Source organism: Chlamydotis macqueenii, chromosome 3, assembly GCF_036417535.1.
Source record: "Chlamydotis macqueenii isolate bChlMac1 chromosome 3, bChlMac1.mat, whole genome shotgun sequence".
In the NCBI taxonomy this organism is placed as follows: Eukaryota; Metazoa; Chordata; class Aves; order Otidiformes; family Otididae; genus Chlamydotis; species Chlamydotis macqueenii.
Window position 1 is genome coordinate 36,016,583 of NC_141558.1, and position 72,089 is coordinate 36,088,671.

General features: G+C 40.2%; 1 protein-coding gene across 1 annotated transcript; it reads right to left on the reverse strand.

Annotated features, from left to right (window-relative positions):
- Positions 1 to 9,628: 9,628 nt before the first annotated feature.
- Positions 9,629 to 44,854, reverse strand: ELOVL4 (ELOVL fatty acid elongase 4). The gene is made up of 6 exons (XM_086744257.1): positions 44,559 to 44,854; positions 27,493 to 27,680; positions 24,118 to 24,198; positions 17,286 to 17,457; positions 14,980 to 15,107; positions 9,629 to 14,480 (listed from the first exon to the last, which is right to left on the reverse strand). Exons 1-6 carry the CDS (start codon positions 44,656 to 44,658, stop codon positions 14,205 to 14,207), a joined length of 945 nt encoding a protein of 314 aa, XP_086600383.1. The 5' UTR covers positions 44,659 to 44,854; the 3' UTR covers positions 9,629 to 14,204.
- Positions 44,855 to 72,089: the final 27,235 nt, after the last annotated feature.

The window sequence follows — 72,089 nt, forward strand, 5'->3', positions numbered from 1 at the left end:
TATTTTAGCGAGGGTTCCGAGACACCTACCCGAGGCAATGCGGGACCACGGGAAGAAGTTAACCAGCATCAGCAAATGATAAAAGTGGTTTTCTAACAAACCAGCCCCCATGGCACACACAGCCGTGGCTTTTCAGACATGCTCTGTGCGTATGCATCTACCACACAGGAGGCTTGTGCAGCCTCTCCAGATTTAGGGAGCCCACAGGTTTGGCTTCGAGAGTTTAGCAGAGGACAAGAAGGATTTTTTTTGCCCCTTTCACTTACTCAACGGTCTTCAGAGAACTTCCTATGGCATGAGAAAACAGAGTATATTGGGTTTGTGTGGGCAGGTTTTGGTAGCTGGGGGTGCTGCAGGGGTGGCTCCTGTAAGAAGACGCCAGAAGCTGCCTCCACGTCCAATAGAGCCAAGGCCAGTTTGCTCCAAGATGGACTTGCCACCGGCCAAGGCCAAGCTCATCAGTGACAGCGGTAGTGCTTCTGGGATAACATAGTTAAGAAGGCAAATAAAACAGTAGCAGAGAGAGGAGTGAGAATACGTGAGAGGAACAACTCTGTAGACACTAAGATCAGTGAAGAAGGAGGGGAGGAGGTGCTCCAGGTGGCAGATTCCCCTGCAGCCTGTGGTGATGACCGTGGTGATGACCATGGTGAAAGAGGCTGTCCCCCTGCAGCCCATGGAGGCCCATGGAGGAGCAGAGATCCACCTGCAGCCCGTGGAGGACCCCACACTGGAGCAGGCGGAAGCCTGAAGGAGGCTGTGACCCTGTGGGAAACCCATGCTGGAGCAGGCTCCTGGCAGGGCCTGTGGCCCCATGGAGAGAAGAGCTCATGCTGGAGCAGGTTTCCTGGCAGGAACTGTGACCCTGCTAGGGACCCCACACTGGAGCAGTCTGTTCCTGAAGGACTGCAGCCTGTGGAAGGGACCCATGCTGGAGCAGCTCATGGAGGACAGCCTCCCGTAGGAAGAACCCATGCTAGAGAGGTTTGTGGAGGACTGTATCCCATGGGAGGGAGCCCACGCTGGAGCAGGGGAAGAGTGTGAGGAGGGAGGAGCAGCCACAACCTCCATTTCCCATCCTCCTGCACCACTTGGGGCAGGAGGAAGAGAAATTGGGAAAGAAGTTGAGCCCAGGAAGGGAAGAGTGGGAGGAAGGTATTTGTTAGAGTTGTTCTTATGTCTAATTATCCTACTCATTGTTAATTAGCAATAAATTAAATGAATTTCCCCAAGTTGTGTCTGTTTTGCCTGTGATGGTAACCGGTGAGTGATCTCCCCGTCCTTATCTCAACCCATGAACCTTTTGTCCTATTTTCTCCCCTCTGTCCAGCTGAGGAGGGGGACTGACAGAGCAGCTTGGTGGGCACCTGGTGCCCAGTCAAGGTCAACCCAGCACACAGGGACATGCTAGCTCAAGCACCAAAGAGACAATCTGTTTCACAGAGCAAGCAGAAGTGTTTGTCTCCGTGTGATTTCAAGCAGAAGCAACAAACACGTACAGCAAAAAATAAATTGGCTTAGCCAGCGCTTCACAGGGTGTGAGCTGCCACCCATGGTAATTTCAGTGTGATACCTGCCGCCTTCCCCTTCACAAAAGGTGGCTCAAGTGACTCACGCTCTCGTCTACCGACATTCCCAACTCCTTAAAACTGCATCACTCACTCTTTGCCTTGAACTCAAGTTTTCAAAAGGTTTTTAAGAGAGTCAATGTTTTTTTTTTTTTTTGTTCATGGGGCCTTCTTTTGAAAGAGCGGCATTCCCAGCCTGTGCCCCAAGAGACAGGACTGGCAGCGGGAAGTCGGCCTCCTCCTCTGCCTTACTCACTTCGCTCGCGCTTCCTTCTCCCTGCGAAGGGATAGACTCACGCCCTCCCTCCCTGTGAGGGACAGTTGAGACACTGAGCCACCGCGACCTCTCTGGCTCTCCCTGGTAAGGAGCACCTTGCCTTTTTCTGATTAGGCTACAGAGTTACGATGCTGACCCAAACATAAAGCCAGGATGTGTGGGCATCTCCTCCCCTTGCTTTACTACTGGGCAGAGGAAGAAAGCACCATGCTTCCACACTCACCCTCCTCCTCCTCCTCGTGCTGGATGCCCCATACCAGCCCAGCCACTCATCATCTCAAAGAACCTTGAAAATTTTTCCTAAAAAGCGTTACAATTCTCTTTTTATTAGCACAGATGGCAATGGCTGCTTTTTCAGAGGAACGAAGAGCTCTGCATCTCTCCGGCCCTGCAAGGAGAGCCGTAGGGGGTTGACGTGGTGGGTGGGCAGTGCCTCCCACCGCAGCAGGCTGGCACAGCCATGCTTTCCCAATACCTTTGGTGACTGATCCACTTGGCAAAGCTGCTCTTCTGGTTACATTCAGCTCTGTAAACCTTTTCCTCTCCCTTTCCAAAAGTGACAACTTCTCTGTTTGCACCTCCGTTGCATCACCAGCCACCCCCCGCAAGAGTTGCCCTGTATTTTTTTTGCCTAACAGCATGTAATTAATCAGCTCAGGTTTGTAATAAAATATGACGCCCATTTAATGGACTGAGTCACCAGCAGAGCCAAGCAAAATGAGCCGATGGGAAGGATGGCAGGGGCGATAACGCGGGGCTGTCAGCGGGCAAGAAGCAGGCCTGCCTTGCACATCCAGCGCTCTTCCTGGGCGATACCAACATCCAGCCTGCTCATGTTTCCTCATTGCTTGGTGAGGCTTTGGCACATTTTCCTGCCTTACCCAGCACTTCTGTGGCGGGACCCAAATTAGTCAATCCTTTCCGTAAGTGACGGGCATGAGTGAAAGGTTTGGCTGGGAACTGGGAAACAGTGCAGGTGCAGCTGCGAGGGGCCACCACCCCCGCAGGGATGCCCACTCTTGAGACGAGGGGAAGGGGTCGGACCCCATCAAGGGGATGAGCGTTTCAGGGGGAGCCACCAGCCTCACCCCCGAGCTGCTGCTGGCATTTCCAAACATTGGGCAGATTTCTAGTTGTAGCATTTTTCATTGCCGACTGTGGTACAGTGACATTGTTAATTTTCATTAGAGGGTGATAAAACACATATGTAAAACCTCCATGGCACTGTACTTTATGTGCTCTGGAGTCACAAGACAAAGCAGTTTCGTGACATTTATAAAAATCTCTCTCTTGTGCTCAGAGATAGCCAAAGCTAACGAAGAGTTATTCTTGTGCAGCTGACAATGACTTGAGGGCTTGCACACAAACAGTTGAAGTGATGTGCCAGGGGCTGCTCACAGGTAGCACCAGGAAGATGTTGGGGGTTTTACAATTTACTTTGCAAGAGCTGCAGGAAAAAACAGCAAAAGCAGACTAGTTGAATTTTAACATCAGAAATACAGAAAAGAGTCTGTATGGACTCAACACAAGATAAAGTGCACGCACCCTCGAAGCAAAAGTGAAAAGTGCAACATCATCATTTCAATGACATGGGTGTCTGGGTGTGTCTATCTAGACACACGTAGTAAAAGTAAACACTTTCTGATTGTATGGTTAACACAACTGCTCTTGTGTTAGAAGCTGTTTAAGCAAAACCATTTTAGCTCTATTTCAGGCAATTAATATTTCCGTGTGACTGCTTTTCATCTGTTTGTTAGAAAATGCTTATCTAGAGAACTTTTATGATTACACCCCAAATTAAAAAGATTTCATTATTAATGAATAAGACACTGGGATTTGGCATTTGCTTCCAGTATTCAGTGAAATTCCTATTTAATGCTGTGCGAACTAGCTTGGTCTCTTATCCCAGACCAGAAACTGCAAAAGTTTTCATGGTGTAAGTCATGCTTTGCAGGCTATTCATTGCATGAGAAGATTCAGGCTGCTCTGGGGATGAGCAGGAGAGCAAAACCTCTGCCAGGTGTTAGTGTTTCTCTGTACCACCGTGCTCAGGGAGGCAGCAGTGGCCGAGGGACCGGCCCCTCAGTGTGACGAGTTCCATAGAGAGCTTGCAGTCGCAGCAGTAGCCTTGCGTTAGCCTGCCACAGCTGTGGATGGAACAGGATCAAAGGACAGAGTCATCCTTACCCAAGTTCTTGCAAGTCTTGTTTCTGGTTGTTTACCAAGTGTTCCAACCACTTGGTAAATGTCTTAATTTTTTTTTTTTAATTGGAAAAAAATACTAACAAAGAGCTACCACTAACACAATTTACCTACCACACATTTTATTGTTGAATAAATAATCTCCTTACTTTAGCGTTATCCCTCCCAGCAGTGCTGTATTATTAAAGCACGACACCACACTGCAGAAAGAGTGTCTGCTCAGAAGTTGTTTGGTCCTCTCTCATCCTTGCCCGTAGCCGCTGGAAAACACACAAACCTCCCGCAGTTAACCAGCATGGTAGCCATTCCAGGTGAACTATAGGTCTTCGCTTTGGGTCTCCTTTCCCTGTTAAGGTAAAAAATACCCCAAAGCTAAACACCGGAGAGTGATCTTGTACTGATGTTGATAAGCTCCTGAAAGAGCCGCTTTTGCTTGTTGTGGTAGGTGGACACCAGAAAAGCCCCTGTAAGATTGCCCATCAGTTAAATTTTTAACGCCAAGAAGGTGGAGCTGCAGAAACACCCTACTTGTTGATGCCAGAACATCATTTAGCTCTCCCTTAGAAAACATCAGCACTTAGGAAAGGCTCCAAGTTTTCCTAAGAAAACACTGTCGTGAAATGCGTCATCCAGCTGGCTGTGCCTTCACCACCACTCACCTGGATCTGCCTCTGTGCAGCGTAACCTGCTACCAGCTCGCAGGCTGTGCCAAACCTGCCAAATCCAAGTGCCACCTAGAAAATCCTTTGTGAGCAGATGTAATTTTCAGCTCTGAGAATTTTCAGTTTCCTGACTAAATCGCCTGGAGCAGAAATTCAGCACCTATTATTTTTATTTATTTACTTATTTAAATTGCTGTTTAGTCATTCCAGTAAGGCCCCAAAGGTAAACCAGTCCTAAGAAGTCGGAATGGCCAGCAATGAGAATGTTGCAATTTTAAAAGGGGCTCAGGGCCAAATATTCCTATGATTTCTAATGCTTTCAGCGTCCACGGGATGCCAGGGCCATCCCGCTGAGCGTGTATGGGTCCCTCCCTGCTAACATAAAATGCTGCTTCTGCTCCAGAATTGCCAGCTTCAGGAACGGAAATTCTGGCTCAAAGGTTCAGATCACATTATAACAGCCGAAAAAGGAAATCAAGAAATACATTCAGTCCACTTCCAAGCTCTGATTCAGTGTGTTATTGATATATTTTCTAAAGCATCTTCCACCACTGTAAAGGCTATTTTATGTAAGCAACAAAGAGAAACAGGTTCCAGCTGGGGCTTTAAAACCTGATACTGATTTTCTTAAAATAAATAGCACTAGTAAGCAATAATGAGGGCATTTCTTAATTTGGTTGCTTGTGCTACTAAAATAGCAGAAGGAACAAAAAGAACAGTAATAACCTCAAGGAGCACACTTCAGGGATTTTTCTTCTTTACCTTATTCCTCAATGCTGAAGAAAGAGATTATAAAGTTGTGTTGAACATAATGACTTTTAAAAATTATTTAATCTATTTAAATCAAGGAGTTAGGACACAACAAAACTGTTTTTTTTTCCCCCGAATTCCTGGTTCCTAAACATAACTTCTGCAGCTAATAATGGCACATCTCTCTATACCTTGGCCTAACCACAGTGCTGGAAAAAAAAATGGTGTTGACTACACATACTTTCTGGCAGATTACAGAATTTAAAAAAAAAATTATAATTCTGGTCCAGAATACAGTGCTCACCAGGTCATAACGATGTTGATAGCTCATCTTGGTGTCTAGCATTATGCTTACAAAGGGAGTTTTGCCCTACAGTGCTCTATGCCTGTTCTAACAAACAAAAAGAACGAACCACATTGCCTCAAGTTTTTGGGCTGACAAAATTGCTATACTGAAATTTACATTGAGAACAGAGCCCAAAATCACTTGTCAGGCTAAAACAACACGTTATTTATGGTATTCTTGAAATTCAAAAGCAAGCAAACAACTAATGCTTTGTGCATCTGCTTGTAACCCAAGTTACAAAAGTTTTTAGTACTTATTTTTCTATTATTCTCCAAATATCGTAGCATGCAATGTGAGGTCTAGACACTAAGTGAGCTCTTATAAATTCTCTTAGTATCATGGAGTATCCTCAGCTAGTGAAAATTCTCAGGGAAATAAGTGAAACTTCACCTAGAGAACGTCAAAAAGCATCCAAAAGTCAGGATGAGAATATTCACCCGTGCAAGAAAATATGTATACTAGTTGTCTGACTTTGAAATAAAAAAACAAGTCAGATTTATATAAAAACAATTTTTTTTTATTAAACTGATCACAGAAGAGAATAGCTCAGTATAAAATCTCTAACAAAGTGATTTTATAGCGCAGTAAACTCTTCATCTCTCGCAGCCATAAGCTCTGTTATGAGTGTACAATACGCCTTCGTATCACGGAATACAAGACTGGAGTTTGTCCTTGCAGCCTGGTATTTGTTAAGCAGGAAGACAAAACTTAATAAAAGCTGATCCTTCTTTTAGCTTATTGTATCCAGAACACCCAGTTTTGTAGCGATGCTTTCAGACCATTATATGCAAAGTATTGTTACTACTCAGCCTGCTCAGGCTGTGTGGCTGCTATTCGGCATTTCAGAATGTAAGAGGGGTCACTTCAAACACCCCAGTGACAAATCTAAGCAGTAGATTATTTCCTGAACGCACACTGCAATCTTCATCCGAGAAGATGCAGAGCAGAAAGGCATGCACAGTGCTTCAAGAGAGCAAAGGAGGGAAAAAGGGGAAGCTTTCAGTAACCAAGATTTTTCATGAACTAAAAAGAACTGAAAAGCATGCTAGGCTCTTCATGAATACTGAATCCAGAGCAAAGTTTTCTTCAAACTCTCCAGCTTGAGCTGTCCACGGAAAATGTTCAAATATCTCCCGCCAAGTTTGGCGTTTTGAGAGTAGGCAGAACTGCAAAAAACATTCCTCTTTGGCCCAAGGACTTCTGCCCTATGTGTGGAAATCAGGTCAGACACCAAACCCCAGTTAAGAATCTGCTGTCCAGTAAAGAAAATCCGTAACGGGCTGGATGGACACAGCTCTGCTCCCTGTGCCCAAGGGCAGCATTTGAGGCGAGGCGAGTGTACCAGGCGATGCCATGGACTTGAAACCCTTGTCTGTCCAACATCCTAGAGTCCATTTTAACATTTTACTCACTTGCAACTACTACAAAATCTTTCTAGGAAGTACATCCCACTCTGGAATAATTTAGTAAGCAAGCACCTGACCTGAAGACACATTTACAAAAAAGAAACATAGCAATAATAGGAGATCTGCAAAATACATTTTTAGCAGTTACATAGCAATTTTCATCTTCGCAGAGCTTTGTGTTATTGCAAGAAGCTCCTCAGAAGCTTTGAAAAAGATGATTACTCAGAAAATACAGAGTAAATATTAATTATCTGTGAGTCCTGCCAATATAGGATTATGATGTTTGTCATTACTTCCAATATAAGCATTTGTGGTTAGATAAATGGCTCTATTGTAACTCAAGATAAAGCAGTTTTTATATACTCCAGATTGTACTTAGGCACAAGTACACTACTTGTATGCTGTTACAGCATCTATAAATAAATACACAGCAGTAAGTTACACTCGTTTAACTCCTGCAACATCTACAGGCAAGGGCAAAAACTAGAGAAGCAACTACTCCATGTTCTCCAGCCTTTGGGCCTTTGGCTTAAGTTATTTCTTATATTTCTCTAGTTTTCTCTCATAAACACACTTCAAATGATGCCACCATAAAGGTGGTTTTCTCATGAAACAAATTTAGATTGAGAACTGTTACTCTTGCAGTGGTATCATCTGACAATAAGGACAGACAACATTTATCTTTGAATCATTTCAAGAATCAAAGACAACAACTCATTTGGCAGACTAAAACCTACCTGATACTGATTCAACAGACAGCAGTGATGCCCTACAAGCTCGTATCAATTCCCACGTATTTAATCAAAATGCAAATAGTTTTTCCCCCTCAAAGTTACAGTGACTGTATGGTGCTCTGGCAGTAACTCCTGGCACTGGTGTGACACTATCAGACCAGCGTGCGCTAACCAGGCCCTGGACAACCAGCACTGCGATGATCAAAAGAGCCACAATCTTGCCCATCAATAAACATATTTGTAATTAACTCAAAGGCGATACCACTGACGCATCAGGCAATTAATAGAAAAGCGTGTGTGCATTCATTTGCTACCTAGAAGTCTCAAGCATAAAAAGACACTGAAAGGCACTAGTCCATTGAAAGTACTGCCTTCAAAACGGTCTTTGAGTACGTGCTTCACTTGTGTCTAAGACCACAGCATGCGTGCACTCCTCTGGTAACTCCAGTGCTTTGAGCTGAGCAAGCAAACAGGTAATAAAACCCTTCCCTAATCCCAGTTTGGTGGATGTTAAGCAGCAAGTGATACAGTAAAGAAAATCAAACATGGAAAACAAGGGATCCAGTCTATTCTGTCCAACCATCTGATGAAGACGACTTGGTCATGTGTGCTTATTTTTAATTACTGGTGGGGAATAAATACTACAGAAGAGATGCCTGGACAGACTGCCTACCACTAGCATACGTTCATCAACTAAAGGACAAGTCCTGCTCTGAACACTTTGTATATTTTCTAATTCCAGGGAGGGTGTAAGCAATGGATTGAAGCAACAGCTGCTAATTATGCAAGAGATAATTGACCCCACCGTATTTTGCTATGATGGCAGACTTGATTCTCTGCTACCTGACACCCGGAGTAGCTATTTGCACTTAGGTGCTAGGACGCACACCCTGCAACAGGATGCAACTCAGTATTACAGAGTTGATTACAGAGATCATGCTTTGTGGATGAGCTATGAAGGAACTTACACACAGCAACAAGCAGTCGTGAATTACACCTACTGCTAGTAGTGCTCCAGATTCTCCAGGATGAGAGACATCACATTAACACAACATGGCACCCAGCAAAAGCTAAACCACGTGGCCAGTTGTATTCCTAATTGTTGATACTTCCAAGACTGAACAATCTGGAGCCTTGGGTACAGTGTGCAGATTCTTTTACTGCCACCTTCTCAAAAGAAATTGAGAAGGTTTCTTAGCTAGAACCATTATATTCAGGCATTACATCCATTTTTCACTTTGCTGATCCTTTCCTCCATCTCCCGCATGGCCAAAGCACAAAAGTTATACTGGGAGAGCAGCAAAGGCCAACTCCATCTGCCACTTGAGTTTCTCCCAGCCTTAAGATGACGTTTGGACCAAATCTGCCAATAGATGTGCTGTACAGCCAGAATATATTCCAGGAGACTTATTTTTTGTTTAAATGGACATCTGATCTTCAGTTAGTTCCCTAAGGGTGACTTCAAAGCCACTAGACTACCATTTTGGGGCAATATCCAAAATGAGAAAAAGTCTCCACAACCTCAAAAAGGGGAAGATGTGCCACAAAAGTGTTTCTCTCAAACTTCCGGTCCACATAACAGATTATATTAACACAACCTAGTGCAACACTAAAATTAGCACCTCAAAGCAAGGTGGGACACAGAACATTCTACAGAATGCATAAAACCAAACTCAAACAGTATGAAAAAAAGTAATTTTTATTTTTATTCTTTACAAAAGCATGAACACCTTATGCAAAAGCAACATCCTGAACCATACATTTCCCTCATTCTTCTGGGATATTGGCAGAAAGCAAGTATTTTCTCTGTTCTTTAGGGTTAAACGCACTTTGCTGAGGTGAATGGGAACCACCCCACCGATTTCCATGGAGCTCTGACTGCTTACGTTAGAAAAAGGGTCAACTCAGAGTGCAATGCAATAAGATGTCCTATGGCTGAGTTGCTCTAGGTGCCAAATTGGCCTAGACTGTGCTTCTAACCAAGATGAATACACTATCCATTCTCTTAAATTTTTACTGAAATAGACCTAATTTTAAACATCTGTTTAAACATTATGACTCTCACCCCACACTAACTTCATGCAAGGTTTAACTTTACACACCATGAACAACTATACTCAAGTTTTTAAAAGATAGCAAGTGTGCTTAGGAGTGTGCTTATTTTAGAAGCGAGACCTTTCAGCACAACAGCTAGTTACTCCTTTCTTACCTTCCTCCCCAGCACATGGAGATCAAGTGCTTACTCTGAAGAAACGTGCCCTAAGGTGGAAAAAAAAAGGTGCAGCATTTTTATTTTGCCTTCATCTTTTTCTCGTGATCTGCAGCTGGAAGTAGATAATGGTCATATAGTCAAATAGCCCACACTTTTGAATCTACAGAGAAACATTTATTTTAAAAGTGTTCTGTTAAACAGAGAATTTGATTGCAATGACTTCAAACACTTACCTGGAACAAATTGCTCAAATTGTTTCCTAAAATGATCCCTGCTATAAAACAGCATAATTCCTAGCTCCTCCAAGTTGAGGTCCCTCCCCTCAGAATCTACAACTGACACCTCAAAATATCTATTCCACTGGGAGAAATGGCTCTGGCTTCTCTGCCATCTTATGTCTAAAATGACTGACAAATACTATTTATGTCTGCAAGACTGATGCTGGATCTATGGATCAATTCATTTTACTGCTCAAGCTGTAGGAACTGTTCTATGAGCTCCTGTCAACTTCACATTAAAGAAATATAATTTACTTCACATACTGAAAGAACCTGCTAAGAACCCATATATATACACACAGACAACGTACGTGTACACATATATACACACACATATATAGACAATTTGTATTTATTTTACACTGACAAAGTGCTAAAAGAATCCAACAGCTGTCACTGCTAGAGATGAGGCTAAATTAAATGGTATCACTTATATGGCATCAAATAATTATGAGACGCTGGTCCAAGAGCTTCAGAACTGTTAGCAAAAGAGTATCTTTCATTGGCAAAAAAGAAAAGTTCCAAACAGTTCAAGTTTCACTTTTAAATAAGTTGGAAGCATTTAGGGGAAAAAACAAAACAAAACAAACAACAAACCCAAACCCCAAATACCATGCAAAGTAGATTTTATAATTTATATTTCAGTCCTGTGTATAGCAAACACCCACATTTATAAATATATTCTACTACTTTCATGGTGAAATTCCAAGGTGCTTTGGACTCAATGATGACTTAAATGAATCTGGTAGTATCTCAAATGTGCATCATTGCCTCAAATTTTGAAATAGAAAAAGCTGTACAAGTTCAGCCCTGTATTCTGTGAGTCTGGCTGCATAGTCAGAAACAGAATTATTGCACTCAAGACTACGCCTACAAAAATGCACATTTAATAAGGCCATTATAGTCAAGTTCATAATGGGACTCAAGTCACATGAACAATCAAATATATCATGAATAGACCTAGGAAAGCCATATTACGGAAGATGGACTCAAAACAGCAGTGTTCCAGCAATTTAATAGCTTTTTTTTTTTTTCCCCATGAAATGCCAATCTCTCAAACTGGTTTTACCCACAGGGCCAGAAAACACGATGTGTATGTATGCATGTGTTGTTTCATTTTTTTTCTTAAAAGTTACCAAGTGCCCCAGAGTTTGAGTACAGGATTCCACTCAAGTTCTGCCAATAAGGTTCAACTTGTTGCCAACTTTAAGCAGTTTCTATGCATGATAGGGAGAGGGAAGATTTGACTTTCAGTTGACATGCAAGACATAAATCTTACTTTACAAAGTGTAGCAAAGACATAATTCAACCTGTACTGGAATACTTCTTGGCATGCTCTTTCAGAGCTAGATCACATTACGAGTATCAATTTATCTGATCTGGCTTACCAAAAGAAAGACTGAGCAAACAACCAATTTAACACAATACAAGGAATGGTACAGATTTACAAGTTAGCTGCCCACATCCCATGGCAAATAGAAAGAAGCTACCCTTTAATCCAGGTGGGGTAAGCTACCTTGAATTTACAGTAGGGTAAGCGTATTCACACCTGCCATAACCCTGGAGCAGTGACTGTGCTGTAAATCTGCTAGCTTGCTTTGTAGTTATTTGCTCCTTTAGCCATTCTAAAGTTACTCAGTCAGCCAGCATTTTGGCTTGGATAAGGGTAGTGGCATTTGCTCAAGAAGGAAGGCTAGACCACTATCCCTCTTCCCCACGCCACACTACAAAAATATAGAGTTATGCAAATACAAAAAGCATCAGTACAAAGGCTGGAAGAATCACAGGACATAGCAGATAGGAAACTTAATGGTCACATGCATTACAGTTCAGCAGAGACATTTTTTCACAATCCTATATTCTGCAATAAAATCCTCAGTGGCAGAGATTATGGAGAATCAGCTCCAGCACCAGGAATTATTTCTGAATACAATAGACTATACCCAATTCTTTTTTTCCTAGGACATGTTTTTTGGGTTCAGACAGCTTTCAGTATAGAGACAAGAGACAAACCTGAGACACAGAAGATGTGACCTGTTTGTCTATTATAAACAGATAACAGAGATGCAAAAAAATGTTAATGTGTCTCTCACTTCACACCTACAGCTCCACGTACTTTCTTCCTTGCAACAGTGGTGTCACTTGCCAGATGCAAGTTTGTCACTAACAATAAATATGTGTTTGACGAGAGCTGGGAGGAATGCACTTAGGCAGCATCAATGCATCTCTTGCAGCAATGAGCAAAGAACCTGGGAGTTCCGGATATGTTTTCTAATTCCACCTCTGTCTTATACTCATCACACATTGAGCGGCTCAAAAAGTCTCTCTTAGTAATCACATTATTTGGAAGGAGAATAACTCTTTCATATTTTCTTCACAAAAGGAGCAGTAAGAAGTCCATGAATGTACCACGTAAGATGAAAAGCTGTCTAAAAGGCTTCTGCTTATTTTAGTAGTTTTGGCTAAAAAAAAACCTCAAACAATTAGCAGAACCACTTTGACAATTAGGTCGAGAAGAGTCAAGAATATTTTGGGAACAGAGTTTCAGAAGCCCATCTCTGACATTCATACTAAAATGGTGGCCTGACTACTAGCAATACCTTTTCTACAAGTGTCTAAACAAATAGAGTACTGATGGGTATCAAGCAGTAGCAGCATTTTCAACATTTTATGTTTGCTGCATTTAGTACTTTTAAACTGAATTCTCTCTCCCAATAAAGTGGCTGTCTTGTAGTCAGCATGACTAACCATACACACAGCATTTCTAATTGGAATTACATAGTGTTTTCTCTCCACCATAGTATTATCTTACCATTTTCAGTATCAGCCAGCACCACAGGTTTAATGCAGATGATAAACAACAAGCAGCAGGCCTACTTTAACTACCTGCTTCAGACAATGTATTGTTTCATATTTATACATTCTTAAAATGTTTTCTTCACTTAGCTGTACTAAAAGTACTCAAAATTTGAGTTTACACTGAAAAAGATTATTGATGACTTGACCAAAAAAATACCCCCCAAAATCCCTTTTACTCTCACAGGAAATAATATTTTCTTCTGAATTAGTTTTAACATATATTTATATTAGAGGACTCTGTATTTCAGAAACCAGTTATTTAATGCTCAATATTCTTTTCAGCAGATGAAGAGGTAGGTATATTTCCACACAAGAAAAAAAAAAACAACCAAACAAAAAAAAAAAAAAAAACCCAACCTGTAACAGACACTGAATTAAATCAAGTAATGTCTGAAAAGTCAAACACTGTTCTGATAGTACATAAACACAGCGTGTCTGAAGATACTCTCCAAGGAGGACAAGAAAAGTTGCGCATTCTGATTAGATAATACATCATAATTTGAAATTTAATAATTCTCTGGAAAGAAAACACAAGTATCCAAACGCTACTTCCTTCCCCTCCCTCCCCCAAAGAAATGTGGGTGCCAACAAAACTGCCTGTATCAACTGCCTGCCTGTATATTAACTTTTGGACTGCTAAACATGGAATCAACTGCAATTCTTCCTTATATTCACCAACACCAGCAGTCTACAAGTTTACACAGAGACCATATGCATGATAATTACATAATTACAATAGAAATCCAACTTTAGTGTTGTTCTTAAAACAATCTTCATAAATAATGAAAATATCTGTGTTCTAGCTCTTCAGTAACCTAAGGTTAATTGGTACAGATAGTGGTTTTTCCTTCCTTTTATATACCAGACTGGAGATTCCTCACTGCCAACAATGGTTAAGGCCTGGATCGAGTTACTCTCCTTTTGCTTTTCCCTTTTTCTGCTTCTTTCCATTTTCCACCACTGCATTATTTTCTGGCTTGCTTACTCCATTTGCAACAGCACCATTTGCTATTTTGCCATTCTTTACAGGTTCCTTGGGCAGTTTATATGTCCGATAGTAGAAGTTACCAAACAGGAAAATGAAGGTCACAGCATAGAAAATTACACCCCAGTGCATCCATTTAGGGAAAGGACAATCAATATAAATAGACAAGGCTGTGTGGCCAATAGTCACGTGGAACTGCACCTGAAAGACAGAAAACATAGAACCAAAAAGGTTTGGATATATTCTGTAGGTCTGACTGCACCAGTGTATGCCGATGCATTAAGTTATGAAAACTGCTAAAGTGAGAGGCGGTAGGGAAGATGTATTTGGCTGTCATACGACACATGTGCACATATGCATGACCGGGGACATCAAATTTACTGCAATACCTGGCACCAGCTTTCAGAAATAGGAATACAAGAAGACATTAAGAGATCTGGATTTTCTCCACCTTTTGAGCAGGTTTTTGCAATTCAGTTGAAACAACCAGTAAAGCAGTATTACAAAACTCTCATCTATGCTGCATTTTTTTTTGAGAAATGAAATAAATACTTCCATCTGCAGGAAGTATTCTAACTTGAGCTGTGAGTATCAGACAGCTGCAAATTTTTGGAAGGAGCAGCATCTGTTCCAAAGCTCTGCAAATGCAAATCCGCTCAGAGGCAATACCTTCTGAGGTAACGGAAGAAATTTTACTTACCATTTGCAATATGGTCAAGTATCGTTTCCACCACAGGTATTTCTGAAATTTAGGGCCACAGGCAGCTAACCCATAATACATGTACATAATGACATGAATAAACGCATTCATCTGAGCTCCAAAAAAAGCTGTCCAGGAACAGAAGGAAAGATTGTCATGTAATTTTGAAAAAAAGAAATAAGTCTTTTCTAGTATTTTTCCTCTGATAGTAAAAATTATAAAGTGCAGGACATGCCAGGCTTCCACCTTTGAGATATTCAACAGTATAGAATAGACTTGACTGCCAACATGTGCTGACACAAATAGCTGTTTATGCAAGTAGTATGTCACATCTTTCATGAAACTACTTATGCAAAAACTTTTCATAAAATTTTTGTTGAACAGACATAAATCACATTAGTTATTATAGTATAAGTGCAATTGTTTTCCTAAAGGATAATGAAAAGTGGTATTTGACAATGTAAAGTACAAAGTATCAGGTTCCGAAGTTAAATCTTTTAAACTACATTTAAATACACAAGATTCACTTCTCAGCAAGAAGTCAACCAGACTTCCATGTAAATTTCTTAAAAAGGCCAAAATATCATACAAAGCAAAACTTCACTTGTGGTTACAAGATGTTTACGGGCATTGCCAAGTGACTTTGCCTAAATTGCTCATCTTTAGTTTCCTTATTTATGACTTAAAATATCCAACATTCTTAGATATATAAATGTATACTATATCTTCTTCCAGAACGATCCATGCTGGAAACAACGATAACAGTGCTCATTTGCATTAAGATCTCTTTGTCCTGTCAAGATTAGTAGCCATTTAACAGAAACAAATTCTATCTTGTTAAGGTATTCTTCCACTGCGAGAGAGGCTCAAAAACACCCTAATGTATAAGATTAGGGCAACACAGACAATAGCTGCTGACATCAGATAGTCCAGATGCCCATGTGGTCTACACCCAATTAGTTATAATAGAGTCTAGTTTATAATAGATCTGTCTATGTAAGCAATGTGCTTCCAACTAGAAAACAGAAGAAGGTAGATCTATTCATGTTTATGCAATAGTGCTACATAAATCTGGAAGAACAACTGTTGCTTTTCCTTTTGCAGGGGCTAGAGACTAGGAGGCAGTGCAAGAACACCGAAACCTGAAACAAATTTGGACATAGTTGCAGTTGCTGTACTGAAAACTGCAGATATCTAACATGAAAAGTCTCAAAAGGCAACAAGGGAGCAGGCATTTTGAGATATCCAGGGAATTTCTAAGTAAGTTTATTGGAGTCTGCATGCTTACTTGTAAACTTATTTTATGTGTACAGCAGCCAATAAAGATCATGAAATGTCTGGTTGAGTACCTGCATCCTGCAGATTACTGGTGAGAAACTCAAGGATAGTCACAGATACTTATTTTAAATATTTCTTAAGTACCCCTCAGTACAAGGTATCTATAGTAAACTAGAGCATAAAACCTCCATGCATTAAGTATTAGTGTGGTTTGATAAAAACCCCAAAATCTTAGTTAGGTGTGGTGTTTACTGTATGTTATTTTCAGTGTCTTAAGCCTACAAAGCACATTACAAACAAAACACTATTTCCCCTGAACCCTCATCTCTGTATAGTTTGTAATTTGAGACACAGTGAAACAACAAGAATAAGGGTACAATGCAGGCAAGGGAGGATGTGGCAAGTACAATGCAATAAAATTCTTTGACGGGGGCTTTAAAAAGGAAACAAGGAAAACCAAAAAGGTTGATAATGAATTATAGACTTGTGTCATTATGGATAGGTTTTAGAAGTTAATTGACAGATTTATTGGCTCACCTTCAAGGGAAGGTTTCAGAATTTTATACATGCCTCTCTATAAAAAAGAAAGCAAACCCTAGACTCAGATATAATGCCAAAATAACATCACCATTAACTTCATTACATCTGTATACAGATTGTGGCCCACAATTAGATTTGCAGTTCTCTGTATCTGCAAAAATTAAAGTTAGGCAAGATATGCTCATCCTTTTATTTCATACAGAATAAGGATAATTTTGAAGACAGAACTTCAAGCTTGCAATTGATGTCCATGAGAAAAAAAATAAAAAAAGTTTTGCAATTCATTAGATTATTGCCCTGTTATCTTTTCCTCCCCCACATTTCCCACAGAGGAAGATTGTACACATTAAAGCTACTGCACTGCTTCATTGCTATTTAAGCAGTCTTGTATATTATATGTTCAGTCTACAAAAACCTTTCATTGATCCCATACAATAATAATTATCCCTTGTGTCCAGTCAAAATGGTATGGCAGGAAGGGAACTCACCTTGTCCACCTGCAACCCACTTAATACCAATCCACCACAAGGTGAACATGGTGAAATGGTGATAGACATGAAGGAAACTAATTTGGTTAAATTTCTTCCTCAGGATGAAAAATACTGTATCCAAATACTCAATTCCTTTAGAAACATAATACCACCATAAAGCAGCAGCTATCTGCAACGAAAAAAAAAAAAAAAACACAGAAGTTTTAGTGATGCCATGCTTAACAGAATAAAGTTCTCTCCACCTATCTGCTGCAAGAGAAGGACACCTCTCCCTTTCCCAAATCCTGGGAACAACAACAAAAACAATACTCCATTCATCTATTCTGGACATAAAAGTATTATTCTGAGTCTACTGCTCGCAAATCACAACTGTAAAAAAGAGCTGATACAATTATAAGCTTTGCCATCTCTAAACTGTTTATCAGTTAAACATAAGGAGTTTGTGTCCTGATTCTCAATCCTAAGCTTTGTGGGAGAAGACTACCACAGGACTTCCTATACTAACGAGGCAACACTTGATGTGGTCAGAACAACGAGGCAGAAACATTATGCTAACGTGAACCTGCCAAGGTTGAAACTTATTTAAAATTATTTCAGTACCATAGGCATATGGATGGGAAGATACCAAAGATACAAGCTAGGTGCGGTACAGATTCCACATCCCTTCAGGCTATATTCCCCTCAGCTTCTAGCCTGTTCAGTAACCCTCTCTGGAAAGCAGCATTCCCCCAGTGGTTCTGAGAACAGAAGAAATGAGACCATAGGAGCCACACAAGCTACAGAGATATAACCCATCTACCCAACAGGGCAGTGCTACACACCCAAAATTCTTTTTCTAATCCACTGATCAAGGTGGATTTTGCTCTAGATGCAACATAAACTTGGCTTTCTGCTGAAATCAGAAATTGTTGTACCAGGTAAAGCCCAGAAGCTCTGTGTAGCAATTTACTAATACTATGATATGATGGTATGGTGGTGATGGGGACTCCCTTTCAGATTCCAAAGCATAGCAACAAGTCTAGTTCCTGGCATTGCAAGTCATCTAGCTTGTTATGCAAGGGCGGGACCAGAACATATCCCAGATGGTGACTCACATAGAGAATGAGGGGAAAAAAAAAAAAAAAAAGTTGGAAATAGCATCACTAGCAAGGAGAGTAGGCAACGTCACAATGTCACAACACACTAATTTGTAAGAAGTTGACCTGGTCTTTCAGGACTCATCTGATGATAAATGAGACTTTCTTACCTTAACATGGTGTGAAATAACCTCACCACCCCCTCAGTCCCCAGGGGAGATGGAAGACAAAAAGTTAAGACAGCAGTAGCTTCCTTTCCCAAATACACACATACTGGTAGGCAAGTGAGAGAAAGGGGAATCAGGAAAATGAGCAGTGCAGAGCAATGACACAGCCCTGCGTGGTGCTTTCCTCCACCTCTCCAAACTAGCGTGAAAGAAACATCTCTTCTCAGAGCAAGCTTGCTACAGCCATAATCACACTGGTGAACATTTCTGGAGAGATTACAGCAGAAGCAAAAAAGCAGCACGGCAGCAGAAGAGTGTCGCAGATCTGCATTGCAGACTCTGCAGTTTCCCAAAGGGACTGCACAATTTACTGCTGCCAAACTGCAGGCTCCTACGTATCCATTAATGAATACTCTTCTCACTCTCTGGACATGATTTAGCCTACTCCAGGTCTCAGGAAGAGGAGGCAGATTTTCTCAGTTTTATATAAAAAGATACTAATATCTGTCAAAGTTGGAGAGAGGCTTAAGGAGAGAAAAGTGACTCCCACAGATCTTGGAGTTCCCAGACACACAGGCAAACTGCAAGAACGATATATATATATATGTATGTATGTATGTGTATATATATATGTGTGTGTGTGTGTGTGTATTTATATATGTATGTATACATATGTTGCTCAATATCCAGTACAGTTCTGCCCCCGGGACAGGGAGTCAGGTGTTTAATAACACTTAGATCAAGGCTTTATCTCACACCCATGGATTAGCATAACAGTCCAGCATCTTTTACAGATCTTTGCTAAAGCTGCATCTCTTAAATAAATTAAGATAAGCATCTTTTCATCTCATGAGTTAACAATAAACATCTTGGACTGTATGGATAAAATGACAAGCCAGCACTACAATACTCAAGCTCTTTGGAAGTTCTTCCTTCTGAGAAGCTTATAAAGAATCAATAGGTCAGTTACAAGCAAACTTCCACAAAAGCTCTTACACAGCCAATGTGCATTTTTTAGAGAAACAGTGGAACAATAAGCCAAACAGCCAACAAGCAAATAGTCAATTTACTGTATGACATAGAGCAAAATGTAAGTGGAGAAAAATAAAAGACCTTTGTTTTCTGCCCAGGATGTCACAGGTTCACTATAAGCTCCTGGACAAGACATTTAACAAACCTCATTCCTCCTCTTTTGAACTCCACCTGCCTTGCACAGAAAGCAATTACAGCCTATGGACCAAAATTAGATGAACTTTTGATCAAAACGCCTCTCCTCACTTGAGAGCAAAAATAGCCTCCATTTCTTTGCTGGATTATACCTGCTGATTTTTGTGTTCCTGTAGATTTTTTTTGCCTGACAGCTCTTCTGCTCTCTTCCTATCATCAAATTTTACTACCCTTCTTCTCAAACCTGATAGGTTTGGTGTACTCATGATTTATTTCAGTGCTCCAAATGACTTTTGCAGATGTTTTGAACATTAGCTTATAAATGCAGAAAAAAATGAAACAGATGTTAAGTAATTTGCCCAAAGCCATGCATGCAGTGACAGAGGGCAGAAAAAGTAGAACAATATAGCAATATGTAAGCCAGGTCTGGACCAGATGGCTACTATTAAACCTAACAGACCTAGTAGACCTAACCTGTAGCCTTTCTTTGGACACAGCATGAAACAGAGATCTAGCTTAAAAGAAAATATGCATTAAAAAGGCATATTACTGAAATGAATACCGGTCACAACCATACCTTTTCTGCTAATTTTCATATGCACCAATCTAAGTCTGTTAAAACACCAGATGGCACAAAAAGATTACATTACGGCCTAGGATTAAGGGGGTTAACAAGAGGTCCAATCCCATGACCTCTGACTGCTGCACAGTTTTTTTAACAGAGGGCTCTTTTTAACATGGTACTCCATTCCTGCACCCTCCTTCCTCATTTCACGTTGGAGACAGTTATCCATTAAGGGGTTTGAAGGGACAGGTACTTCTTAGAAGGTAACAGTAACATGAAAAAATTAAAGCAGCTTTTAAAGAGAACTCTTTTCCCTGCTTCAGTTACAGAATTTTGTTTACAGGACCATGAAGTCTATTTTGTTAAGTCAAGCTCCCTTGTCACGGAAGTTTAAAGTAAATTATTATTATACTTATTTCATAAGAGGAAACAATTCAAGCTCTAGACATAAATGAAAAACAATGAAGCTTATAATTATAATACAGAAGGCAACCACAGCTCAGCTTTATGATTATGATCAACATGCTTAAAACTAGGAATTAACTAATTCAGACAGCCCCAGATTCCTAATTCTCAGCTCTCCATAAAGGCTTATAAAACAGATGAAACTTGACCTAGGAAACAAGGACACACAGACGTAAGCAAAAGGGGAAAGCGACTACTCAACAGACACTAACATGTCTTAAGTTAGCCAGTATTAGGAAATAGTTCACTTCAAATACCGGAGCTTCCAAAGGAGTACTGCAAAGCATGGATTTAACACCTCAGCCCTTTGCATTTATCATTTTGACTCCTAAACTGTAACCAAAAGAAGCCCTTCCAAGATGCAGCAGCAGCAGCTCCTTCAAAATGCCTTCCTGGGATTCCTTCCCCCCTTTCTTTCTTCAATACTATGAACATTTTTTTTTAATATATGTAATAAATTACAAAACATACTCCTCAACTTCCTGCCAGCAGTCAGTAAGGTGGCTATCTACTACACATAGAAGATTAGTCCTTTAGAAAGGAGTTTATTTCTGCAACTGTGGAGTCTAATTTCCACCCCTGCTTGCTCCAGTCATCCATTGCCTCTTGTAGAACAACAGCTAAGGGAACCTGTATGAGATAAACAGGTGTAGGTAGGTTCAAAACAGTAAGTAGGAGAACCAACTTCTTCATACTATGTGTAAACTAACTACAAAATTAATTGTCAGTGAAAGCCAGAAGCTTGATCAAGTTGAAGAAAACATACTGACAAGTTCTTGGAAGAATATCCCCTTAAAAAGTGGCAAAACAAAGAGGCTATGTCTGACTTAAGAGGTCTGCGAGCTGCAGATTGCTGGTGTTGCCAGACTATGCAGAGGAAGCACCATCACACGCCCTTATGCTGTTCCCTTGAAACTACCATTAGCTTACTGTCTTGAGACATGACATGGGTTGGAGAGGAGAAGAAAGACATTCTATGGCACCTAGGATAGCCAAACTTTTTTTTTTTATTTTTGGAACCGTTTATCAGCTCTCTGTACTCCCTTGAGGAACAAAGGATGGTTTATTGACTTCTCATTTTGAGTAGGAGCTTTTGTCAAAAGGGGTCACTACATGGCAACACCACAGTTGTGCATTCCTAAAAAGATAGGAACAGAGGTCATACAGGGCATACCACTACATGCAATTAGTTTCACATTTCTCAGTATCTGTTCCAGCTTTCTAGGCCCCACAATAAAGTCATATATGAAGCTGTTGGTTTCTGCAGCATATTCCATAGTGCTTTCTGGGATCAGTGCTGTCTCCATTTGAGTTAGCCACAGTCTCCTTTACCTGACTAACAGAGAATTAATTTATTCATTGTCTTGCAAATAAAGTTATTGCATTTGCCATTAATCCTACTGTTGTAGTGCAGCATTCCTCTTCAGAGGAAACCCCGTGACAACAGATACTAGACATTTAGTATTGAGATTTGTTAAAGGGTTCAAGGGATATTATACAAGGGTTATAAATTCTAAACTCAAAACTACAAAACGAAGTCCATGTTTACTTACATTTTAAAATTGCTTTTCCAGATTTATATTAAGAAAAATGATGGTGAGAGGAATCTTGAGGGAATTTGGGATTTTTTGGGTTTTTTTTTGGTTTTTTTTGTTTTTTTTTTTTTGTCTTACAGTGTCAAAAACCAATAATGTATTTTCTAAGTAGAGAGCATGATACAGGCCAGAATCATATTGTCTAACCCTTCAGTTAGACAAAGTACACTTGTGAAAATTGAGAGTTCATTCAAAAGAACTACTGGATTATGATCAAGTTAAGAGTCTTGACTGATAACATACTGTACAGCTGCTGCCAGCAGCTTGAGAGAACTCAACTTTTCTTGCTTCCTCAGCACTCCCAGTTGCAAATAGAACATGTTACAACTTGAAACTTTAGCCATCAAGTTTATGCAAATGCACAAGTTTGAAAAAAAACCTTAAAAAGTCAAGAAATTCAAAGTGCTAGAGCAACCTTTCTTTTCTGGACGTACCATATTAAATAAATACATTGTACAGGTCATTTTGCCTTTATTTCATTCTATAACAATGCTTTGTTTGTCATAATGAACAAAACAGAAGATAATTCTGTTCAGCAGATCTGACCCCTGCACAGCCTTCCACAAACAAGTGCATCTAAAAGTGAGGCTATGAAACAGAATTTTTGCATACTAAAAGTTATTATTTCTTGTACCTATTTGTATCTATTATAAAAATTTTTTCAATATATGCCACACTGGTCCTCAATGTCACCCAGCTGAGTACAAGGGCATTCTATTTTGCTTATCTATTTAAAAAAAACAAACCATCAAGCATTTGTTACACTTGGCTAGATTTTGTTTTTAAACAAAATTATTAACAGAAGCATTCTAGTGACTGAAATAGTGAGTGCACAGTATTGGCAAAGGTGAAAGACAGGCAACTACCATAAGACCAATAAAAATCTACACACGCAGTGGTTCTGCAGTATCAGCCATTATACAGAAGGTGCAAGACTCAAATCTACCTTTCTCACTACCACCCCTGACACAGGCACAAGCTTTTGAATCATAATATTCATGAACAGCCACCTTTTAGACAGACATTTTTAGAAATGTATTATAAACATTAAATGTATTTGAACTCTAATAGACGTTCATTCCATTTTCAGGAACATGTTCTAATCTGTAACTGAAACTTGCAAGAACAGCCGAGAGATTCTCAAGCGTCAGCTCTGCCGGAAGATAAGGTTCAGTACATGAGCTAATCAACAGCATTACGGAAACTAACAAGCATCTGCACTTTGATTTTAATTTGAATGCTTTCCAAAAACCACATAGTTGGAATCTAAGCTTCTGCAATGAAATGTACTGATAACACATTTGCCAGAAGCCAGCAAGACCTCATGAAGTCAAACACGGGTAAAGGAGACAAAAAGTTGCCTCACCAGTATGAGTGAAGTGCAACCACAGTATGTGCTGACAAATCTTACTTGCTTTGATCTAGCTGGAACACTACACCTTTACTGCGGTTTACCCCGGTATCATGAACTTCAGCAAGGTCTAGGAACCAAAGTTATGTCTATAAAGCTTATCCTGGATTGCACAATCGCAGATGAAGCCAAGGATGGTATCTTTAAGACTACCCTTACTTGCAGCAGTCAGATGAAAGTTAATGCAAATAAAATGATGCACTTCGATTAAACCTGCTATGTGCAATGTAGTCAAGCCTGAAGCAGTCTGAAAATATAACGGGATATATTCATGGCTGACAGTTGAAATGTTTGAAAACACTGTTTTCAAACAAGACTTAAATAATCATGTAGTACTATATACTACACACAATCATATACAAATGCAAAAAATAAATACTCACCCTAACTTCATAAACATTATCTGAATAATCCACAGTCTGGCAGACATAGCTGTACCCTCGAGCTCTTGATGACAAAAACAGCTGAAAAAATTAAAATCATACATGAGGGGAAAGATGCTACATAAAACATGTTCATAGCAATTATCAGCAATTTTCTTGCTACATCAAACTTACCTGAACCAAAATATTTAAAATATCCCTATCAGTCTTGAGAATACTATTGAAGAAAGTAAATATTTAGTTCTAACAATCTCGTTACACAGTACCTATTTTTTTAATTGTAAATTAAAAAGAAAGTACTATTTTTTCCCTGCATGTATCTGCCCAGATAATTAGAGCCCTGTAAAATTAGTAAGAATTCCAGTATGACCTTAAGCTACTCAAACAAGAGTATTTCCACCGACAGCTCTAGCTTCAGAAACAGAAAATACCTAATTGCTTTCACTATGAGTCACAGAAACACTATTCCCATGATGGATTAGAGAACTCCCTCCAATAGACAGGAATTAGATAATTTGGATCTACTATTCTTAAAACTGTATATAAATCAAAATCCAGGAAAAAAAACCCTGCACAGTCAACGTTGAGCACCCATAATAGATACTGAGAGAAATTAGATGAAAAAAGAGTTCCCCATTTTGTACCAACAGAAGTGGCCTAAAGCCCATGAAGTGCTTCTGTAGGGCCACTCCAAATACAGCCCATTACAATAACTTCAGCAGGAGAAGATAAACTTGACATTTGAGTAAGTTCCCCTTGGAAAGAAGAACACTTGCCTAGAGCTGTACAAGGTTCAAGTAATACTTCTAATCTTGACATTCATAAATGTTATGATCCAAGACTGTTTAAAGCCACGTAATCTCACCCTGTTAAGGATTAAAAAAATACACCAGTGGAGCAGACAAACTGTAAATCGTGAGCTGTAAAAGTAAAGGAGGGTGATACAAAAAGATCTCCAAAATAAACATGAGTAGGGACTGACTACTCTTACCACTAACCTGACTTCTATCTCATTTAGGCTGAAGTCGAGTTGACTCCAGTATCTCAACTTTCACACAGCACTAGAAGTGCAAATAGATACAGGGACAAGTGTCATCCAGATAAAAACAACATACAAAACCTTGTGAAACTCTGGACTTATTTGCTGCACAGGTCTGTTAAGGAGGGAGGTGAAAGAACTGTCCACAGAAAGGATCCTAAGAAAGAATTTAACTACTTCTGCATCATCCAAGTCCCTTTACATACTGTGTGATACCACTGCTCTCCAGCATGGTCCCACACAGGCACAAGCACACTTGGTAATATCAGAGAAGAGCAGGGAACAGTTTAGTCTGCACTGTAACAGAAACTAACCAAGCTCTACTGTGACCAACGGGGTAACTTGACCAAGGTTGACTTGGCAAAAGGCAGTAAGTTCACTTCACCAGACTGCCTCAAGGTAGAATAAGAAATTCAAGATTTTGTAGCAAAATAGGGGCTACGAATCTGGGACGTCTGCATGTTCTAAGTAAAATTTGCTTCTAACTTGAATCTAAACTTGAGTCCAATATATGCGAGTCTTGGACTAAACAATCTAGTAGTGCTTTATGGATTTACCATTTTAATGCCAGTTATCATAGCTAAACAATACAGCTTGCCATCAGGATGATTATTTAAATAATATTTAAAGGCATTCACATTCAAATTCTGTTCTCAGTAATACCTGGAAACTTTACAGTCATTCACAAAAGACAAACTGTGTATCATTTTACTCATTAACAATTATGTTACTCACACAAATTACAACAGTGGCACACTGGTATTGTAAATCTCATGTAGATTGAAGCAGAAGTAGTGTGGTTAAAGAGAACAACTGAGTCCTGAACACCTTCCTCCCATTAGTTTCTAAGATCGAGAAAAGCCACTTTCTGTAAATGTTGTATCCATAGCCTTAACATCCATTGAGTAACAACCTACCATTTGAAATAGTATGAAACTGGAACCCCTGTTTGTATCTAAAATTATGAGCTTTCAGCCTACTGACAGCAATGTGTATTTGCAGTCCCATTTATTTTAATGTGAATTCAGTGATTTGGAAATGCCATGCAAACACATGTGCTATCCTATAAGCAACACAGGTTTGAAAATTAATTGACTACAAGTCTGGTATAATTCAGCTCATGGGTAAAAGAAACCATTTTAAAAGCATAAGGGAAAAGACAGACATAGGAAAAACATTGCAGAATTAATTTCAGAGGAGTTTCAGTTTTAACCTGCTAAGATGATTGGATTTCATCCACTCCCACAACTATCCTTGGGTGTCAGCATTAAATCTGTTGTGCCTGTAGTATTCTATTACTTAGTTGAATAGTGCAGGAAACTATTTAGACAAAATGACGACTGAGTGTGATGGCTAAAATTTTACTGAACCATGTCTTACATAAAGGCAGAAATCAGTTAATGACTTCATTATAGAGGCTCTGGGGAAGGATCAATACGCAGATCATCAGTAGGTATGCCATGTTTTCCTGGTAAAAGTACAGAACAGACCAGTCAGAAAAAGAGTTCTGCAGTGCTGTAATTTTAACTGCTCTGTTCATTTGCTGTACTTCTGGAAAGAGATTTTGCAAGTTCATGATCCAAGGTTTTCCAGGAAGAAGACTCTCAATCCACAGCAGCAAAGTCACAACAGCATAAACTAGTCCTTAGGATCAGGTATATTCTGGACAGCTATCCTTGACTAATGATTACCAAACTGCTAAGTAATCCCACTTAGCTGCTGCTAAAGAGCTGATCCACTGCACTGTTACTAGTCACACACAGCAATGCTGAAATTTATGAAAATTAACACACTCAGAACATTGCAAACCAAATATTAGAAGATTGTATCCTTCTATTTTTATTTAAAGACACAGTTCACTTAATTTTTATTCTTCTTCTAAAAGATACCTTACAGAAAAGATACTTTTTCTCACTACAGACAATGGACATCTGAATTTCTAAAAATGATAAACACATTGAACACACCAAACAGCTCAATTTCTAACAAGATACATTCTGACACCCTTGAGGATTATCAAAAAGGAAAAAAACCCAAACAGTTACAAGTGTTAAATTCCTATGGATTTTAGTTAATATATCCAGCATTTATGCTAACATAAATCTAAGAAGAACTTGGAACAGCTAATACACAAATGCACTTAGTGCATTTATTTTCAAACAGAACTTACCTAGCTACAGAAATACTCACATCAAAGGCAAATTCAGCTTTAAAAGTCTGTGCAAAACATTCACCCTCAATAGACATCATGAATACGTAAGATTATTTTCATTTTGCAATCTATAGACACCTTCAGACTTAAATAGGAATTCTCTCCTGTGAGAGAGCATACACACCTCTTTGAAAATGAAGAAGTTGAGTAGAACCATTCCAAAGTTGTAAACAACCAAGAGGAAACGTAACTGAAAGGGCTCCCTTGTCTTCATCCATTTGGGGCCCAGCCAGACAGTGAGGAGATAAATAGTGCTTATAGTCAGTGTTGGAAATGGAGACTGCATCAAGGGCCAATCATCCACACGTTTGTCTGGAGGAGGTGAAGCAAACAGAAGGCGTCAACAAGGTCTGAACAAAATATATTTAATAAAAAATGCAATGCTTAAAATTATTAAGTATTATTCTCCCCTGGAATAGCGACATCAGATAGTAGAAACACAATACACACACTTCCTAGGAAGGTTAAAGAAAATAGTTTTTCAAAAACCCACTATATCACGTTACCTTACACAGAGATCTATTACGTCAAGCAAGTTCTATTGCCCAGTACTACAATCCAAAACAATAAAGTAGATAGAATCCTGTGAGCCCAAATCCAATCCAACCCACTAATCCCCCCCAAACCAATTTTGCTTATGACGAACAGTGAACAGTGACATAACCAAACATTCAACACCACTGCAAATGAAAGATACACGAATTTGGCAAAATACTGATAAAATTAATAACTTTTATTAGTTTAAAATTAGGCACTAAAAAGCCTCAAATTAATTTTATACAGGTTGTATGAACCTAACCAAGCACCTCAGCTATTTGATGTAGGTCAGTCTCATATGTTTCTGACAGAATACTACAATGTTACTGGAAAACAACTAAATAAAAGAGTTTAAAGGGATGGTTCTAGTTAGAGCAATCCGTGCTGTCATATGGGAGACAAAGGTTTTATTTACAGTCTCCTTCAGTCACTCATGAGATTCAGAGTTACACATACTCTAGGGCCCACAATAAGCTATATTAAGTTCTGGATCTGTATCAAAAAAACACTCTTAGCCTGATGAACCAGTGACATCTAGGATTAGAAGATGGCTCTGCTACACAGAAGGGAAGGCAGAGACTACAGTGACACCTCCTTACACAGTGTTCCCTTCCCCCATATGAAGGCTAATCTCTAGTTACAGTGAGAGATAAAAGGTAACTATTCCATAACTACCAATACTTCAGATACTGCACAGCTCCACAATACTAACTGGATTATTTTCCAGATGCTTAGGCCAGTTGCAGTTCAGATGGAAATCACACCATAGGGCTCCTTGGGAAGCTCCGAAATTTTAACACACCTGCCTTCAGTCATTTGTGGACAAACTCACAAATAGAAATGCGGTTGCCCACAGACTTACCTAGAGGACAAGATTATTTTGGAGAATTGTTTTTCTTCATGGCAACCCAAAGGCAGCAAAAAATAACCTATACCAAAATTCCTGATTCCAAGTATACTAACAGGTAAGTTAGAAATCCCTTCTTACCTACAGAACGAGGAACTCTGATGCAATGAGAAAAGTACAGAACAGCACTGCCATTACACCTCCTCCACTTCTCTCTCATTTCCTTGGTTGCCCTTGAGATCATAAATTAGAACCTCCTTTTAGGAGTAGATTTCATGAGACCCTCTATTTCTAATAAACAACACATATTGTGATTTACAGGAAGACAGTGTGCATGGCACTGACTCCTCTTGCTTCCAGTTGATTTAGCAACACTTGACCTGCACATTGCAAGTAAGATGCTAGGAGGCCTAAAAACAACTGGAAAAGAAGGAAGAGAAACCAGTCTAGCTGCTTCCATTATGGCTCTTAATGGAAGAGAGAAGTCATCCTAACACATGGAAATCTCCAGCAAGGCTGACACTCCCAGATGACCGACAGAAGCCAAGGGCAAGACAGGGCAAGGAGTACAGGGAGGAGGGGCAAAAAATTCAGATAGATTGGCTGTAGAAATACAGGCAGCAAAACAGAACTGAAGAAAGTGAAAGAAGACATTTACCTCTTACTTTTCAGCAGGTCCCTGGAGCAGACACTTCTATTACAATATAATGTGCTCTCTGTAAAACATGAGAGCAGTTGCTTTATAGTATAGTATAGTATCTTTAAATGTAAAGGAACAGTCCCATTTTTCCAGATCTCACAGAATGCTGCCTACTGAAGCTGAAATAACACTGCTGCATTGCAATTATTACACTGCTATCTCTCTTCCACTTTAGTTCCTGCTTGCTTTTAGAAACTGCTCTACCAATCTGAATTTAAAAATAAAAGATAACACAATTTAAAAGACAAGACAAATGAAGAATCTCATCATCCACCTGACACAAAGTAATGGGCAAAGACTCATCTCCACCAAGCAAGAAGAAAGGTGTCACTTCTTAATTAAGAGACAGCTCCAGGAACAGCCAATGTGTGACATGCTTTAATCATATCTGCATCTCAGTTCAGACACTGTAGTGTGCAAAGAGTTAAGAGCAGATGAGGCAACAGACTCAGTTGCTTTCCCAGCCTTCTTGCACTAAGCGATATAAAGATGCAACAACATATCAGAGAACCTGTCTTCTATCTTCTAACCTAGTGTTCCATGGTATCCTGAATGCTAAAGTGACAATATGAAAAATGTGAAAAAGGAAGACTTCGATTTTACACAGGAGCTGAATGTTCCCACCCACTGCTGAAAATAGGAGACTATCATCTATTCCAGATTTCTTTTTGTGGCAGGAGACAAAGATTTCTAGAGGGAAGAATGAGGATTCACTAAAGGATGAAAAGGAAAGACAAAGGGGCAACTTTTATGAAAGCCCAGCTGCAAGTGGGCTTTCCCCTCACACTTCATTAGCACTGTTAAAAATTCTTTCACCTACTTTCCAAAAAAACCTACAAATTTAAGAACTTAACTGGAGAAAACCAAGAAATATATTTAACTAACCCTGACAACAACATGAGAGCACCTGCGCAGCTGCCACGACACTTCCATGTATCATGGTTTCAGCCTGTTACTTTCCCTCTGCACCAGGATTTTCAAACAGTGAGCCACTACACCTCAGAGAAAAGTCTTAAAGCATTTGCAAGGAAAGCATAGCTTACTGATACAGACCGCATAACACACTGCCCAGTAAATCTATCTATCTGATTGGGATTTTGGGGGCCTGACCTCTCCTAGGACAATTAATTACACTTTGAATACAAAATGCCTGGATGAGAGGGAATACAGTAGGCAATTCAGTTCTGGAGTTCATCCTGGCCAGAAGTGCATGAATAGTCAAAAAGTTTATTCTAATTTGCACTGTGCTAGCTAAGAACAACACCTTGCATTTATTTTAAGTGCATTTCGGAGACTCTGCATAACATTATTTTTTTTTACTAATACTGTGTCATCAGAAAACATGCTATTCTTCATCCCAGAACTTGCTAGATTTAGAAACTTGTGATGAACAAGATCCTGCTTGGATAATGCAAAGCAACTTGTTCAGTTTTAAGTCAGCTCCATGCACCATTTATCGTTGCACAGAAGGTAATACAAAATCAACTTCATTTCAGTTTACCAGGCAAGCCTGCTTGTCCATGTTCTACATGGAAAACACACAGTTACATGCAGACCCTTGTTCCAAACTTCTTTTCAGATATCCTCTTTCAAGCCAAGATAAATTCACTCTCTTAAGTTACCTGTTTAAGAGACAAACCTCATAAGCTCCTACCCTCCTCTCTCCCAGCCCGTTTTAGCAAAACCACTGTAATTTTGTGTCCTAGTTACTAGCTGGTGCTGATGACTACAAATGATTCTTGCAAATTACAGAGAACTGTGATAGCTTAAGGGGACATACGAGTGTATTAAATTCTGCAGTACTTTACACGCAATAGGTACATTATTACCTGAAAGATGAAATAAGCTTGAAATAAAAACGCCAGCTCCCTGAAAAAATCCCTCCAACTGCTTTGAAGCAAAATGACCAATGCCTTTACCTGATTAGAATTGACAGAGACTGACTGAATCTTTCAGGGGATTAATGCATTTGTCTTTCAAATCCTAAGACCTAGATTCTAATTCGATCATAAATAAAGTGTCTGTTGTGATGGCACAGCCTGTAGTACAGTGCTTTCTTTTTGTAAGGTGGAAAAAATTTTAGAACAAGCATTTAAAGCAGCACTCAATCACAAAGTTGAATCCAGAGTAGAAAAAGGCATCTGTTACCACGTTCCTGATAGAAAATTTCTGTTATGTAAGGAAAGAATAGCAAATATTTTGTATACACAAGATTTTTCTGTAATTTTGTGTATATACATTTTAAAGTTTCCCATTGCAAAGACAAGAAATAAAATAACTTACATATAATTTTTATGTGTGTGTGTATATATATATATAAACCCCTGAGATTGCCATGAGACACCTACCCTTACATGACTTAATTCTTTACATGGGGCAATTAACTGGACATAGCCACATATAACCCTCTGATTTCTCCCTCCAAAGTAAGAAGAAGAGTAGGACCAGTGACAAGGACTGAACAGCCTACCCGGCAGTGTCCAAAGAAGACATAATTAATCTAAATTGAAATATGGAAGGCAAATGAAGGTGAATTTCAGTAAGTAAGGCTTCACTGATAGTGATCTACAGTTAAAAAATCACAAGAAACTTTTGTGAAACCTACAGTAAGTGTTTTAATATACAAACAGTTCTGTTAAATGTGGTTCAGTGTTTCCTTTCCTATTGGAGAATTTTAGATGGTTAAATTTCCTGCATATTACTGAGCTGATGATTCTTTTTTCTTTCCTCAAGAAGTATAAACTTTAAAAATCAGCAAACAAATGCACAGCACAGTCACTCCTACATTCATCAGGAGAAATCCTGAAACAGTACCATGGTGACTATTTCTGCCTTTAATATTAGTTTTAGAGAAAATATTACATAACTAAAATACATGATTTTTGAAATTCCTTACATTCATATTAGATTCAAAATCAATACCTAGTGAGTCTTTATTTTCACTTTAACAACATACATATTCCCTAGCTATAAGGTCACTACTCACTAATTTATCTGAAGAGCCTTTCAAAGTTATTAATAGCTATTGATACTATTCTCAGCGCAAAGACACTTACAGTGCCAATCCAGCACATCCATCTGTCCAATTACATTTCTAAAGACACTGCAGAAACGATGGTGACTGTTTAAAAGTGGTTCTTAACAGTGAGAGTTCTCTGCAGATCACATCGTTTATTTTAACAAGAAGTCCTCTCAAAGACCAATCTCAAGTTTAAGATAGATTTCTTTTAAATGACTGAAATGTTAATTCCAAAATATAAGGAATGTAAACCAGTATTACCTAATTGGACTATTGTTCTGTGAACTACACTGTTTTAGTTACCTATGAATTGCACGCATCTTGTTAGCTCCACCAGCACTATAACTGAAGGATATTACAAAATGAAAACGTATCATATAAGAAAACACTTGAGAAACATAACTTCTTAAAATGTTTACAAAGCTTTCACATTAAATTTCTTCGCAGTATTTCTTTGCCTGCTCCCCTCCTTTTTGTTCTGGTCACAGATTAACATTCTATACAACGTCCTTCTCTTTCTGCATCTGTATTAGAAATACTGGCTCAGTCCTGTAAATATTTATAAGTAAATATAAAGTTCACTGCAGCTACACAGCCACTGCAGACTGGCTCAGTTGAAATTAAACTCGAATACACATCTACATGATTAGACCCGAGGCTTTTAAACTAAACGAGTACTGCATCAGAATCACTTAAAAGTACATTTACTGCTACCAGTTTGTAGAGACTCCAAGAAAAAAAACTCAGCCTTTGGCTAACTAAAATCTCAGAAACATACAAATGGAACAACAACAGCTGAAGCTATAAACTTGGACTTTAAAACTGCACACTACTAACTACATGGGCTGCACAACTTGAGACCAAAGACTGTTACAGAAGTACCACTGCAGAGCCAAACTTGAGAGGCCATATATCTTTGGACTGAAATAAGCTAATTTTTTCTATGCACTTATTACAATTTTAATACAGTAGTTTATATGGCCCAAAATGAATGATTCTTCTAAAGGTCTCCACTGCTTGAACTAACTTGTCTGCTTTGATACCGGTTATTCATTGCACATATTGCACTCTAATCCTCAATTATCTCAGTTTATCAAATCTCTTTATGAGAAATCCTATGACAGAAGATCGAAGCTAGTGCACAAACTAAAACAACATGCCTACTGACTCACTCCTGTTTCAATCAGAAAAAAAAGTCCATGTCATCCTAGGAGGGACTGTGCAGACAGATTCCTGCAGGAAAGCAAAAGGTTTGAGACACAAGAAACGCCCAGTTTATGCTTCTTTCTCACCTTTATCTCACCTATCATACTTGGTAATGTCTGCAGTCTTCTGGCACTACCAGTGAGTCTGAAAGGGTCAAAGATACCCGTACCTAACTCAGGAATGCGGCAATCTAACATAATCTAAAAGAGACCATTAAACCTCCTTCAACGTATGTTCTAGCTAAGAGAGCTTCCTTGGAATAATTTCCCATTTTACTATAGGAATTGTCTTTCCAGAGGCAGAGAACCCAGCAGAACATAGAACAACTTGCTGTAAAATGTTAAATAGATCCACTACATAAATTTGCTCCCTAAATCGAAATGAATTAGGATTAAACTTTAATCAATTCATGATACTTTTCTCTGCTCGACTGAAGACTCATCTTTCATCAATTTTTTCCCTCGTCATTTGGGTAGTTACAAGCAGCTATCAGGCCACTAAGTAGCTGCTTTTTTAAAGTTATTATTTTATTTAAATAAACACTTTATTTCATTCACCTGAAGGTGTATTTTCCAATCCTTTAATCATTTTCGTGGCTTTTCTCTGAACACTCTACAAACATGTAAATCAGCCTTGCACCTGTTTGACAGGGAAAACTAACTATACCAATCAAGTCTCTGCTGCTTTCCCTCACAGAAGAATTCTGAATTATCACAATAATGTCATAGCATCAGTGGTGGTCATGGCTGGCAAGAAAACAAAGAGGTGAGTATATTACTGGTAAAGCAAAGGATAACATGCACACTATAGGGACAAATGTTCCCAAAACTTGGCACAAAAAAATGCAAAAACAGCTGGCCTGATTTAAGTAGTATTTTAAAATGCAAAACAGTACAAAGAAAACATGCTTACTTTGAGCTTCAAGAATGAAGAGAAATATCCCAGTTAAGTATTTTGTCTATCTTCAAGCTTTAACTAGCCAAAAGCAAACTAATTTGTTTGGGCTGAGAACAAGAGTCTTCAAAATTTTGTGGCAAAGCACTTTAACAAGCTATGAAATATCAAGCTAAGATGCAAGAACAAAAATATTCAGCCTTAAACACAATGAATAATGAAAGCCTATACTCTGAAAAACAAACTAACAAAATCCACAGATTTTTAAAAGCTTGCAGATGAAGCTGTACAAACCCTGTTGTATTCAGAAATAAGAGATGTCTGCCCCAAAACCAAAAGGACTACAGCCAAGACTAACAGGTATTGCCTATAACCAGCTGTGGCTTTGTTTTAAATTTCAGGGCTTTGTAATTGACTCTTTAGTCTTCTTTAAAGCTACACAGAGCAACATAAAATCAAAATACCACACAGCTAAGAAGCATCTCCTGCAGCTAATGAACACTTCTGTAATATGCACGTTTCATAACCTCCCATTAAAAGTAACAGGAATGCCTAATCCCAGTTTGTTGTTAAAATGTTAGATATATTTTAACTAGTATCCCTTATTCTAACTAGCATTCTTGAGACACCTACCATCCAATCACTAATGCCATATTGTCTTTGTGCCTGTACTCAGCAACTGCAGGATACAATTGTTTCAAGACAAGGATAATAATGGAATTATTATGAAATTCAGGAGCCATATCAATTCACCATATCAAGTCTCTGGATTTTCAAGCCTACGAGATTGCCTACTTCAAATTATTTTTTTTTATTTACCTCCTCTGTTGATTATGATTATTTGTAAGGACAGTGCAAAGACTCTTCTTCAAGGAATAATAAAAATATAATCCTCATTGAAGCTTACATGAGATTTGCAAGATAGTAAGCCCTTGAGGCACGTAGCATTCTTCTATTTGTCAAATCTTACTTTTCCAAACATCACAAAAGCAAGATGTGTCCCCAGTACAGTGATACCTCCACGCCTTTTCCTAAATGTTACATGTAATGGAGTAAATAGATGAAGAAAACAGATAGAAAACAAACAAAACAAAACAAATAAAAGAAAACCAAACAAAACCCCAACCAACCCATGGGATGCAATTTTATGAATTAGTTGCAGAACACTATGATCCAGCCCATGTCTCTGTATTTCTAAAGAAACAAAAAAATCTGCATAAAACACACTTCCACAAGCTTTCCTTCTACAGCATTTCCTTTATTGAAACTTACATCCAAATTTTTCTAGTCTTAACCAAAACTGTATTTCTGAGAGCTCAGACTGGAGATGTCATTACTTCATGCACAAGTGGTGGGACTTGGTACTATGAAAATAGTTGTAGAGGTATCAGTAAGCAGCAATACAAACACGGGATTTATGTACATTCAATTTTGCAATAACAGATCAGACTACGGGCCCATCTAGTACAATTCACACTTTTAAAATGCTGAAAGGGATGATCATAGAATAAATCTTCTCCATAGACAGATTTTTTTTTTTTTATTAGATTCCCTCAGTTAGAAGCTAACATCCTTGAAAAATGTTAAGGATTACTAATAACAGCTTAATAACAACTCTGCAAGGCCTTATCCACTGTAGAGAGACATATGTTACATACTCAGCACACACAGGACAGGAAGTTCAGCAATGATACGTGTCTTGCAAATGTGCTAGCACAGCGGAAGGATACTGATGCTTAACTACAAAGCAAATGTAAACAACTTATCTCTACTCTCCTAACAGAGAATGATTTGGGGTTGCAGATGAACATTTAGAGATCTCTAGATGCAGTGATTGAACATGTATGAAAGCTAGCAATGGCAAATGAAACCTACCTAAAAATAATACCAGAAAGCCACAGGAGAACATCTGCAAGGAGCTGCACAGATAACTCTCCGATAAACTACCCGATAACAAAAGGAGTTCTTTAAATATATTACCTCTTATTTTCAAAGCTCAGGGGCAGAAGTAAAATTTACAGTTGTGAGGTACATTGTGTGTGGGGGGGGAGAGACTAATTTTGCAATGTTGATTTTCAAAACATGAACTTAATGAGAAAATGTTCTTATACCCAAAGATGACCAGAAGAATGATCAGTGTCTGAATCTTTCACTCACTAAGTATACAGTAGCAAAATCATCAGTTTGGCAGCTAGATAATGCCATATCCAAACAACAGCTACAACTAAGTCTCTTCACTTCTACAGTCACATTAGCTTTTATGATAACATATAGCCCCCAAACCTAAGTTTCTCGCTCTTGATCAAAAATTCATGGATGACTGAAACTGAGATTAGACGTAGTAGAAGAAAATCTGACCTAAATATGAAAGCATTTTAGGGTCATCTATGTGTAAGTAGTTCTATTGGGCACATCTCTTCCTGGTAAACCACTAAATATTAAATGCAAACTCTGAAAATATGGTTATGAAATCTTCTATTTACAGCCCAGCTATTCAATTTAGCACCTGTATTTCCTACTTTTTTTTTTACTTTAGAGTTTCTTAAGTGAAAGACATGGGTTATAAATTCCCTTCTTCTAGCAATGTTCTATAAGCATTTAGGAGGCAATAAAAAAATAGCTCATATTTGCTATAACTGGGAGAGCAAAACAAGTATATGATATCTATAAGCAGACAGAAAAGAAGAAAAATAATTAAAAACACCATGGTCAAGCATGGAAACTGAAGCATAACGTCTACAGGAGGTAGAAGATGACGCTTTTGAGATACTGCAGAAAGAGCTAAAAGAAATAGAAAAATATGACAGAAACAAACCAAAGAGTCAAGAGTCCATGATTATGTACAGGTGTACATAATCGTGTCCAGAGGAGTACATGTGGGAGATGGATGGACAGAGTGAAACCAAGGAAGAATCTCATGGTATAAGCAGACAGAACGCCACAGAGAGAGAGAGAGAGAACACTCTGGGAGGAGTTAAGGATCAAACCACTGACATTATTCAAGTACGTAAACAAAGGAGTTGAATTGTAGGCACGTGAGTGAGTTAGCCTGACAAAACCACGAGCAGTTAATGCCCACAGGCATGCCATTATCTTGCATCAAATGCAAGTGAAATTGAGGTAGCTTATTCCCCCTCACCTTCCACAACAGAAAGGTAAACCAGCTCATGTTTATCTTGAGATCCAAGCACACACAATGAGAGTTAATACAAAACACATTGCACTCAGTTCACCTCTTGGCTTGCCTTGGAGCTACTTATTGCTTTACCCGCAGTCTAGGGTACAGTCCTGAAAATCCTCACAGAGCTGGACACTTAAGTCTTGGCAAGCTTGAATTTCAGAGCTGCCTTCATTTATGTCCTTAAAATGCCAAAAGACTTTGAAGAACATGCACTCAGAAGCACTTGAGTCTTGACAAAATACTCACTTGCCACCTAAAGAAGACCCAGAAACCATATATCCCTCATCTACAGTTTCCTAAAGGAGATATCAGTCAGATAGTCCCACACACAAGAGTACCTTCTGAAATATAACCGTAACTTCAACTTTCTTTTCAAATACAATCTGAGAAAACAAAGCCCTGACATATAACAGTTTACTAGTCCAAGAAGTTCTACCTCATGGATCAGATCTGCCCTTAAAAGCACACTGTCCCAGCTTCTATGCTCCAGGCACACTCCACTCATACCAATATTCTTAAAAAGCTCTCATTCTTTTTATAGCCAATTCTTTTTAGAATCATAGAATAGTTTGAGTTGGAAGGGACCTTTAAAGGTTATATAGTTCAATGCCCTTTTTAGCTAAATGCACTCTCATTTACCTCCAGTTTTTCAGGCCATTCATGTTTAGCCCTGTTTGCCTTACTCCTTCCACACTACAGCTTTTCCCACCCCTAGTCTTGCATTTTAGCAAATTCCTCTTCCCAAGGTTCTCCCCATGTCTGCTTGGAGCCTTTTCATTCATTCACCTTTCATCTAAGTGCTCCCTTAATCCTTTCCATGTGAATCAAGTAACCCAAGAACCTGTCTGGACTGGCAGAGGAAAGAGTGGAGTTTTGCCTCACTCGCTCCTCATGGCTCCTCATCTACAAGACTTTTAAAGGAACTACAACCTATGTTTCCTACACCTTCCTCTACTAATTGTCCTTATACAGCCTTTGACAATCTTTCCTAGTGGCACAGGATAATACAGCATACCTGCCTTGAGTACAACCTCTTCTGGTCTTCCAGAGCTATAACCATAGCCTTGCTACATGCCTCTTCATCGCAAGCACAGCAAAAATACAGAATGACTACCACAAACAACTTCAAGTTTCTCCAACTAGAGACAGCTACCTACAAACAACAGTTCGACTACTCTGCTCAATCAATTTGGTAACCAGTGCAGTCCCCATGATGAATGCATCTGCTTCATGCCACAGACATTTCAACTGCTCAGGAATTCTTCACCTTTTGTTGCACTATGTGGCTCTAGCACCACATGCAAATTTGCACCTCACTAATGGCATACAGCCTTAGCCGAGAAACATGATCAGCTGAGAACTCCACAACAGTAATTTATGGTGTGATGCAGTTTTAAACATACACTCATTCGGCCTTCTGCAGTAGGTACTAAAGTCATGGTTAAATTTTGAATAAGCAGTTTCCCAACCTTTTTCCATGGCATCTGCTTTAAGAGTATTTGTACCATCTTATTTCCTCCAGAGATTTCAAGACATGCTATCTACACAGCCTTAAAAGGAATTTTCAGAAATTCAGTTACATTCCTGGCGTTTTGTTCAAACATTTCCTTTTGCTTCTGGAATATGCTGATGAGTGCTCAAACAGACATTTGTATCACATTCCTGCAGGTGCTCTTTGAAGGATTTTTCTGTCTGATCTCTTTGCTGGAGCGCTGAGAGTTGCAGGTGATCACCTACAACTCCTCCTCCTTCATTTAAGGAAAGAAAAGTCTTCCACTCACAACTCAGCTCCTTGTCCATAGTGTCAGCTTTGCTTCAGGCTGCTCCCTCAGGCTCGAGTCTTGAAGCTTGGTGATTCAAAAATCTCTAAGCAGACATTTCCACTTCAGTAATGTACTTTTCTGAATGATGTTTCCATTTCCAAAGGTGCTTGGTAACTGGTTTTTTTTGATTATCTGACGTTTGAGTTGTGTAATCTGATAAAATCTCCTGGTGATGAAATGTGAGTAGAATTTCCTTCAAACATCCAGCAAACTGTCTTCAATATTGACAGCTCTTTCTTCTTCACTAACGAAGTCCCTCCCTCCACTGACAGGCAGATAAATGTGATGCTTAATGAAACATGTCAAGTAAACTGGGATGCTCCTGTTGCTCAGTTTGGTTGATAGCAGACTCACATAATCCAGCCTTTAATATTCTCCTGTAATTTCTCCAAGTGTGAGAGAAACCTGTGGCTTCTGCCACAGCTTTTTCTTTGTGTTTCTGCCACAAGACAGCCAAACCAAATTACACCAGCTTCCCCAGCTTCTGATGTGTTTCTTTCTATCTAAACCTTGTGTTTTACACAGTCACAGATTGAACAAACTGTTCCCTTGAGAACAAAATTGTATCTGCAAGACAAGTGTCATGCCAGATCACAGAGTCTGATGCTCAGCTAGCCCTCCGAAAGCTGAGGAACACACTCTGCTTTATTTCTGTGCAACAGGCTTCAATGAACCTTCGTCTCACCCTCCATTCTCTCTCCCTGTTGTCACCCTCTGAAGAACTTCCATCTGGATTCTACTTGCCTCCAGCTTTGGCACAAATCCTCAGAGACACAACAAGGTAGCACTTGCACTCAGACTGTTCTGCTAACCACCCCAATGAACCTTCTTCAAGCATAAACATTCAGGATCCTCTGGCCACACTTGGTTTCTGCAGGGGGGAAAGAATGAGGGAATAAGAAGAAGAAATACATTTTCTTCCACTTCTGTTCCCTGGACTGAAAAAGAAGCTGAACCTGAACTTCCTGAGCATTATTAACTTAGACCCAAGATCTTCCTGGCAAAAGTTTTTATGGCAATTCGAGTTCCCATGGAAGCTGCTCCACCTGATCACTTTTAAGGCAAGCAGCTCTAAGTTTGTGTTTCCCATCCTCATTGCCTTACACTTCTCACCCAAGTGATAAAAACTATGATTGATACGCCTCCCAAACAAGATGCTACTGAGAAGGCTACCACTAAAGTGAAAGTTTGCATCTCTCCTTTCCTCCTGATGGAAAAAGTCTGTAATCTTATTAACTGCAACAGCTGTAAATAGTTGCTGTTCCAAAGCAGTCCCACGTGGCCCTGCCTTCTTTTAACTTGGAGCTCCAAGAAAAATCATTCTCACCCAAAGTTGGTAAATCCTTCTGTTCTTTAGCTCAATACACTCAAACTAACCAGTTCCTCTAAAATAAATATTTTTGATACAGGGTTTCACATATCTCCTTTTCGAGCCACAGTATCTCACTCCCCCTCCCCAGCTTCCAATGATCTCTTCACCTATGTTTTGAGATTTCCACATTCTTCTTTCCTGGATTGTGTCCTGAATTATTCACCTTAATAGTTCCCCTGGACTCGGCATGGAACCTCCCTTTAAGTCACTTGTTCAGTCATCTAATCATACCCTTAATCCTTCCCGGCAGATCTAACCCCAACCAGCTACCTGAGCCAAGAGAAAGAAGGAAGCCCTGCCCTACCTAATACATGTTACCAGTCCTATGCCCTTACAGAAATAATGGCATGAATCCCTAGATCATCTTTCATGATAGTAACTGTTGCACTGACCACCTTTTTTTTTTTCCTCCTGATGACCGCTAAGACCATGTTTTTGTCCTTTATACCTCTTCTTGAAGTTTATGGCTTCCTAAATGATCTCCTTCAGCCTTTTCAGATGAATATACAGTTACAATGGATTTTGGGCTTTCATGAAAGGGATCTAAAAAGATAGTCAAGAAACGAGAGGAAAGAAAAAAAAAAAGTATTTCAACAGATTTATGAAGAAAAACATATTAAGCTAAGGCTGAAAATGTATTTCATAATCTATATGGGGAAAAAGTCACAGAATACTGTTACTATTTCCAAATGCAAGATTTAAAGAAAAAAAAAAAAACAAAACCAAACCCACAAACAAGCTAGCTTTATACAGCACACCTAATGCCAAAAAAATTTATGACATCATTAAGAAAAATGCAGTTAGGCTTATCAGATACTCAGTCTTTTGGGGTTCTTTTTAGTCTCAGAAAAGGTTGGTTGCTTTTTAAATAGCACAAAGCAGAGGAGAAAAAAGACCAAATCTTTACAGCACAAAAATAAAGCAGCACAAGACTCAGTCGGATGTTCTGGCACAGTTCTACCCAAGTTTCATCACAGGAGTCCAGGGGAGCATTAGTAAACACCTGCTGGCAGGACAGTGTCACTGAACACTTGAGAACAGGGTTAAAGATAGACTTGGGTGTCCAATAAAAAATGGAAGTAAAAACTGGAAAGAATAAGCAAATTTGGTTTTATATGAATGAGAAGGTTTTGTGTAGGAGTAGTAGTGGGAATAAAGTTTCATCACATTTTATTGTGTAATTTTGCTGTGTAGTAGTGTTTCAGTATGATTTATTGTGTAACACAATTGCATGGCATCATTTGTTGAGCAACTTTGCTGCGTGGTATAGTTTTTTTTGTTTAATGATATTGAACATTAGGCAATGGTCTTGCACACCATAATTTGCGTTTTTTGTTGAGCAACATCACTGCCATAGTTCTTGACACAGAGGTGAATTGCATGAATTCACACAACAGTGCTGAATTCATTATTTTAACATATATTCACTCAGAGACAGCAAATGGAGACTATTATTTTTTTCTGAATGAAGACACATGAAGAAAAGCAGCAAACTGAGCAGGTATTTAAGCGGAACATAGGGCACTGAAATATGATTTCACTAAATAGCAATGCAGCTTTGCCTCCTAATGACACTTTCTTATCCGGAGCTACCTTGTAACTACATTACGTGATATTACATGTTCACATATCGATATCTGACTGTAAAAACTACAGGAGGATGTTGTTTTACATACTACCAGGTATAAATAAGAACAGTAACATGCTTTTGATGTGACCCAGGCTCTGTCCAAAACTATCCTTGCAGGGAGCTACTGAAATCCACAATCTGAACAAGAAACTCTCCATCCACACTACTGAACTTAGAGCAGTAACCTAAAGTTTGCATTAGTAAAAGACTTAAGAATGTTTTCAGATGCCATGACAACGTCATCCTACTACTCCGTAAAATTCTCCAAAGCAGTAGGAGGAGGAAAAAAAAAAAGTGTGCCCTATTAATGTATTAATGTAAGTTACTCATCTTTACATTTGTTACATAAATTTCCCTTTTCATCCCTCTTTTTTTCCCCTGATCATTTTTGCTTATAACAAATGTGGTCTGTGTATAGACTTAAGTAACACGTTTGAAATTCAGGAAATGTATCAGGACTTTAAATCTTTTTCCATACAAATCAAGTAATCCATAAGGATATCAACTTTGTACCCACATCCATTTTTATGCCCATCTGAAAACACTACTGATTGACTGCAACAGCATCTCTTTCATGCATTACCTGGCAGTCTACAAACAATCGTAGGCTGCATGAGGCAGAGAAAGACAGCAAACACTGGTAGATTACAATACAGTGCTGCTGCAAGCATTTTTATTTGATCTCATATTCTGGCAGGTTTTACATACAGAAGAAAGAAATACACATGCAGGTCTAAGTTTTAAAATACGGCAAAAACCAGAAGATAAGCTGGGAAGGCAAACTGTGGGAAAAAAAAAAAAAAGTGAGCTCCCTCCATCTATAACATAAGATTAATTTATTATCTAACAGATGGCAGAAGGGAGGGGGGCGGAAAAGGAAAGACTCCTGATGCAGTAGTGAGCTTCCCATCTGTAATGAAGGCCCCACATTCTCATTTATCATACTACCACAAAATACGTCCATAGTCGCATTCACTCTAGAGTTTTGCTCCATGTATTTCTAGGTTTAAATCAAAATAGCCTAAACCTCACCATTGCGCGGGCAACTAAAAAAAAATAAAAAATAAATAAAAAGGAAAACATCCAGAGAAGTGATTCTTCTGACAACTGCCCAAGGCTACTCACAACAGCAACTATGAGAGCTGCGACTCTACCCTGCTGATTTCATTTGACCAACGAGAGAGAAAGTCACCACGCTGACCAATACTTCCAGAGCTACCGGTCACTGTAGCAAGTTACCACCTCATTTGCTGTCCCAGCACTGAAAGCTGCTTTCCCCCGTTTCTCCATATTACAAGACAGTTTTTCTTCCTTCAGCATCTTCCACATTGCAGTCATAGTGCGCCAAGACAAAAATGGAGCATATTGAAAACGGAACACAGCAGAACCGACGCAAAAGCGCTTAATATAAAACGAAAAGCTTCTGTGCTGACGGCAGCAGTCCTTTCTTCACGCAGTTTGCTGAACTCCAGGCGATGCTGTCACAGGACTCCCACCTGCCGCAGAAGCCGAAGGCCGCCCGAGCTCCGGCACGAATTACCGGCGGGCCCCGCTTACCTCCGACATCGGATTCCCGTACCACCGCCCCGGGGCGCGCTGCGGCGAGAGGGAACCGGAGGGACGACGGCTCTGAGAAGCGGATTTCGCTACGTCCAGCCCGCAGGCGCCCGGAGTGGGGGGGGTGGAACACGACACCCTCACCTTGCCCGGCGCACCCCGAGCCGTTACACGGGATTAAGAAACAAGCCCAGCGCCCATGCACACGCGGGAAAGCGAGGAGGGGACGCGGGTGCGGAGGGGCCTGGGCCCCCCGCCGCCACCCCAGGCCCGGGGACCCGCCCGCTGCCTCAGCCGTCCCCCCCGCTTCCACCTCGGCGCGCGGCGCGTCTCCCGGGAGACGGAGCCATTTTGAACCGCTGCGCCTCAGCGACAGCGGGCGGCGAGCGGCGATGGTGGTGACGGGGCCGCCTTGGCGCGTTACCTCGGATGCTCCAGGTCCAGCGGTAGAACTCGAGGGTGTCGTTCACCACGCTGGACACCAAGCCCATGGCGCGGGGGGGCTCGGCGGCGGCGGCACCCATGGTGAGCAGCAGCAGCAGCGGCGGAGCCGGCAGACCTGTCTCGGCGCGTGCGTCCGTGCCTCTGCGCCGGAGCTGCTGCTGCTGCTGCCCTTCTACAGCCGGGGATGTGATTTAAATCTCTATCTCTCGGTATCTTCCCTTCAGACTCCGCCTCGCTCCCCGTCACCGGCTCCCGTGCCCGGCGGGCAGGGCGGAGGGCGAGGAGGCGGAGGCGGCCCGGGAGAGTGTGGGGGGGGGGAGGTGGGAGGGGGGAGAGCAGGCGCGGCGGCGGCGGCCGCGGCTCCGCAGTACCGGTGCGGTGCGGTGCGGTGCGCTGCGCTGCGCGTCACGTGACGGCCGGCTCGCAGCCCGCCGGCAGCAGCCCGAGGGGCGCGCGGCGGCCCGGCCCGGCCGCGCAGGCGCAGTGCCGGCGCCCCCCCCCCCCCCGCCCGCCGGCTGAGGGGAGGGCGGCGGGAGCAGGTGCAGGGCGGCTGGGCCTCCCTGGGGGAAGGGGGGATGTTGTAGACCCGTTGCATCCATCAGTGGGCATCCGGGGTGGGAAGGAGCTGCTTATTATCTTAATTCGCCTTTTTTTTTAATTTGGCACGCTCTCCCTTCCATCTCCTGGACCGTAGCCTTTATGGTCACTTCATCGCGCAGAGAGCTTCACCCGCCCTGACTGTAGCTGGGCCCCGCAGGAGAAGGCACCTCCGTGGCAAAGGCCTGGAGGGCTGTGGATGCAGTCCTGGTTCATCCATTCTGCACCCTACGTCTCAGCCCGAACAAACCCTCTGCCTGATGTGGGTGCACCAGCTGCTCCTCACACCCATTACTTCTTATCTCCTCCTGTCAGCTTGTCTCTCTCCCTCCCTCTCCTTCGATCCACGTAGTGCAAATGGCTGCATGACACCTTCGGGATCGGTTTCCCCACTGAGGGACAGGAGGGGAGCTGCTCCGCCCGTAGTTCCAAGCTTTCTACCTGGCAGACAGCAGATCAGATGGTATGTACCTCTCCCTCCTCCTGTGCATCAGCACTCTGTCACTCGTTTTCACTTGGTCTTGGTGAGCACAGCTCGCACTTCTCCTGCTGGGTGCGTCACCCTCCACTCAGCTCCTTGACCGCCCTGGCTGCTGCAATCCAGCCCTATGGATGGGAGAGGCACACTGGCCATGGCTAGTTTTCCACCGTGAGCAGAGATGCTGCGCCTGGAGCTTGGAAACCAGCAGGTGTTTGGGAGTAGGGATCACCTGCACGGGAAAAAGGATGAGGAGCTATGTCAACCTCTGGAAGACTGGATGGACAGGGAAGTCCAACTTATCCTAACGCTGTATGAAAGTCGGAGCCGAAACAAGGTTGCCGCATGCGGATGTATGGACAGCTACTACTTCTCTCACATGAGAAGAGTCAACAAAACTCTGCATGAATTGCACTGACATTTTATTTTGATGGCACTGATCATGGCAGGAGGACTGGTAAGAGCTCTGAAATGGATCTGTCACTGGGTAAGGCAAGGCGAACACCAACCTGCTTCCCAAGTTGGAGGCAGACAATAGCATTAGCTGTGGTTCCTGTGCCTCCTTCAGGTGAAACCACAGCAGCGTATCATGGGCAGTTAGAAACCTGATGTGTGTTTGGCATCATCTAAAGCACAGCTTCAGAGCTTTTTTAATCATTATCATTTAAATCAAAAGGAAACCAGAAGAATGAGTCATAATCCTCAGACTGGTATATGGCCATTTGCCTTGGCCACATGTTTGAAACAGAACAGGCTACTGAATGAATCAACGTGACAAGGGATCGCACTCCCCTTGCTGTCCTTGATATCAGGCAAGATGAGGACTACGCAGTGTGCCACCAACACAAGGAGTCAAGATCCATAGCCTACCAAAGAACAAAAAGGAACAAGACATATTAGCAATATTAATACATATTTGTTATAATAATTATTTATATAATAGCCTAGATATGCTTGCTTCTTTATTAAAAGTATTATTTATTTATTCTATGGAAGTATTTTTTTCACAATTGACACTAATAATGATTGTTTATAAAATATTTATACAACTCAGTTTACTATTTCATATATTTCAGATCAGATAACTTTTCTTGTTAGCAATTAATTCCTTTATATTGGCAATATGATTGTACATAGATAATTTCGCTGAGCAATTAAGCCTTGAGAAGAGCTGCAACAGAGCTGCAGAGCTTGGAGAACACAGAGAAGATGAACAATCTAACGAGAGTAACTTCTTTTGTGCTTTGACATTGGCTCTAAAAAATGTGATGATGTTTACGAAAAAAAAAATATTATCATTAGTTTAACTTTCAGCCTGCAAGCATGTGGAGGTGGTTTTAAAATTAGGTCTGTGTCTGAGGGCTTCCAAACACATCCCAGCTAGTTTCCTGCATTTGTGTACCCAGCAGCATGTGCTGGTTTTAAGAAAGCTGCTTCTACTTAAAGAGAGAAGGAGGAAAGCATCCAAAGGCATAGCATTGAAGCAGCCTCCAAGGAAATCTGCAGGATGGTAGTCAGAAAAAGACGATTTTTAAATATCATTTATTAGGCAGTGTTGTCATCTTCTACTGGTAATCTACACGTTCCTAAAACCAGGACATTTCACATGGGCAAATTTCTGCTCGGAAAAGGCAGGCCTGTGGCAGCTGACCTCAGTGGAACACACAAATTTCCAGCTTTGCTCTGGCCATTTGTCCAGTGCTCCAAGGTGCTTGTGCTGGCAGCAGGCAAGTCTATGTACTTTGGGAAAGGTGCAGAAGATAACGGGAAGTTGTGGGACAGCCTGCCCCAAGGAAGATCTCCTCCCAGTTCCCATTCAAGATACAAACTGTTTGTATTCCTTTCAGAATTTTTTGTAAATAAAACAATGAGATATCTCATTTCAGAACTATTTCAAGCCATTTTCTGCTTCTTCATGAGAGATATAAATAGCAATATAGAAGTTACAAAATCCAGATGATCAGTGCATTTAGTAGTGCATGTAGAAAACCATTTATTCATAAATTTCAGTGAAGCATAGTCTACTGTAATGTTTGATGAATGAGCAGATGCTTCTGTGCTAATTGAAACTATTCCCACTCAGGCTTTGCTTCAGGTTAGCAATGAGATCGTTGTAAGGGGAGAGTGAAATACAGGTATGTTGGATAATATTTATGAAGTGTAGTAGGAAGAAAGCAGTCAGAGCTTTGTATGTTGCCACCATTGATCCCTTCAGGCAACTCACCAAGAGACAAAAACAACAGTAAAACAACTTTGCCTTGCTACAAAGAAAATCACAACAACCGGGAACTCTCCTGGTGGGAAACCGTAAAAGCTCTTGAGTCAGTGCATTTGACAGAAGATCTAAATGCTGCACCATGCGGTAAGGGACAATCTATTTACCCACCAGTAAAGAAGGCATACAAAGTATTATGTGTGTTAAGCATAACCAAATTTAAATTTTTCAAAAGGCCTTAACTTTAAAAATGTGTTTTGATTACTTTAACTATTGAACTACCATATATTTTTTTTTATTTGATTCCATTAATGTTTTAAGAGGCACAATTATGAAATAAATTAGCACATCAATTTGCAGTGCATGAGATTTTCTCGCGCAGCCTGTCAAATTTATATGCTCCTTGCATTGAAGCTTTCTAGCTGATAGGCCTTATAAAGATAGCTAGCTGTGCCAAAAAAGCTTGTCTGATCTTTGAATCAACAAGTGCAGGCTTAAGTGTTTGCATACGCAAGAGTACAACTGCTATCTGCTTCAAAACAGAGGCTGGGTTAAGGCAGCTTTATACTATCCATGCTTAAAAGAGGCCATTTTAAAACAACCATCATTTTTTAAAAGTAATAACCTTGAAACAAACAATGTGTCTTTCGGCACTAATTAATTTTTTTTTGTTTGTTTATTACGTAACATGTTAACTCCATAATTTGAGGTGGGGTAACTCAGGCACACAGGGCACAGGGATTGCACAGCTTTTGCACAGGGAGTCTTTGGTAGGACCTGAAACAGATCCAGCTCTTTTGTCTTTTAAACCATCTGCTAGATGCCATCTGTCCTTTCATACATTTAACTGCATCAAAGCAGCTTTTTCTGAAACAAATATATTGGAACGATGCATCAGAAGGTATCCAGAGATGTTAATACTCAGTGAAGGCTTTGGCCAAAGCTAACCTTTGATATAAGTTCCCACTAGGTTCCACCTCACTTGCATCTGCCAGCACCAGCACTGAATTTGATTTTTGGTCTGTGTCAACTTCATGTTTTGAGCATTATCCATTTTTGCTGTGGCTCTGTCTGAAATATCAGATGCTAAAGGGCCAGATCCAAGAGAGAGAATTCTTAGGGAAGGAAATACAATTTTTCTTTCCACAGGACTCTACATACATGTCAACATTTCTTCTCCATCTTTCTACCCAAAAATTTGTTCCTTAGAAGAAGACCAGGGAAGTGGTGGGTAGCTTTCTCCCAAGATGCATCAGGTTTTATTCCCAAGTAAGTATAACTACGGTTTGACTCCATTATGTTTACAGGTTCCAAACTGTAGAACTAACCCCATTTACTGCAAATCTGGACAGTGACTGCAAATGTTGGCCTGCAGTGCTGGGCTGCATCCAACTTAAACTGCTGCTGTTCTGTACTGCAGTGTCCAGAAGAAGAGCCATTAGTCCAGTGCTTCCTAGCCCCATTCCAAGGGATTTATTTATAATTAATTTCTCTGTGGGAGACTTCCCCTTAACCAAGAAGCTACCGTGTAATACACAGTGTGTGAGATGTGTTGCATACTAAGCAGGGTACACGTTCATACCTTTACCTGTATTTCAGCTTCCTTTTAAAAACGAGTGTTTCATGGAGACAAGGATGATAAAAACCTGTATGCATACTATCTCATTCTGCCTTACTGATACTTTTCTTACATGGTTTCTCATACTTTTACACAGCTAAGATTTTTATCTGCAGTGATATCTGTCACAGCATCTATCATTTGTGAGGTGTGGCAAGCACACTTTTGCAACGAGGGCTTCCTATGTGTACATGCTGGAGAATGGCTATGCCAAACTATCAGCTGATGTTTTGAGGGCACTATGTTGAAATGACAGCAACATGTAGAGTCACATCTGCAGCACCTTGCTAACTACCAAATCCAGCCTTTTCCATAGGTGTGTGTCACTGCTACTGCACCCACTTCACTGGGTGTGTCAGCCTCCTGAAGGCGTGTAGCTGTTTGTAGGGATGATTTTGCACCTTCGCTTCTGCGCTAGTAATGGCCTGAAATATAGGGCATAGTCCCCTGCAGAAGCCGCTTATAGCAATATATTTAGGTGGAGGGGTGTTGATTATGCAAGCTGTGTGCTATTATGCTGTCTCGGGCTGCTGCTGTAACTGTGTGAGTATGGGTGGTAACAACAGTGCTGGGCATACCCTTTATCTGTGGGATGTGTGGAGGACAAAATTGTGGTAAAGGAGTTACATACAGGCAGTGTCAGCCTCTGGGCCTCTCAACTGATGTGACCTTGCGCACGCTCCACCCTTCACTCTGCCAGGGAGATATTTTGTGGATCTGTATGGTCTTGACAGACAGCCCTGTCCTGGTTTCCGCTGGGACGGAGTTAATTTTCCTCTCAGTAGCTGGTGTGTTTTGGATTTCGGATGTGAAGAATGTTGATAAACACACTGATGATACAAGTTGTTGCTAATGAGACCAAGGACACTGTCCAACTTTCCAGGTCTTGCTAACGTGCAGGAAGCTGGGAGGGATACAGACAGAATAACTGACCCAAACTGGCCAAAGAGAGTATTCCATGCCATAAACATCATGCTCAGTATATAAGTGGGGGTTGCCCACAGAGGGGGCACTTTGTGCTCTCTCTCTCTTACTCCTTTGGTTGCTTCTTGGTTTCATTTCCATGATCGCTGCTCAGGACAGGCTGTATTGGTCATTAGGACATCAGGTGGTGAGAAATCATGCACTGTTCATTTTGTACATTTTAGTATTCTTATATTCTATTATTATTGTAGTTTTCCTTTGCTATTCTAGTAAACTGCCTTCATCTCAACCCACAAGTTTTCCTTTCTTCCCAGTTCTCTCTCCCATCCCACTGGGGAGGGGAAGGGTGATCGAGAAACTGTGTGGTGACAAGGGCTAAACCACAAGCCCAAATACCAGTCCTCATTAGAGGCTTGTGTTGTCCTATCCCCAGAAAATCACGTGGAAGCATTTGCCACAGGGTTCTACATTTTATAAACAGCAAGTTAGCCATATAACACCCTAGTGAGATAAGCAGATATTATTAACTTCATTTTATATATGATGAAATCAAGCCTAGAGAAAAGCAAAGCCAGTTCCAGCTCTTTGAAATGGAATACAGAAAAAAAAATGTTTGTATCTATCTCCCTTAAGTTAGCTAACTCTTGTCCACTCACTGGTATAAACCCGTGGTTCACTGGTCTTCCCAGTGCCATATTCAGGCATGATTGGTTAGGGCATGAGCCTCAGGACCCTACTTGGAAAGAATGTAGGAGATCCACTAGGTAGTTGTAGGCAAGACAGACACATACAAAGCATAACATTTCCTACGCTGTATAATGAAATTCCAAATTTTTCACAAAACGTGTGAGAGTTTTCTTGTACGTTTTCACGCAGTGGCTGTTCCAAAGATTTTTAGTTGGCAGGGTTCTCTACAGAAAATTCTGTAGTAGTTGTGTGCACATAACACAATGGTGTTTTAAGAGAACAAAACAAGAGCAGAAAAAGATAATACAACATAAGAATATTTAGTTGTTGCAATCAGAAAAAAACAGCCATTACCTTGTAAAGGACCTTGAAACTGTCTTCTACAAGCTCGTGTCCACATTCAGCCCAAGCTGCCACACGTCCATCTCTCTGGCCTGGGGACAGGCGGGGATATCCCCAGGGAGGGCTGCTGTGCAGGCACACCATGCTTCCTGCTGGAATTTCCACTGCCCGTGGCAGGGTGTTGTGGTGCTGGCCTTGGTTTTAGAGGCAATTAATACTCAGGAAGATTTTACTAGGATTACAAAGCTCTGGTGGGAATGAAGTTACCTGTCACCAAGGTAAGAGTCACAACTCTGCATGGCAGCTAAATGGACTCCCAGAAGGGAAGGTGACACCCTAAACTGTTGTGCTTTTTAAAAGGCAGCTATTGCATATAAGTAGGTGCACAAAAGATGCACATTTTATCTGCTGTGCACATTTTATCAACCCCACATTTATCCACAAATCTTTATTTTGCTTCAGGTCTTGTCTCAAAATTTTAAGTCTTACCTATGTAATGGAGCAGGATGCTTAAAACCAAAACCTAGGAAGCCTGACACTGGAAGAGAATCAATCTGTTAGAAGCAACATTAAAGTACGCCCAAATGACAACAACCAACCAGATACTGTAATACCTGCCTCAAAATCATAGGAATGGAGGCGCTTATGAACACAGAATAATAGCTCTGTATCTGAATTACCTCAGGAATTCACAAACAGTTGGAACAGATCCTCAGCTTACATAAATTAACAGGACTCTGTGGGCATCACTAGAGTCTTTATGGACAGCCATTTTATGTTGTTTACGAGCAGAAACACCAACAGAAAGATAATAATTACCTTTTCATTGAGAAAGTGGCATTGAAATGTGAGGGTGATGAAAGATGCTGCACTAAAAGAGCACAATAAAATGTTTATATTTATATAAACATACTCTGAGGATCACTTTATTAATACATGTCAACATGATGAAAATCTTTATTTTTTAAATAAAGTTGTTGAATAGTAAAATTTGTTTTTATTTCTTCATAGCTGATTCTAATAACAAAAGAGCTAGATTTGTTTAGTCTATTCCTAGTAAGCCACAGGATTTGAAGATGGAAAGCAAAAGAGGCAAATAGCAATAACAACTCTGAACTTCAATAGAGAAGACTTCAGGGAGATTCCTGGTGCACTAGTTCCCAGGAGCTGCTGCTTTGAAAGACAAAGATGCCCAGAAGAGTGGGCTGATATTCAGGGACAACCTCCTCAAAGCATGAGAAGCATCCACTTCTGTCTGCAGGACATGATGCAAGTGTGAGGAGGCCAGGCTAGCTGAGTGGGGAACTCCTGACTGAGCTTAGATGGAAAAAGGAAGCTTATGGGGAGATGGAAGCAGGCGTGAGCTGCTCAGGAGGAATAAAGAAGCATGCAGAGATGGAATCAGGAAAGCCAAAGCTTAGCCAGAGTAAAAACTGGTGAAGGACATGAACAGTTACAAGAAGGGCTTCTATAGGAACAAAAGCAGCAACAGGAAGACGGAGGCCAAGTAGACAGGTGACCTAGTGATGGAAAGGCTGAGGTTTCTATGTCCCAGTCTTTACCGGCAAGGTCTGTTCTCAGGCTTTCCATGTGTTTGGTGAAATACAGCCAGTGTTAGAGGAAGACTGAGTTAGGGATTACTTACAACCTGAACACAGAGCCAAGTGGGGTGCAAGGCTGGTATCAATCACTGTTCTCTATCTCTTCAAAAGGCTGCAGTGATCAGAAGTTCCCAATGACTGCAGAAGCAAATGTCACACTCATCTTCCAGAAGGCCAAGGAGGAAGACCTGGGGAAATACAGGCCAATTGCCTTTACTTCAGTCCTTGCAAAGGTTATGGAGCAAATCCTTCTGTAAGCCATGTCCAGACATACAAGGGAGAAGAAGATGATTGGGAAAAAACAGCATGGATTTACCAAGTGCAAATTGTGCTTGACCAACCTAATTACCTTCTACAATGTAATGACTGGATTTGAAGATGAGGGCAGAGCAGTGGATGTCAGTTACCTTCACTCTGGCAAGCTTCTGACTCTGTTTTTTGCAGCATCTTTGGAGCTAAACTAGAGATACAGGATATCTGGATGAATTATAAAGTGAGTAAAAAATAATGCTGGAACAACAAGCTGAAAGTGTTGTGATGGCTATAAGTGGTATTCCTTGGGCATTCATACTGGGACTGATATTGTTTAACATCTCCATTCATGGCTTTGACAGTGGAACAGTGTGTGCCTTCTACAAGTGCACAGATGATATCCAGCATATGGGGCTGCAAGAGTGTAGCCAGCAGGACAAGGGAGGTGCTCCTTCCCACTGCTTGGCCCTTGTGAGACACCATCTACAATGATGTGTGCAGTTTTGGGCTCCCCATTACAAGAAAAACTTGAACATACTGAGCCCACTGGAAGACCACCAATATGGTCAGGGGCTGGAGCACATGATGTAGAAGGAAAGACTGAGGGAGCTGGGTTTGCTCAGCCCAGAGGAGAGATGGCTTCAGGAAGAGCTTATTGCTGTCTACAGTTACCTCCTGGGAAGGTGCAGAGAAGACAGCCAGATGCTTCTCAGGGGTGCACAGAGGAAGGATTAGAGACAATGGACAGAAGCTGCAGCTGAGAAAAATATATTCAGAACAAAACCAAAGGGCCTGAGCAATCCGCTCTGAGTTTTGTGTTGTCCAAGGTTCGAGCAGAAGACTGGACTAAATGATCTTGAGATCCTTTCCAACCTAAATTCTTCTGTGAATCGCCATCAACTCCAGAAGTTAAATCTTCCTTCCCTTATCTCCTGATGTTAATTTTCATCACTTTCAGTAAACTTCAACACTCCGGTCTGAGCAGACTCATCGTGAGCCGAGGTTGGTACTGTTTCTCACATCATCCCTTGAACAAACTTGTACAACTTTCTGTATATATTGTTAATACTTTAAAACTTGTTCTTAAGAACATAGCCTAAGGAAGTGCTAGGTAATGCATGATGATATTACTATGAAGTAAATGTAAGTACAACCTTGCCAGCATGTAGTAGTTTAATTTTATTCTTTTTGTCTGTGCCTCATTGATTTCACTTTAAATTTCTGAGTTTCTACACTCCATGTGGCAGCATGAAATGATCAAAAGCATGGGGCTGTTCATGCTGGGCAGGAATTTGGCAGTTGGACTAGATGATCATTGTAGGTCCTTTCAAACTGAAATATTCTATTCTATTCTATTCTATTCTATTCTATTCTATTCTATTCTATTCTATTCTATTCTATTCTATTCTATTCTATTCAGAATAAGCTGTCTGTATGTCTCATTTAAGTTGACAACTAATGAACAGCACTGGAATCTGTAGTTCCTGGAACAAGAGTAAACATAGTACTTACTGTAAGAATGTAAAAATGTCCAAGCAAAGGTAGATTGTGTCTGGTAGAAACCAACAGCAGAATAGAAAGTAACAACAGGAGCTGCTAGTAATCTGTGACTCTTTGATCTATCTTTGAAATGAGTTTTAAGGGCATCCTTAAAAAACAGAAAAATCAGCCTTATTTCAGCACCAAAGAACCCCGTCTGAAACATTAAAAAGGGAATTTTAAAAAGCATGGATTATGTTAAGACTGTAGGTACTTGGTAGCATAACATTCTGGGGATGAAAAATAGTTTCTTTGCTATTCTAAGAAATTTTTTTATCATGTCTGAGAAACTATGGATGACTCAATTAATCTGTATTTTCCAAAACCCTTTAAAGAGATGGGTTAAAGTATGTTAAAGAAAACAAAAGTTGCTGTAATGCAATATAACAACATACATCAGATACTGGGTAAGGAAAAAAAAGAGTAATAATGAACAGTTAACTCTGAACATGAAAATGGCTATCATACAGCCAAAAGTTAATAAATGTACGTACGGTATATAGTAGCATTCATTATACCAGCATGCTCTAGAAACGATATCTGTAGGAATAGGTCTAGCCCCAGGGATGTATTCAAAGTCCACAGAGGCTATTTAGCTACAGAAAGGAAATCACTACTTCTAGATTTTTTACAATTTTACACAGTACAATATTGGTACCTAAAAAACAATGCCCCATAGGACACTGACTTATTATAAGGGGATCTGTCTCCTCTCTTTTGCTGATGCAGGGCTAAGGGAGCACACCAGGTAATTCTGCCAAGGTGCAGGTCCATGCATAACCCAGTGCCAGCCCAGAACTGGTCAGTGGCTGCAGCACAGAGAACACGGCACTCAGAGCTGCTGGCTATTGTGTCAAGAAGGAGCTGAAACATCTGCCTTGGTTTCTGTCACCATCTCCGCTCTCTTTTCAGCCCAGACTGGCTGCCTATGAAATAACTTCCACTGAACTTTCTGCAGCAAAGCAAAAGGAAAGTCCTATCTTTTATCTATATAGCATACAAGAGCTTCCATTTCTCTTCTATTTTGAATTAAGTACTTAGAAGTTGTTATTTATTGTCATTTTTTTTTCTTGTCTGAATGTCCTGTTGCAGCTTTTAACTGCCTTTCTCTGCCCTATTGTACATCCCTTCTCTATGTAGGTATTTGTATGTTTTCATTTAGTAACCTCTTGAATTTTTTATTGGATTCCAAACCAGATTAGTCTTATTTTGACTTCTGTTGTTAGGCATGCATTACAGATGTTATATCATTCACCAATATTTTGGCAAGTTTTCAGTATTTTTTTAGAAACGTGAATGCCAGGTCTGTCCACGGTATCTCAGAAATGGTCTTACTACTTACAGCTGAATGGCTTTCCATTTGCAGTTATGCTTTTTGTTCTGTCACTTAAGTACTTGTTAATCCATATAATTTAAAGTAAGTAATTTTTGCATCTCTTTTTTTTTTTTCATAAACTCATGCAATTCAGGTATATATAGAAACTTTATCTTCTATATTAGTACCATTACCTTTATTGGTCAGACTTTTGATTTTCAAATAGCAAAACATATCTGACAAAATCTGTATTTCATAATACCAGGCTGATGGACATACACATATTTATTTTCTTTCTCATGGCATCCTATTTCTGCCTTTTTAATTGAGTCCTGAATCCATGTCATGTTAATGAGCTACAAGTTACTGACATCAATCAGCATTTGGACGTTTTCCCTAATGCACTTGGAATTCATGAGTGGTTCAAGATTGGTGAAAGATCAACTTTAATAATTCAGAAAGTTCTTTGACCAACTATTTTAATATTTTAATACTCTTGGAGAGTGAGTGCTCCACTTCTATGTGTTTTTAAAATACCACCAATATAATTAAAGATCTGTGTCCAGTTAATTATAATACTACTTCCAGCGTTTCAAGAGTGAGAGCATTACTTAGTGACGTGTGAAGTGTGGCTAGGTGGGATGCAAATTGTATTCTGTTCCATGTGTATTGCATTTAATCTGTAGAAATGACAGAAAAGTTTTTGTATGGCAACTAAAAATGAAATGTATTCCTACCTGTATTTTGTCTTTTTTTCTGACACATGCAAAAGTACCCTAGAACACAGGTTACAATGTGACATGTCCTGAGCTATACTTCTAGTATTTGCTATCTCTCAGTACGTCATACAGGATTTATGATGTTAATGTTAATAATCCCAAATTTGCTCACATTCATGAATGATACAGATAAGACATGATAAAAGAATATTTGTGAACGTACAAGTGTGATAAAATCACAAATATACTACTGTATAGGAATTGCAATACCCTTATTAATAATAATAACAGTAGTGACAATACAGCCAGAATATAATTCATGGTCATCACAGGAGTGTTTGCAAGACTGCTTTATTTAGAGAATCAAACACTAAAACATATATAGCATATATAGCAACTTTTTTTTTTGCCACTTGGGTTCAGATTCCCTGTGAATGAATAGGGTTTTTTCTTGCACGACAATATTAAACATGTCAGAATAGCCTTCAGTATATCCTAAAATCTGAATATTCTGTATGTCTAGTACATGTATGAATGGAATTTCATCCATGAGTGGAATACATCCAGTGTATAACAATTATGGATTATAGGAGGTTTAAAAAATATTATATTAATTACAAATAATAATAGTTTATCTGTAATGCCATAGCAATGAGAAACCCTGGAACTTGTATGCTAGAAAACAGTAACACCTACTGCAAGGACACAGCCCTTACCTTAAAGATCTTGCAACATATGCTTAGATAAAAATAACTTATAGGCAAGTTGGATGTTGGCAGTTTCAAAACACTCTGACATGCTTGCATGAAAAAATGCTTTGGCCATGGGAGGTGAGGCTAGGGAAAATGGTATCTGGTCCATGTTATGGGTAGAGACTGCCCAGAAAATATTCCTATGTAATTATAGTAACTTAGAACAATGATAACTGATCTTCAAATCATAGAATAGTTTGAGTTGGAAGGGACCTTCAAGGGTCATCTAGTCAAACACCCCTGCAAGGAGCAGGGACATCTCCAACCAGATCAGGTTGCTCAGAGCCCTGTCCAACCTGGCCTTGAATGTTTCCAGGGATGGGGCATCAACCACCTCTCTGGGCAACCTGTTCCAATGTTTCACCACCCTCATTGTAAAAAAATTCTTCCTTATATCTAGTTTGAATCTGCCTCCCTCTATTTTAAAGCCATTACCCCTTGTCTTATCACAACAGGCCCTGCTAAAAAGTTTCTCCCCATCTTTCTTATAAGTCCCCTTGAGGTACTGGAAGGCCGCTATAAGGTCTCTCCAGAGCCTTCTCTTCTCCAGGCTGAACAGCCCCAATTCTCTCAGCCTGTCCTCATAGGAGAGGTGCTCCAGCCTCTCATCATCTTCGTGGCCCTCCTCTGGACTCACTCCAACAGGTCTGTGTCCTTCTTATGTTGGGGGCTCCAGAACTGGTCGCAGTACTCCAGGTGGGGTCTCATGAGAGTGGAGTAGAGGGGAAGAATCAGCTCCCTTGACCTGCTGGCCACGCTTCTTCTGGTGCAGCCCAGGATGCAGTTTAATCATCTTACTGCTGTTTAAATAGGTTCCTGAAGTTATTCCACCGTCTTCACCTCTTTCTACTCCTCCTTTCTTTTTTTCCAAACATGAGCTCAGCTTTGATGTTAACTTTAAAGAGATCCTTGCCACGTATTCGATTTCTGTGGTTAGGGCTTGCCATGCATTCAACTAAGAAACCTGAGCTCATGCCTGCAGGACTTGGAGTTTCCAGGTGATTCTCCTGTGTCATGTCTGTCCACTAACAGCACAGTGTAGTAACCCACATGTGCAGTAACAGAGCTGGGTACACACCTGTATAATTTTTGTTATGTGGCTGGCCAGTTTGACTTAAAGATATGGTGGGTACAATGCATATTATCATCTTACGTAGCTGATATTTTAGCCATATCATTCTTATGAATAAATAATACATAGCAGCAGTTGAACGAGTGAAATGGTAAGTCTGTGATTAATCTCACTTTACTTTGTGCACCTCCACATCTTGTATGAACTACTCTAGGATTCATAGCCAATGGGGAGAAACAGACACTTGCACAGGAAGACACATCCTGCCACCCTTAGATAAAATGAGCCACTGCCTGACATTTTCTGTCTCTATCAATAATATAAAGACCCTAGAATGGTGACTAAGATGAGATACCTAAGTGTTAGATGGCTAAAGAAAATGAAGCCCACCCCTATAGATAGTTTAGGTAAACTTCACCCATTCGAGCCAATGTGTATATTCTCTACGCACATACAAGCAGAACGTGATGTCCTATTATGAATAATGAGAAAAGTGTTCATGGATCTATCTCATTCACCCCAGGATATCCTCTGTATGCTGTATAAACATTAATTAATGTGGCTTCATAACAATCTAATGAAGAAAGAATCATCCCTAATTTAGAGATGAAGAAATGCAGCCATAGCTGCATTTAAGTTAAATAAGTTGTCCCAGGTTGCACAGAAAACCAGTGGCATAAATGTAAATACCAGAGGATGCCTCACAATCATAGCCGAAAGATAAGGTAATAATAAGGTGTGGCTCCCAAAACAATACAAACAGTGTAATATGGTGCTTGCTTCCAACCTATTCAATGTAAATAGGTTGAGGTGTGGTGTGCACAGGGTAATTCCTGATGTGTTCGCATCAGCCATACATTAAACTTGTTACAGATGTAGCCAGACTGACTAAGGACAGAACAACAGGGCAAGGGTCAAATACCTGTTACACATACTTGAGACATTTGTGTGTCCGTACAATTCTGCAGAATGCAACCTTTCAGCAAAGAAACACAATTTGAGAGCAGCCCTGCAGAGAAAGACTTGGAGGTACTGGTGGACAAGAAGCTCAACATGAGCTGTCAATATGTGCTTGCAGCCCAGAAGGCCAACCATATCCTGGGCTGCATTAAAAGAAGCATGGCCAGCAGGTCGAGGGCGGTGATTCTGCCCCTCTACTCTGCTCTGGTAAGACCCCACCTGGAGTACTGTGTCCAGTTCTGGAGTGCTCAGCACAGGAAGACATGGACCTGTTAGAGCGAGTCCAGAGGAATGCCACAAAAATTATCAGAGAGCTGGAATACCTGGCCTATGAAGAAAGGCTGAAAGAGGTGGGGTCACACTCCCTGGACAAGGCTTAGGAACAGCTGGGGAGAAGGCTAGCTGGTTCAGGCTGAAAGTGGGATAGAGCTCACTAGTGTAGATTATTTCAGTTCAGGACTGTGGAATTTATCTGATGCCAATTTATCAGTGAGGACATGGCATTACTGATGTCAGGCTTTGTTCACACTTTCAGTAGGCTTCACATCATGACTTCCAAGGTTATTCTCAATATGGATTTGCTGCATATTTTTCCCTAAACCAACCCTCTCCCCTCCTGGCTTCATCCCCTTACTGCCATTCTTGCCCAACACCTCTTACGTGCATGTCTAAACCTACCATCGTCAGTGTGTGCATCTCCAGAGCTGCAAGACAAATTGCATGGTGAGGTTACCTCCCTGCTGTGCCATATGGAAGCAGAAAAACACATGGGTACTTCAAATGCTCCTCAAGTAGTCTCAAAGCACTATTCACACAATTCCCTTTGTGTTTTTATTCTCCCTACTTTTTTCCTTGTCACTCTTCCATGTACTGGATATGTTGACCTTTGTACAATGTTTCAGTCTCCATTTCCATATGGTGCTCTCCATTTGCTATACGGCCAGCCAACAAAATGCCAAGTCATCTTTCCTGCTGCTATCTGGGTCAAGGTATGGTTTAAGTTAACTACTGGTGTAAGCAACCAACAGTCAACTCCAGCCAGCACCATCCGCTATGACACAACTTGGAACAGAGGCTCTCTCATCCTTTTCCTGGAGGCTACAGGTGAAAGTAACTGAGAGGTTGCATGTTAATGGCAAAGAGGAAGGAGAAAAGATCATGATGACCACGGGCCTTGAGGTCAGCTTCTGGAAGTGGGTGCACTGCAAGGTTTTCTGCTGAATGCTATATGCACCAGACTAATTAAAAGTCTTACAGAATGGTCTATGGCCAGAAAAAGGTCCACTGATCCTTTTTACTGTTGTCATGGGTGAGTTGTAACAGAACTGGAAGAGACTCCTGAATTTCACGGCAGTATCCAGCTTTACACACTGGATTTATTACTGGTTTACAGCTATGGACCGTGTTTCGCTTTGTGTAAAGATGGGAGAAATAGCATTTCTCTTGCACTGCTTCCTATATCTGGTAATCTACGGGGACAGAAGGAAAGCGTTTTAAACATACAACTAGGGCCTCTTTTAAAATATCTTTGCAATTAGAAGAAATGTAAGGATATAGGTATAGTAAGGAAGATTACCCATCACTTCTAATATTTCTGTAGATCTATGCCAGCAGTAGATTGAGACAGATTAACTAACAAACACTGGAAAATTGTTCAAACGGACGGACTGGGGATCCCAGTACAATTACAGTCTTTGGCTTATGTCATTTCTTAGCAAGATTTTTCTGATTGAGAGGGATGGTGAAAGGTGCATAAAACATTTTTTTTTTTAATTCCCCTCAGTTCAGCATGAAAATGCTTGCCTAAATTCTCACTTTAGCTGGCAAGTGACACCTGAGAACACTTCATACAGAGGGAATTGCAGGTGCTTAATGAGATGCTAGTGAATGCACGTTTTCAATGTCAACCTCCATAAGTAACACATATTACAGTCTATAATACATTTTTGAGTCACCAGGTAATGAAGAAATCTCTTGTCCACTAACAGGTGGAATTACCTTTCTAACATTATGGAATTATCTTTCCATAGTTTCCCTTTTTTCAGTCTCCAGTACTGATGTTTTCTAGTATGTACTGATACGAAGCAATAGTGAAACCATTTCTGGTAACAAGATCATGAGCATAGAATCATAGAATCTTTAAGGTTTGAAAAGACCTCCAAGATCATCAAGTCCAACCATCAACCTAACATCACCATGCCTACTAAACCATGTCTCTTAAAATTGTATAGAACCAAAAGTCTCTGATGCACAACATTAAATCAGTCCATAACAGGAGAGTGGATATGCATACCACAGCAGCACACAACACACAACATGACCCACGGTCACCTGTCATTCCTTCATTCCTAAGCCACGTCACTCTGCAAAAAGGGATGTGGGAGCAAAAGGCATCCCTCATTTTCCCTGGTTGCCTCCCCTTAGCCTCAGAGGGAGGAGACAGGATTTCTCGGTGTGTGTGCCAGATCTACAAGCTGAGTGTGTATTGGGATAACATAAGTGACCACAGCCTGCCATTATCTTCTCAGATAATGAGAAGATAACGTAAATGTTCACTATGTAAGCTGCAGCATGGCCAGGACCAGGTGTTTCCCTCCACAGTGACATTTTCACTGCAGCCTGCGCATTCTTTCATTGTCCTGCAATCACTAGGCATCATGGTAGGATCATGGTTTGCCTTTTTTCTCCCAAAAGGCAAACATCCTATCTCTTCAACAATGTGACAATACATACCTTTGCTGATACTTCTTAACATACATGTACACATGTTGAGTACCAGTTGAGAATGATGGAACAGCAGCCGCAGTAATTCACTTTCCACGTGTTCATTTGATGGGCAAATAATGTGCTGCTGATGACCTTACTGACACTTGGCAAGTCTAATTCCAGACATCTGCTATTTCAGGAATATTTGAAGAATTGTCCTATAACCCAGAGGTGGCATTGCAATGCCTGATGCTGTATGGTGCTACATCCAACAAATGAACCAGAAAAAGGAATAGGAACAAAGCATGTGCAACTAAGATGACAGATGCAGATGAGGAAAAGGATAGATCTTTCTGTTTGGGAAAAATGATGTGAAGACAGAGGGAATAAGAGTACAATTTTATGATGTGGAATTGGGAATGGATTCTCCCAAAGAGGGTGGAGTTGTTTGAGAATACATTTGAATATAGTATCGCCAAAATAATGCCAAGAGGTAGGGGCATCAGATAGGAGTGTGCATAGAAAGATGATGAGAATTCAGTGTGGAAAAACTAAAGAAGGTGAACTAGTGGTGAAGTTATTGGACCAGGCTCTAGGATTACAACTGTTATGATAGACATGTACATGTTGTTTTCCTGAAGGAAGGGAAAAGGTATGCAATTACACTTCCGTTTTGATGACTTTCAGAATCTTGTTAAACAATCAAAAATATTTGCATATGAGGAGGTCTCATGATGTTGAGGATGTTGAGTATCTTCAGCATTATTCACCTCTCACCAGAGCTGTGCCCTTTTGAGCTGTTCCATCATACAAGAGTTAGCGAACAGGTAAATCTGACTGTAGCTTCTTTTATGAGTGCAATATGGCCACCTTTCTTAGAACTATGTTAAAAAGGGACTGTAACTGAATAGTCAGTTTATTCCTTTGGAACTGTTCTGGAGTTCTGCAAGCCCTTTGAGTAATTCTGTAACGTAGCTTACTTTCTTCTTACTTTTTGCTCCTTACAATATAAAGTTTTGATAAGCACATTATTCCACAGAAAGCTGTGTTTTAGTCTTGCAACAATTATGTATTCACTGTTCAACAGAACGGACACTTCTGAAAAAATTGCCTCTCAGAAGTCTCATTTTAAAGTTATCTTTAGCAAATTCACCATCTCAACAGATGGACTAGAGAAGAGATGGGACTAAGATGCATAGTGGTGGAAACAGGATTGTGGTGCAAAAAACCAGTTCCCCAAAATACTCATGTCATATGAATTACACCTCCCATATGCAACGCAGTCACTCAGCATACGGCAAGTAATTTAGGAAGCAGAAAGTAACTAATAAAATAAACATGACAATGCATTTTATAGTTCTGGAAAATTTATTTAGAACAAAATTGACCCCATAGCCAATGCTGCATTGTTAAGAATGCAGAATAAGGTACACACACAAATAACTAGGCAACAATGACAAAAAAAAATGGACATAATTCCATCGTAACTTCATTAGTAAAAAATTACATGGAAACACTGTTGAATAGGAGTTTCAAAATGTTCAGTGTTTAGTGGCATCTCTTCTCCTTCAGATAAAATGAACTAATGTTTTACTAGATTGTTTTTTTTCTGATCTATCATTCACGCATTACATGTTTTTAATTCCCATCTAATTTTTGTGTTCATGCCTCAACAGTGACCAGAGATACCTCAGCCTGACTGGTATTCTTCAGGTGCACAACATCAACCATACTGGTCAGCATAGGCAGTACTTTCTGAAGTCCCACATTGTTTTTGGCCTTCAAACTCACAGTAAGGACCTCTGAAATGAATTATTTCATAAAGTTTTAAGTCAGACAGGACTGTGAAATGAACATCAGCGCTGATATCATGACTCACTGCACTTCATTGTATTACCTTTGTATTGAGCCAAATACATTTTTGACAAAAATATTCTTACAGAAAAAGTAAATTTGATTCAAAGATGATTATTCACAAATCCTCTTGAAAGCTTTATTTCAATGGTTATGCTCAGCAATGTGCTTTGTCTCCAGTTCAGATGTGTCTAGTTTCATCTTTCAGGCATTAGTTCCTTTGCACTTTTTCTCCACTAAATTAGAGATGACTGTAATACCTACTTTTTGCTCCCAGCAAAGATAAACATGGTAATCAAGTTCTCTCTCAAACCTCTTTTTTTTTTTTTCTTTTTAAATAACTACGAAGGCATTTTGTTCAGGTCTGAGGTATTTTTGTGGCTCTTTTGTGCATATTAATGACTGATTTTTAGAAATAAGGATTCCTTGCAGTTGACTAATATGAGACTCACCAGCACCATATATGAAAATAAAATTGCCTCTCAGCTCCTACTCACCTGATTTTTATACATGAGGACTGAATAATTTGCTTTTGCACTACCATTATAGTTTTAAGTTGACTGTCCTTAAAATCCATATAAATCTCATAGTTTTCCAAGATACATCAAGGTTCTGGAACAAGGAAAACTTTCCCTTGGTAGAGAAAGATCATGTTAGGGATTATTTAAATAAATTTAAATAAACTGTTCTTACTTTGAATGTGACTCAGTTTTCTGAATTGCAGATAATGTCAAAGGGGTAAAAGATCAGTAAGTAATGCAGATTGCTTTTGGAGTCCATGAAGGAATCTATTCTCGCTCACTTGTGGAATAAGGACAGTAGTAAAGATAAAGAAATACTTAGTGGGATAGCAAAGAACTGACCACACTCCTTTAAGCAGGAGTTTGGACTTCATACCTCCTGAGATGCCTTCTGACTTGAATTATCCTGTGATTCTATGCTCCAGGCAAAATGGCAGGTAATGTAGATGTATTAAAAGACCAAGAAAATAAAATAAAAATGCATAAAAGGAAAACACTTTTAATAGCTACTTCTACTCAGGAAATAAGAATTCAATATACATATTCATATATTAAGCTGGATCATATTCATATTTATATTAATAAATAAGGAGAATGTTAAAACAGCTCTTAATTCAGATAATTATTTTTTAATTAACAAACTCAAATACTTTGCATCTGGAAGTTGCAAGAGATCAGTGTTGTACTGATGATTTCCAGGAAATTCAGGAGAAATTAAGTAATTCTAAGGTTATTTTGTCAGTGCTCAAAAAGCAACCAGAATGAAGTAATTACAGGATGGCCAACCAGGTATCAGTCCTGAGAAAAACAAAGTAAAACCTTGGAACCTTGCTGTATCTTGGAAAATTCTGATATTTATATGGATGTTAAGGACAGCAAACTCAAAACTAGGATGCTATTGGAAAAATAAATTATTCAATCCTCATGTATAAAATTTAGTGATGCTGGTGGCACCTCTGTGACAAAACATTTAAGAAAGAGTGAAAAAACACTGCGCAGCAGCTGTGAGAGAGGAGTGAGGAAAATGAGAGAGAAACAAACCCTGCAGACGCCAAGGTCAGTGAAGAAGGAGGGGGAGGAGTAACGCTGCTCCTGGCTGAGATTCCCCTGCAGCCCGTGGAGGACCCCACGCTGGGGCAGGCGGATGCCCAAAGGAGGCTGTGGCCCTGTGGGAACCCCATGCTTGAGGAGGCTCCTGACAGGACCTGTGGACCCATGGAGAGGGAGAAGCCCACCCTGGAGCAGGTTTTCTGGCAGGAACAGTGGCCTGTGGGGGACCCAGGCTGGAGCAGTGGGTTCACTGAGGGGTGATCCATTTGCCACATTCTTCAGAGATTAAACCAGACAGTAATGCATGGTAACATGGGCAATTAAGGGACAACTGGTGCACTGTAAATTCATACCCTATCTCAGCCTGCGGTAACTGGCTGATACATTCATCTCTTCAATTTACCTTCCTGGTATTAATATGAGACCACACATGGTTTCTTCTCAGAAGACGTGTGAGATAAAGACTAGGGTAAAAATAGATGTGGTATTATTGGTTGCTCTGCCAGTTGTCTGACCAGCAAGTTTAAAACACTGTGGGAATTTTAGACATGGGAATTCAGATTCCAGTGAAACAGTCAACATGAAGCAGAATGGTTTGGTACATGAGAAAAGTTTGCTATATCTATCTAATGTTGGAAAACTCAGCAGATTTTTTTAAGGTGCTTTGTAGGTTTTGTGAAGAAATGCAATAAATCAGGCACTCAGCTGCCATGCCCTTCAGAGAGACAGCAAGCACTTTTTTTTTTGACAAAACTGGACTCAATATTTCATAGAGCACTCACAGCTATAAGGCACTGGATTTGTTCAACCATGTATGCTTGATTCTTTCAGTTTAACATAGAGAACAAAAATCTTCCTCTTTATCCACCTAGATTATGTTGAATTTGCAGGCTACAGTGAATAATTCACTATTCTTGCCCTGATAAGTTTTTAACATTTAACTTCTATTACCTTAAATTATAATTTATTTTTTGAAGGAATAACACCAGTGAATAAAACAGCTTTTATTTGTAATCCATTTTTCTAAGGCATGTTGAAAGAATCAGTTTACATTTTTGTATGAAAAACTTGGGATTGAGACATGCCTGTATTGGTTAGTGTAAACACTCAGGATGTAGGCTTTATCTCTGTTCTCTTTACAGAAATGATAGAGATCATCTGCCGAAACCACTTTCAACACCTGTAGGGCAGTTTTCCTTTACATCACTCATTGATAGGTCAGATTAATTGCTAATTCAAATATATGCCAGTCATCTCTCCTCTGCACGCTTTTTCTCTACATTAGCTCAGTCCTTGATCTTTGCTGCTACCTTGTTCAACACTTAGGCCATCTTCAATGTGTTCAGTACTTTCTAAACATCCATTGGGATTTCAGATATTAATGGCTTAAAGTTTCCATCATAATTCTTCAAACAGTGTTAAGCTTGAAGGATTCCTGACAGGTTTCTCTATTTGGAAGGCAGTCCTTGCAGTGTTTTGTTGATCATACAGGATCTTCCTTTTTGACAATCATTATATTTCATTTGGCCATAATTAAATTCCCTTCTCACTACTGCAAAGAGGCACAAGCTTTTCAAACTAGTTTTCATACAGAATCTACATACGCATACACTGGAGCATCCTTTGGCCACATCAGCAGAAGGAACCTCTTCACTAAGAATGAGGCTAAGTGCCAACGTTCTACTAAATAATTACTGTAGCCAGTAATAAAGTTTTCCTAGTATGTATGAAGTGGCCGCATAGGTAGTGTCAAACTGTCAACAACTTTACCTGTGTGTGACTGTACTTCAGTTTTGAAGGATTTGGTATCAGCAGTTTTAAGATCACTCGCTCACTTACGACAATGGTCTTAAGGTCCTCTAAAGCCTTGTAATATTTGAATTTCAACTTTCCCAGGGCATAAGGTAAAAAAATGGACAACTGGAGTGGTCTCTCTCCTAGACAGCATCAGAAATCTGCACTGCCATGGTGACTCCCCTTCCTTTATTCTTGTATTTTTCTCCCTGGGGACAAGTTCTCTTGTGATGCACTCTAAGTATGGAATAACTGCCTATTCTTGTGTCTTTGCTATTAAAAAGAAGTTTTGTTTTCTTACCTCTGGGTACCTATTTCACACACAGTGAAAACAAGTTTTACTACAAGACTACAGCAAGTAGATCAGCCCTTCCAATGAGCCTGGAGTTGCCTTGGCAAGTTTAGCTCTCTGGGTAGCGTACCCCACTCTCTCCATTGGCCTCTCCACATGTTCACCTACAAATAGGATGCCCAGCAGAAGCACTGGTAAGTATCACTATGTGGGCTGTAATCTGGCTAGCTCAGTTAACCGCAGCATTGATAACCACAACATCAGCAGTCGCTGGGGCTAAACAGTGAACACAGAATACATTGGTTACTGGCCCATATTGTGCTGCCATGGCTTCACTGCTATGTCACCTCTGCTGACAGGACTAAAGTTAACTAATGCAATGGAAAGCAAGGTGGCAAAGCCTTCTAATCTCTTTTTATCAGTATCTTGTGTCTGGACATTTGCTAATTGCTAATTTCAACTCTCATACTTTTGATTAAATCACTCTTGGTTCCTTTGTGCCATTAATTTCTGGGTTTCTTTTTGAGTAACATCATTCCTTGAGAAACTCTGGGAGGAGGTGTTGCTGCAATGAGTTAACACAAGTACAGTTTCCCACTCAAGCCATTGTTTCTTTCCCAACTTTCTGCTGCTTTCATACACACCAATTATGGAAGTGTGCAGCTTGGCATGCAAGTCTGATTCCCAAGGAAATAACCTGATTTTTCATTATCAATTTTCTGGCAAACCTGTCAGGACAGGATAGAGGAACTGGCTCTATACAAAATCACGATAATCTCTTACATTACAGTCAGATTCTTGTGGAGCAAACAATACTTTCTATCTGGTAGGCCATGTAGTCTGTACCGTGCTATACATTATAGGTATCCCTTTAAAAATGCTATTTGGGTACCAGAAGCAATAGTGACAGCATGGAGAACCGTGCAGGATAGAGCACAGCTTCTCAGCTTGACAGTTCCCAGCAGCGTATGGGACGTGACTTTCTGTTGCTGCTGTTGGATTCCTTTCAATAACCAGGTTATGTCATTTAAGATGAGCTAAAATTAAAGGCTCTAGTGAGGATGTCCTGAGGTGGATCTTGGGGCTCTCATGCTGCTATTTACAGCTCTGATAAAAATCAGTTACATATTTACTCCTAGTAATAAGATCTTAAAATGCACCTCATGTTTGGCAGGCTTAGATCAATTTTTTCTCCTAAATATGTCCTGAGGCTCTGGGCAACCTGCCTAGTAATAGCTTCCACTAGCTTTGTTTCATTGTGTCATCCTGAATCACATTTTCACATGGAAAAGTCAGTTCTTTTTGTGAGAAAATGTCATCCAGGATCATTATTTTAGCTCTTTTAAGAATTTAGTATTGGGAACCAGACTTTTCCCTTGAGCTTCAATTTTAATGTCCTTCATGCTTTACAGAAACAGCACTTTAATCAATTTTGTAACTATGCTAAAATTTCAATTGGCTTCTCTTTTGCTGAAATTTAAAATCTATTTTTTAGATTCCAGCAATGGTAACAATCCTTGGTATTTTAAATCTTATCATTCTTCACTGTTTACATGGTCTCATATTATGAAAACAAAAAAGCTCTTTACTTCCATTTACTGGGAGGTATCCCAAAAATAGCTGAAGAAACATTCAGCTCCCCTATATGTTTATTCTTCAGTTGACCAATATTTTATTTTTTTATTAAAGAGATGTAGGAAAATAAGCCTTAATTTACAGTCTATCACACTTTAAAAATGTGTGGAGAAAATATTTATTAATTTTCTTGATACATTAAAAATCAAAAAACAAACTTCAACTCAAGGGAACTACTGACTATTTTGAAGAAAATAAACTGATAAAAATAATTTCACAGTAGAGAAAATGACAGAAAAGAGTTTCTACAGTCTGTGCATTTTGTGGAGAGTGTTGATGGGAAAATTTAGCTGTATTAGTAATTAAAAAACAATCTACACAACTTCAGCTTAAGCAGTATCAACAAGCAGGTATTTTTCTGAGACTGCAACAAAAAGTTTGTATCTCAGGTTCTATCTTCCTCTCTGGCAAGGCCCAATTAATCCCCATTTCCTATATGATTAGAAATAACAGGGTCCACTTTCTCAACGATACTGATCAATAGTAATTACAATGTGCCTCCAAAGAGTGCTCAAGACATTAACATCAAGATGATGCAACACAAAGCTGACCTATCTGTATGGTACTAGAATATGTTGCTTCTCTGTGTAATTTTAATTACCAGTTCAACCAAATATTATAGTATGATACACTGTCTGGCTTCACAAAACAAATTCATTCAACGTTGTCCTCATGTCATTTTTTACCAACTGCCTGAACTTTTAAATGTTTTTCTGAACTTTTTCCAATTTGTAAATTGGATTTGTGATAATGTCGTAACTTTGTGATAATGTGGTCATCGGGAGCCGCAGTGACACTTTTGATGCAGTCTGTCCAGGGCTGTTAAGAAAAAGAAGATAAGAAAGTCTGAATCTGAGCTCTGTGTCCAATTCTGGAGCCACCAGCACAAGAAGGACATGGACCTGGACATGGCCTTGGAGAAGGCCCAGAGGAGGGCCACGAAGATGATAAAAGGGCTGGAGCACCTCTCTTATGAGGACAGGCTGAGAGAGTTGGGGCTGTTCAGCCTGCAGAAGAGGAGGCTCCGGGGAGACCTTATAGCGGTCTTCCAGTACCTCAAGGGGGCCTACAAGAAAGATGGGGAAAGGCTGTTTAGTAGGGCCTGTTGCGATAGGACGAGAGGTAATGGTTTTAAAATAGAGGGGGGTAGATTTAGATTAGAAATTAGGAAAAAATTTTTTACGATGCGAGTTATAGAAGACTGGAACAGGTTGCCCAGAAAGGTGGTGGAGGCCCCATCTCTGGAATGTTCAAGGCCAGGCTGGATGAGGCTCTGAGCAACCTGACCTAGTCAGGGATGTCCCTGCTCCTTGCAGGGGGGTTGGACTAGATGACCTTTGAAGGTCCCTTCCAACCCTAACCATTCTATGATTCTATGATTCTATGAAATCAAGTCCCTGCCATCTTGGCTGAATGACAGGCTTCTTTGTTAGTAGATCATTATTGTACAGTTGTGGTTTGTGTGTGCTCACAGTTCTTCTACCACACTTAAATCTCTTACTGAAATGAGCAGATGAATGCTGCAGGCTCACACTAATGCTAAGTGTGAGACAAATGTCAAATGCTGTGTGTTGTTAAAATTTGAGTTGTTTTCTCATTATTATCAGCAAAAATAGCGAGAACTTTCAACACAGAAATGAATTCCTTATTTCCTTTTTTTTTTAAATGGGGGTTCCTCTTTTCCAGTCAGCAGGAATCTCATCTGACTGCCACGAGTTTTCAAATACGATGGACAGTGGCTTAGCAACCTCATCCGCCAGTTCCCTCAGGACCCGTGGATACATCACATCAGGTCCCATACACTTGTGTACCTACATGGTCTTGAACCTGTTCTTCTGCTACAGTGGGCAGTTCTTCATTCTCCCCGTCCCTGCTTTTGCCTTCTGCAACTTGGGCGATGTGGCTAGAGCCCTCACCAGTGAAGACTGAGGCAAAAAAGTCTCTGAATACCTCAGCCTTTGCCACATCCTGGGCAAGCCCCATTTCCTTCAGGAGAGGGCACTTATTCTCCCTGGTCTTCCTTTTATCCCCGATGTACCTATAGAAGCTTTTCTTGTTGTCCTTGATGTCCCTGGCCAGATTCAATTCTGTCAAGGCTTTAGCTTTCCTAACCTGATCCCTGCGCCTCAGACAATCTCTCTGTATGTCTCCCAGGCTACCTGTCCTTGCTTTCACCCTCTGCAGGCTTCCTTTTTGGTTTTGAATTGGTACAGGAGCTCCTTGTTCATTCATGCAGGCCATCTGGCGTTTTTGCCTGACTTCCTTTTTGTTGAGATGCATCGCTCCTGAGCTTGGAGGAGGTAATCCTTCAATATTAACCAGCTTTCTTGGGCTCCTCTTCCCTTCGAGGCTTTACCCCATGGTAGTTTGCCAAGCAGATCCCTGAAGAGGCTGAAGTCTGCTCTCCTGAAGTCCAGGGTAGAGAGTTTGTTGTAAACCCTCCTTGCTGCCCAAAGGATCTCAAACTCCACCATTTCATGGTCACTGCAGCCAAGGCTGCCCTTGAGCTCCCCATTCCCCACCAGCCCCTCCTTGTTGGTGAGAACAAGGTCCAGCATAGCACCTCTTCTCATTGGCTCCTCTATCAC

Bases quoted from the DNA above. Each gene is read 5' to 3' on its own strand.
- ELOVL4 (XM_086744257.1), bottom strand. From the start codon at position 44,658: ATGGGTGCCGCCGCCGCCGAGCCCCCCCGCGCCATGGGCTTGGTGTCC. The intron at 24,199-27,492 runs GTGTGTATGCTC...TAATTTTTTCAG, and splicing joins ACTTCTTCATTTTCAAAGAG to CTGTTTTTGTCATCAAGAGC. The intron at 14,481-14,979 runs GTAAGTAAAATT...TCTGTCTTTCAG, and splicing joins ACTTGACCATATTGCAAATG to GTGCAGTTCCACGTGACTAT.